The sequence below is a fragment of the Aythya fuligula genome, chromosome Z (genome assembly GCF_009819795.1).
Source record: "Aythya fuligula isolate bAytFul2 chromosome Z, bAytFul2.pri, whole genome shotgun sequence".
In the NCBI taxonomy this organism is placed as follows: domain Eukaryota; kingdom Metazoa; phylum Chordata; class Aves; order Anseriformes; family Anatidae; genus Aythya; species Aythya fuligula.
In genome coordinates, this window is record NC_045593.1 from 16,732,063 (window position 1) to 16,804,151 (window position 72,089).

General features: G+C 38.9%; 1 protein-coding gene across 2 annotated transcripts; it reads right to left on the reverse strand.

Annotated features, from left to right (window-relative positions):
* Window positions 1-25,297: 25,297 nt before the first annotated feature.
* Window positions 25,298-51,743, reverse strand: EMB (embigin). Of its 2 annotated transcripts, none has more exons than XM_032206615.1 (11): window positions 51,544-51,743; window positions 45,853-45,936; window positions 43,625-43,717; window positions 42,166-42,255; window positions 39,341-39,515; window positions 38,027-38,115; window positions 34,571-34,698; window positions 33,340-33,622; window positions 32,555-32,588; window positions 30,627-30,700; window positions 25,298-29,383 (listed from the first exon to the last, which is right to left on the reverse strand). In XM_032206615.1, the coding sequence occupies exons 2-10, from the start codon at window positions 45,878-45,880 to the stop codon at window positions 30,643-30,645; spliced, it is 978 nt and encodes a 325-aa protein (XP_032062506.1). In that variant the 5' UTR covers window positions 45,881-45,936; window positions 51,544-51,743; the 3' UTR covers window positions 25,298-29,383; window positions 30,627-30,642. The 2 variants fall into 2 exon arrangements, with proteins under 2 accessions (XP_032062506.1, XP_032062505.1); XM_032206614.1 differs by lacking the exon at window positions 51,544-51,743 and adding an exon at window positions 50,832-50,955.
* Window positions 51,744-72,089: the final 20,346 nt, after the last annotated feature.

The following is a 72,089-nucleotide window of genomic DNA, read 5'->3' on the forward strand; positions in this document are numbered from 1 at the left end:
GACACTCAGACAGACAAATAACCAGAGAAAATACCAAATGTATAGCTTTGTGCTCTAAAACCTTTTTCGCTCTGAGAAAGATGTAAATTGGACCAAAGATCCTCACAGATCAAAGGAGAAAAGAAGCAAAAGGACAAAGATTAGGTAGCACTTCCCCAGGACATGCTGCCAAGGTTTCATTGCTAAAGGTCTGTCTGATTCAGATGTAGTATCCTGATGCATTTTTCTTGAACTGTAATTTGTTCACTTCTTACAGATCCTGCATAAGCTTTTAGCACCTACTGCATCAAGAAGTTTGAAAATTCGACTTCATAGGGTACTTGGTGCCCCTAATTTTGATACTGGAAAAGACAATAAATAATTGTTTTGTGTTTGCTGCTTTCATGCCATTCGTAATTCAGGTCTCACATACAGGTCTCCAGCAGATCCCTCTAACAGTCACTTCTGGGTTGAAGAACCCTGGTGTAAGTGCTTTATTTTGCTGTTAGAAAGCCAGGAATGGACATAACAGGAACAACTAGATCTAAGACTCTCCGGCCTGCAGTAAGTTGGAAGTTTGTGAAATCAACAGGGAAAGATTATACATTTTCTTTTCCAGTGTACAGGCTAGGGAACATTAAATCAAGTTATTGTGGGCAAGCTGAGAACAAACCAAAGCTTTGGTGACTTTTTGCATAATGTTCATTTAAACTAGGGAAATTTACTGCCACAAGCTGCTGTGCATACTGAAAGTTAGAGTTAGTTCAAAAAGCTTGTGAACAAGGGAGAAATCTTTTGCAAGCTCTTAATGCAGAGATACAGCACTTGGTCAGTAAGCACCAGACCTGCATGTTTTTTAAAGTAATGACAGTATTTGGAAAAATGCTCACTCTGTTCTGATTAGTTCTATAAGCATACATTATGGACAGCTACCAGAGCATGGATAATACATTAGATGGACCTCTGATATATGCAGCCATTTTCACCAGCACTATCATGATTTTAGTTTGGCAGACTCTTTGTTTCTTCTGGTTTTATTTTCTGTAAGCTTTTGCCAAAACCAGGAAAACATGAAAACTCAGATTAGCATCATAGTCCTTGATCAGGTACATCTAGGACAAAGACTTCCTTCTAAGGACTGAGCATAATAGTTTTGGTCAATTGATTTGTAAAGGCATACTTGTCTAGCTTATGTAGAAGCTGGCAGCACAGTTAATTTGAGGTCTTTTAGCTGAAAAATCCCTTTAGCAATATGTGCTCCTCTCTCTGCCAGGTCATTTGCCTGTGAAGCACGGAAGCTGACAGTAATATCTTTGAAATGAAACTGCCCTTTGGAATTACTGCAGCAAACATTGTTCTTTCTTATAATGAAAATCTTCCCCACTAGAAAGTTTCATCTGGCAAATACTGACTACGGTTTGTGATTTTTTTTCTTCCAAGATTTTAAATTTAATAGGATTATTAACTTATTTGTAAGTCGAGCAAGAACTAAAACATGTACAAATCCAAATACAGATGCTTATTTCTGGATATACAGAAGAATCCCTTTTCTTTCCACACACATAGTGTATTATTTCTTAGAATTTCCTGGATAGTATGTGTATGAGTCATTTTTCATCTTTGTACATTATTTTTTTCCTAAAGTTCAATTTCAGCTGTGTTGCTAAGATGTAAAATGACATTCATAAAATATTATAAAGCCATTAAGGGTATTTTCACATACATGTATGCCTTCTTAAACTGCTATTTGCATGTTGGTTCCTCTAATACAGATATTAAATATAACTCAGGAGGCTAACAAGGTTAACTATTCTCTCATTGTCTGTTTTAAATTAGACATCTGATCCTGTATCTAACCATGTATCTAACCATGGCATGCTAAGTGTAGTTGTCCAGGCTGGAAAGGAAATAATGTTACTCTCCAAACAGACTCATTCAGTCCAATGTTTGGATGCCTAAAACAAATCAAAACACAATTTTTTAAAAATAAGGGTGCATTTTAAAACTTTATTATATAATTATACTACTAAAATCTTTTGTGTACCTTTTCTGACAATTTATTCTAAAACAGTTTAAAGGACTTCAATTCGCACATGCCTCTCAAGTTCATCTGACAGAGATTACTGCACTGAGAATCTGTTGTTTAAAAAGTCAAGGACACAGATGTTAGTTTCGTTTTCATTCTCTCAATCTCACTCATTAAAAGAGGAAGTGGTGAATGACTATCAGGACTGAAAACTGATTAACAGTGCAGCTGACTGAACTTCTAGCTACCTATTTTCAAAAGGGGTGCTTACCCCAACATGGGCTGTTCTCCTGCTATTTGTCAACTCTCTGACTCCATAGGGAAGAGATCCCCAAACCTTTTTGATCATGTATTCCATCAGCAAAAAATACTTCAGAAAACCTACCCAATATAATTTGTTGCTGTTTCTACATGCATATTACTGTACTAATATACTATGTACATTATAAAACCTGCACAAAATTAAGAGTTAAAAAAGGATAAGTTAAAGAGGAAGTAAAAACTATATTTTATTTTAAAATTTTATGTATTTGTCTTACAAACTGTGGTGCTCTGTGAGCCCAGACTTTTAGACTCTCTTCTCATTTTCTTATTTACAAACTGGCTCTGGGTTAACTTTTCTCAGACCAAATCTATTTCCAAAGTAACGGCACCCCGTGTTACAATATTGTGGGCTTAGTCCTTAGAGCTTCACAGAAGCATGTACTGCAAATATTCAGGCACTCCAAAAATTGATATTCACATCAAGAATGAGACAGTATATCTTTATGTTTGTAGCTCCCTAAGAAGCAAAGCTGTGTATTACTGATGAAGTTTAAAAGCTTTTTTTTTTTTCTTTGTCTGCATCTTCCTACACAGAGAAGCAGACAGAAATCCTCTTCTCTCTCTATTTTGTCAAGTCTTCTGTTTAGCCACAGTGGTCAGGGACAGAGACACCACAGGTTAATGAGCTGGATCAGGCTTCTCCAGAGCTGCTTAATTTGCACTTGCATCATGTCTCAAATACACAATGGTATTTCTAGGTGTCACTGATTCTGGTGGATGTGTTACAAGTGTCAGTGGCTTGAGCCTACCTGGAAGCTTAGACCTACAGAAGAGCTTAGTATCTGCAGCACTGAGTGTTATGATGCTGGCACTGATGTTCTTCAGCAGAACTGGAGCTCCTGGAAAAACACAATGGCTTCCTGTACAGTTCTGGAAAGGAATTGCATGCTTCAATAAAATTATACTGAAAAATCATTGTACTAAGTAAAGAAACTGTGCCCTGTAGGGTATACTAAAGCTTTCTGCGAGGAAATAGTGAAGACAGTGGTACTTGGAAAATTGCTGATGTTTTCAAAATGCAAAACTGAGGGAATGATAGTGAGATGAACTCTTACATTCATGTAAACTAATATAATTTGTTGGATTCAGGAAGAAGGAAATTAGGATAGGCTTTGGAAAATGACATTTTCTGCAAACTAATTCTTCTTCCTGACCTGGAAGAAGACAAATAAATTCTTACTGCCCTATATACATTAAAATGATATAAATTTTCTATGTAAACAAAATTCCAGTTTTGACAGACTGGAAAAGATGATAGCAAAATGGAAATACACATATCATAAAAACAGACAGACATTTTGATTTGTAATATTAGAAAGTTTCATTCTGAACTTTTTTTTTTTTTTTTTTATGAGGTTACTACTTCTCAGCTGATCTTGCTTCTTCAGTTCTGCAGTCAAATAATAATGTCATTTTCCTGATATTTCAGCTCCCAACCTCAGTTTGTCCTTTCCAAATTCATTTCTGTTTGGATTGAGAGAGCTATCAATCATGCAGCTTAATCAAAGTATGCTATTCTTTGTAGCTGTCAGTGCTATCCAAAGTAAGTTTCATGTATATTAATATTGTAATTTTATTTAAGCTTTTGAGCAAATAATGAGATACCTTGTGGGACACTGAGGAGGGAATAGAAGTCATCAAGACTAATAAGTGAGAGAAATGTATATTACAGAACAATGCTAAAGTCTTTTAATCATTGTCCAATTTGTCCAATTTCTGGTTCCACATGAAGCCTATGAGTAATTTCAGCTTCTCTTCCATAAATTACAATCAATTACATGTTTCCCACTTTAATTGCTGATGCATCATACCATCATATAAAATATTAGTTACCATTCCCTACATATTAGGCTGGGGAGTCCCTCACAAACATCCAGGTGTAAGATTCAAGTCATTTTTGAAAAGGCAGCTCTGGGGAGGTAGAGAAGTTTTTCCAGAACTGCTGGTAAATTGGAGAAGACAGTAGAAATAAGAGTGATTTCATTGTTTAAGTCAGCAGAGAGAGGTGGCTTGCAGGCTGCACGCTAATGCCTATGCTGCCTTCAGGTCTGTCAACTAAAATTAATGACTTGCTGCAAACTAGAATGGACTGTTTTCTGTGAGCTGCTGGGGAAAAAAATAAAAATAAAAAAAATTAGCAAGGTCACATTCCATGAGAACTGTGTTCTCATTAACCTCAACCCAGCCTACTAATCAGTAAAAAATAAAATTCTAGTGTAGGTATGACAAAAAGGCAGTACTATCTGATTATATTTGGGATACCAACAAGAGTTAAGGAAGCTTGTTCTATAAAAAACACATTTAGCTAGATAAGATCTAGGAGGAGCAAAACCATATTTACTGAAATTAAAAGAAGCAAATATGAATATATTCCATACCTGAGAATGAAATATGGTCCTATGATATTCCCACTAACATTATGAATTTCTTTTATAAAGCACAGACTCTGTAGGCATTTTAATTGCCTTTCTTAATTTTCCACATTGATAAATATTAATCATGAAGATGTGTTTTCTTTATGTTAAAGAAGGGCCACAATGGTTTTGTTTCATATTGTTTAAACTCCTTAGGAGATTTCATAATTGAAAAAAAAAAAAAAAAAAAAAGAGGGGGGAGGAAGAAGGGGAGGAAGCTGAGACTTTGGATTCTTTGCCAAAAAATAGTGTATTTTGATTTATAGCCAGGATACTCTGCCCAAACCAAGTCAAAAGCTATGTGCAAAACCACACCACATTGTATCTTCATTTTTTCTTTCATAAACTTAAACTTGATGTTGTATTTCTTCAGACAGGAAAATATTTTTTTTTTCTCTTGAGTGAGTGCTAAGAAAACCCATGAAGCTAACTTAAAACAACAGAAGAAAAACCACAGTACATTTTAGAACTGAAGATAAGGCAGCCTACAGAAAAACATGAATAAAGTTTAAGATCATCAAAATTTATTTCAAATACCACATCTTAAATAATACAGGAGAAAATTTAATGATTTTGCATGATATAAATTGATATAATGATGACTAGTTGTCAGCAAACTATGCCATTATGCCAGGCACTGTGCACACAGTAACTCAGTCCACACCCCAATAAGCTCACAGCCTGCAGTGAAGCAGCCAGCCTCCAGCAGCTCTTTGGAGCTACTAGCCATCCTTGAAAGGAATAACTTTCTAAGAGGTTCTCAGGAGTATGTGTCTTTCTTATTTTACAGTCTCCCTGTGTGCTGTGGATTGGATGTTAGGAAAAGGCTCTTCACTGAGAGAGGGTGGTCGGGCACAGAAACATGCTTTCTGGGACAGTGGTCACAGCATCAAGCTGCTGGAGTTCAAGAAGAATTTGGACAGCTTTCAGATACATGGTCTGATTTTGGGGTGGTTCTGTGAGGGGTCAGGAGTTGTACTTAATGATCTGCAGTTGGAGCACAGAAACCCTACGCGATGCTGCAGGCTGGGTGAGGAGTGGCAGGAAAGCTGACTGGCAGAAAGTGACCTGGGGGTATTGGTTGATAGCTGGCTGAATATGAGCCAGCAGTGTTCTCAGGTGGCCAAGAAGGCCAACAGCATCCTGGCTTGGATCAGAAACAGTGTGGCCAGAAGCTCTAGTGAAGTGATTTTCCCCTGTACTTGGCTCTGGTGAGGCTGCACCTCTGTTCAGTTTTGGGCCCCTCAGCACAAGAAAAACATCGAGGCCCTGAAATGTGTCCAGAGAAGGGCGACGAAGCTGGTGAGGGGTCTGGAGAACAAGTCTTATAGGGAGCAGCTGAGGGAGCTGGAGTTTAAAGCCTAGGGAAAAGGAGGCTCGGAGGAGACCTTATGGCACTGTATAGTTACCCTAGAGGAGGCTTTACTGAGGTAGGAATCAGGCTCTTCTCACAAGCACCAAGTGATAAAATAAAGAGAAATGACCTCAAGTTGTGCCAGGGAAGGTTTAGGTTGGATATTTGGAGGAATTTCTTTACTGAGAGATTTTTGTGGCATTGGAGCAGGCTGCCCAGGAAAGTGGTTGAATCACAAACCCTAGAAGTTTTCAAGAAGTATGTAGGTGTAGAACTTAGTAGCATGGTGTAATGGTGGACTTTAGTATTAGGTTATAGACTGGGCTAGATGATCTTAGAGGTCTTTTCCAACCTGCTTGATTCTACAGTTCTATGATCCTTGTAGGTCCCTTCCAACGCAGAATATTCTGTTCTGAGTCAAAATTAATTTTGATTATGCTAATATTTATCATATTTGAGATATTGTACCTTTAGAAACAGATAACCTAAACTAAGTTTGAGGAATCACATAATTCTCTGGAAGAATAATAATAATCTTATATTTCTTTTGCCACATGGTAAAGGCAATGCTGTTCTCCTTTTTCACATCTTGAATTTTTTCTATGAAGCATTACTGAAGACATTTAAGATCTCTCTCTCATTTTTTCTTTATGAGCTAGCAAGTTTGTCTTTTTTCTTGTCACCTGGGAAAAGAAAAAACATACTCAATGAACTTTGCTGTTGTTCCTAATTTGGAAAATAGCTGTGGGAACAAGTGGAGCCTTGCTAGGAAAAGAGGAATCTACACCTGTTATGACTGATACAAGTTGATGATTCAAGCCTTGCATCTTTGGCCTTCCTTGTTTAAAAGAGCCACTGAAGAGTTAGTCCAGGTTCATCCCAGAGCTAATTTCTTGATCATCTTACTATGATGCCTGACTTGAAAAGTTGTTCAGCTCAGGCTGTTGTGTATACACAAGGCTACTTTAGATTTTAAATCTTTATTTTAAATCTCAGCTGTCACTGGAAACATCTCTCTCTGTCTCTGCATGAAGTGCAGGGTGAGCAAGATAAATAGACGTCTTAGCTAGGAGGCTGACTTAAGCATGCAGCATTAGGAGAGGTAATTCCTGGACTGGGAATACACTCCTACTACTAAACTTTAACATACTGCATCTCAGTGACATTGCATTCTTCAGTCACACACTTCCCTGTCATCTGTTATCTGTCAAAAGCCATAGTATCTCCTATAGTTTACAACAGCAACAAAACCCAGAAACTTAAGTGATTAGTGCTTAAGTAACTTAATTGTTTGTTTGGAAAGGAGTCCTATCTATTGTGGTGTGTGTGAAGTCTCTGATGTATGTATTATCAGTCTCTGAATGCTTGCAAAAAACACATTGAATACCTAAAAAAAAGGTATAGTAATTTAGGGGTATTATATAATTCTCGTATCACAAAATGGTGACAACCCTTACAAGTATCAGAAATTAAAATGATGGACTCCTTATAAACGGTCTTCTTATATTGGCAGGCATGACTAGGGAGTAGATCAGTGGTGATCCACACCTGGGGAGAAACAGCAAGGATTTCCAAAGAACTACCTGTTGCTGAAAGACAAGAAAAGGAATACCTAAGAAATGAAGAAAACAAATGAACTTGTCTCTCTGGGATTTTGGTGAGTGTCTACCAGCATTTAAAGCATGGTGTGGTCTCCAACACTCACTCAAAAAACTCACAGAGAAACAGCTCTGTGCTCTGATGAAATTCATTGTATTGCCTTTCGTGCTGTAGGCAATCCTGTCCAGTGACAGGATGCCAGAAGTGATGTGTTTATTTCTAATGTTTCGCATCATTTTACGTATTAATGTCATGTCAGTTTTACTAGTCGGAGGCATGACTGTGCACCACATGCAGGTACCTGCAGTCCGTGTGTTTAGGGGTAATCCCGGCATGGGGTCTCAGTAATGACAGCTACTGGGTTAAGCAGAACAAAATCAGCTCGTCCTTAACACAAAATGCTGAAAAAGGCAGGAAGAAAGTGACATCTTCTGGCCAGAGAACAGATTTGCACAGCCCGCAGACACCAGCTCGCGTGTTTTAGGGAGAGCAAGGGAGTCGTCATCGTCTTTACCGAAATCTCCATTTGCTTTTAAAAATAAATGTTAGTGGTGATACCTAATTGTTGTCCACTGATATCATTGAACCTTGTAATCTGGGCAATCTTAGTAGTCTACTACTAGTATTTGGTCACTGATGTTTTTGAATTGGGTTGCACTAGATAGATGAACTCTAAATAAGTGAAAAAACACTTTTTTTCAACTATTTTTGGTTTTAAAACTTTTAATGAATATTCATTACTTAAGGGAATAGAAAGAATAATACATCTGTAGTGATATATGGTAATGGCATCTTCATTATCTTGTCCTAATGCTATATGGCATGCAAATAAGTGTTCGTCCTAATGCAGAGACTAAATTTATGCAAAGGAGAGTTTCATATATTATAACACAGATGGTAAATTCCAACACCCAATTTCTTTCAGTGTCTGAAAACTGATGGACAGCTTAGGTTGCTGAGTGGCTGAAATGCTCCAGGATAATTTAGTTCAGAAAACTTTTATATTATTCTTTCTGCATACTGAATTTACTAGAAGTCTTTTGAAAGTCACCATAAAATTTCCATGATTTAAATGTTACCTGTCAGTATAGACATTGATGAATAGAATTGGTGGTGAGAGCTGAGGAAATCATACAAGAGGGTTTTGTTTGTTTGTTTGTTTCTGTTGGTTGTCTCAGCTGATGTGCCAATTTAAGATCATCTGAGACTTTATCAAGATGTGTAAACATTCTCCTAAAAGTTGCCTGGGGCTTAGTAACTTGGGGAAATCAATGACTTTCTATGGTGTACTTGAACTTAAGCTGTGACACTAGAAATGGAAAAAATTAAATAGACTAACAAGTCTCTTTTTCAATAGATGGTTGGGGATGTCTGTGATAGGGGCAAGAAAAAAACATCCTTCCCCTACTCCTCCTCCCCACTCCTTTCCCTTGAAAATAGATAAATAGATAGATAGATAGATAGATAGATAGATAGATAGATAGATAGATAAATACATAAGTGTTTTGGTAACGAAATACCAGACCTTGATCATGCTTCTAGTTAGGTACATCGGTGCTTTGCCATTGCCCTTAATTTCACCAAGATAACTATATACCTTTCTCCTTGTGGATCTTCAATTATTCACCAACCCTTTGTATGGAAATTACACTTCCACATACAGCTTTTTTTTTTCTCTGTTTTGTTCTCAAATTATACGTTAATACTTTTTTCCAAAAATCTTTTCTGCTTTATCCTTCTCAGCAACAATCTCTATCTACTGTTTTTCAGGAAAATTAGTGCACCATGTCTTGTGTTAGGCTGCATTTCAGTCTTTGGACTGTGTTTCTGTGATTCCTTCCATCCAGTGATGATGAACATCTATAAGTCTTTATAATCCTGTGTGCAATTTCATCATCTTTTTAATCACCATTACCAACATTAGAGTAACAAAAAGTATTTTGACTCCAGTTATCATGTCTTGATGAATGGGTTGTAGAATTTCCTTCCTCATCATTTTTCATTAAAATGTCCAACAGTTTAAACAATTTTCTGAAAAACATCAAGTGTCATATCATGTTTCCTGGCTGGTTTCACTCTGTCAAAGCAATTTATCAGCTGGCTCATTTGGTCCCTGAAGTTTGGGAGCAAACATTTTGCCATGTGCACTTCTGTCACATTCTGCATTGTGCTAAGTGGATTTCCTTTTGGAGGCTGGGAGTCACATCTGTCTCAGAAAGAATAACAAGGGTCAGGCAGGAGAAAAGAAAGATTTGTGTCTCTTTAAAAGTGACTTTTTGTGCCTTTTTGCCTATTGCAGAAATTATTCTTCAATTTATCCAGAACAATAACAATATATTTCTTCTGTGGAAACAAATTTAATCATAGGGTATATTGGCCAGTGAAATCATTGGAATAACAAATCAAATCAAGATACCTTATGTACTTATTTCTACGTACTTAATTCCTTATGCCTTAAAGGGTGGGGGTAGGAGGTCGGGGTTGTATTCATCATATTTCTTAAATATGTGTTATCATTACTTATATCTCTGAGGTTTTGGTTGTGTTTTTGTTGTTGCTTCTTTTTTCTTTTCTTTTCTTTTCTTTTCTTTTCTTTTCTTTTCTTTTCTTTTCTTTTCTTTTCTTTTCTTTTCTTTTCTTTTCTTTTCTTTTCTTTTCTTTTCTTTTCTTTTCTTTTCCTTTCTTTTCTTTTCCTTTCTTCTCTTCTCTTCTCTTCTCCTCTTCTCTTCTCTTCTCTTCTCTTCTCTTCTCTTCTCTTCTCTTCTCTTCTCTTCTCTTCTCTTCTCTTCTCTTCTCTTCTCTTCTCTTCTCTTCTCTTCTCTTCTCTTCTCTTCTCTTCTCTTCTCTTCTCTTCTCTTCTCTTCTCTTCTCTTCTCTTCTCTTCTCTTCTCTTCTCTTCTCTTCTCTTCTCTTTTCCATTGCCCTGGGACTGGCTGGGCATCAGTCACTGGTGGTGAGCAACTACATTTTGTATTACTTGCTTTGTGTATTCTTTTTGTGGTGGTGGTTGTTTTTTCATTCTTTTCTTTCCTCTATTTTTCTTACCTTTTTGCTGTTGTTGGTGTTTGGTGGTTGCTTTTGTTTGTTTCTTTCTTTTTTAAATGTCCTTATCTCTGCCCATGAGTTCTGGTACTTCTCAATTCTCTCCCCCATCCCACTAGGAAGGGGAGTGGGCTAATGACTGTGGTGTTTAGCTGCCTGCTAATAACAGCCATAACAGAAGTGTAACCCTTGGGGGCATATTCCCCTAACACAGCATTTCTAGAAATAAATTTGAAGAAAAGATACTTAGTACTATTTTAACTATTTATTTTGAAATATTTAGTGTACTCCTTATCTTCATATAAAAATGCTAAAAACAGTAAAGTGAATTACAGCTGAGGAGTTGTAGTTGCATTAATAAAACACTGGCTTGATAAAGTGTATAAATGATTGCTAGATGGTGGTGGTGGTTTCACCCTGATGAACAGCTAAACTCCACCACATCACTTTGCTTTCTGACCTGCCCACGATCCCTTGAAGGATTCCTGAGCAGTTGGGTTTCCCCATTCAAGCCCATTGCATAATTAATGCTACACACTGACTCCATATAGCATCAGTTGCATGCTGTGTAGAGAGGATTCTCCCTTTGAATGTCCGATGTAACATGGGTAGTCATGGTGCCAGGAAGAGCTGTGCTTCTGTACCAACAACTTCTGAAGAGTCTTAACCCCCCTCATATGCTGTTACTATCTCCTTTTCAGTTGGAGTGTAGTGGGCTTCTGATCCTTGATACCCCTGACTCCAAAACCCAGAGGTTGACTTTGAGTTTCTCCTGGGGTTTTCTGCCAGAGGCTCCAGGTGAGGCCATGCTCCCCAGCTGCAGTGAGTGTAAAGGCTATTTTTCAAAGCTGGTCCAGTACAGACAGGACCCAGGGCTACCTCATGAGTTATTTCTTTTTTGTTTTGTCTGAAAGCCTGTTGTTGCTCAGGGCCCCACTCAAAATAGTTTCTCTTTTGAGTCACTTGATATAGAGGACTCACAAGCTGACAATAGCCTGGCACATGCATTCTCCAGAGCCCTAAGAAAGCTTGTGTTTCTTTCCTGTTAGTTGATGGAGACAGAGTTGTTGTCTTATTGATCATATCCATGGGGATGTGGCAATCTTTCTTGCCATTTTACTCCCAAGAACTGAATCTCTTGTGCAGGTTCTTTAACCTTACTCTGTTTAACAACAAAATCAGCTTTCTGAAGAATTTGGATTATTATCTTCCCTCTCTCAACTACTTCTGTTGTGTCACCCCACACAATGATTCCATCAATGTACTGCAGGTGTTCAGGAGCTTCCTCCTGTTCCAGAGCAGACCAGATCAGTCCATGGCAAATGGTAGGGCTGTGTTTCCACTCCTGGGGCAGCTGATTCCAGGTGTACTGGATGCCCCTCCAAGTAAAAGCAAACTGTGGCCTGCACTCTGCTGCTAGAGGGATGGAGAAACATGCATTAGTGATATCAGCTGTGTCACACCACTTGGCTGCACTTGATTCTATTTTATATTGAAGTTCTAGCATGTCTGGCACAGAGGTGGTGTGGCTTCATTCAGGCCACGATAGTCCAATGTTAGTCTCCACTCTCTGTTAGATTTTTGTACTGGCCATACGGGACTGCTAGGGGGTGAGTGAATCTTGCTGATCACTTCCTGGCTCTCCAGTTGATGAATTAGTTTAAGGATGGGAATCAGGGAGACACGGTCGGTGTGATACTGCCACCAGCGCACCACTGTGGTAGCAATCAGCACCTGTGGTTTTTCAGCCCTCAGCAACCCCATAACAGAAGGGTCTTCCAAGAGACTGGGCAAGGTGGACAGTTGCGTATTCTCCATACTTAAGGCAGCTATAACAAAAGACCACTAATAAATTGTCTTTGGGGTCCTTAAGTACCTGCTCTTGAGGTAGTCTATGCCAAAGATGCATGGAGCCTCTGGGCCAGTCACAGTGTGGTGGTTTTGACACTCACTCCCAGTTAGGCTTACTTCGTCCTCCAATAGAGCTATTTATTGGGATCCCTCTGCCACTTCAGAAATATAGATGGGTTCTGTCCTTTTTGAGGTTGATGGCATTAGGGTACAATGTGCACCAGAGTCCATTAAAGCCTTATATGTTTGTTGGTCTGATGTGCCAGGACATCAGATCCAAACAGCCCAGTAAATCCAGTTATCCCTTTCCTCTGCTTGGCCAGAGGCAAGGCCCTTCTAGTCCTGGCTGGAGTATCCATCACTTAATTCTAAGCACAATGTGAAGCAGAGGTCCTTTCATTAGGGTCAGGAGTAACATCAGCCCTTCTACTCCTTTTGGAGGACTCCCAACATAAACTGGAGCTGTAATTTTTCTAGGGCAACCCCTCTTGACTATTTTTCCTTTCAGTTCATGTACCTGAGCTTCTAGAGTTGAGGAAGGTTCACCATTGTGTGGAATAATTACTGGAGGTGACTTACTAAGACTAAAGGTATGTCCACATCTTAAGAGAAGGTTCAGCACTGAGGAAAATTCCAGGGTGAGATGTGGCAGATATGTCAGGAATCTGTTCCACGATAGTCCTCTTGGCAACATAACATGCAGCCTTAGATAGTGGCACCACCACAGGAGCTTGGTGTGCTGACTGAGAGAAATACCATGGAGGGTAGAGTGACATGGAAACAATGTGGCCAGGTTCCATGATATCACCACAGGGATGGGGAATTTGGTGGTACTATGGAACTGATAGACTGCATGGACAACCCTGAGCCAAACCGATAAAATGCATAGCCAGACCTTAGCCAGCAGTTTTCTGTTTTTGTCAAAATCTTGTCCTCTGGGTGAACTTTGCTCATTATAATCTCATTATAATGACAAAACACACCTCCATCCTGAAGGCTACCTGCCTCCAAAGTACAACCACCCTTTGCATGCCCTCTGATTTTCTCTAAGCCTGTATCTTTAAAGCTGAAGTAAGAAAATCCTGTACCTATAATAACAATGGTTTGTATGTGTAGAGTCATTTAAGCTCCATCTGAAAGTAAGAACGTTGTGTAAAAATAGCTCAAGAGAGGAAGAAAGTTAGGAAAGATAGCACAGACAAGCCAGGAGGACATCACTGACTTCTGAGATGAGTCAATGGGCTCAAACTCTTTTCTCTCTCTTGCCCTCCCCTCTCCCTTCCCCCCCCCTCCCCCCCCCATACAGATACCTATTGGGTGAGATATGGGCCCTTGGTGATACTGAGAGCTTCCCCAGGAAACCTAACATTCTTTATGGAGTTGTTTCCTAAGTTAACTTATTTGCAGTTGGCCATATTAGTCATATTTTTGTTATTTGCACATGCTTTGTAGAGAGTGTGTTTCTCACTAGCAATCCAAAAGAACCTGTACTCCTGTTGCTTCAATAAACTGCACCAGTTAGTAATCTACTAGGCTGAATAAGAATCATAAGATTTGTGCATCCGTGATCATGGTAGTTCAATATATTGAATGTCAATGGACATACAGTGCTGAATTGGGCATTGCTCAGAATCTAAGCCAGTCACCCCTGGCCCCTCTGATATCTAAGGACAAGCTGGAATTCAAGGGAGTTTAGCTCCTGCCAAACTTCTTTACCCTTTAATGAAGCACATCCCGCCTCCTCATGTCCTCCCTGTGGTCACACACGTAAAGATAATTTTTCCCTCAAGCAGGAAAGCAGTGACACATAGTAGCTGAGATACTGGGCTATGTGCTTGAGAAGGAAGATACATGTTCTTCAAGGTGCTGGAGTTGTTGGGACAGTTACTCCACAGCCAAAATTCAGGCCCATAAGGAAAGGGAGATTTTACAAATTTTATGAAATTTATGAATTTTCTTCATATTGCCAGAGCTAGCCAACCAATAAATCCACTGTTGGTTTCTCTCCATCACTCCAGTTCATTGCTGCCAGTGCACTGGAGTACAATGATTCACTCTGTACAAACTTCTTCCAAATGGACTGCTTGCACCAGATATCATTTGGCTTTTTGGGTGCCTGGTCATTGTCCAGATCACTATTAGCTGTCTCCAGCATGGCTAATTCCCTCAGGTCCTGAAGACTTCTCTCCATGGTGGTCGACTCGCCTGGGTGATATACAACGTGGTCCTTGAAGGGATATCCTTCCTTCATGCTTGACAGGAGTCACCTCCAGAGGCTTGTGCCTCTTTCCCAACTGCTCTGTCAACAGCCCTTTCCCAGGAGAGGGATCCCAGCTGTCTGGCTACCAGCCTCAGTATCCCAGTATTAGGGCAGCTAGGTGAGAAAGTGCTCACCTAGGTGAGATCTGAAATCTTTTCATATATCTCACAGCTCACTCAGGGATAGGGATTGGGTGTTTTCTGGCTTTTTTATGATTTCTGTCCTGCTGTTCTTGTGATGGTCCTGCCCTGCAGCAGCCTGCCCCTTCCACATCTCCCTCATGGAACCTCTTAAGAGGAGCTTCTTCCCTTACAACACAAGCTATTTGACTATAGTCACCACTGACTGTTGGCCCCCTGGGTTAGCCACAGGGTGTGTTACCAGTTTCAGAGACCTCCTCCTCCCCTTGAGGGTGCTGGATAGAGTTAATTATCATTTGCTAGGAGCAGGCCAGGCCCCAGCAGAGTGCAGCAAGCTGGGCATTGCCAGGGTCAGGGCATGCGTCTTTCAAACATTTTGCCAGCTTTTTAGGATTCTGCACTTGTTCAGGGGTGAAGCTCAAAACCATCAGAGGAGACAACCATGACAGGTACCTGTCCATATCCTCCCACACACCTTGCCACCCACCACCACACGGTCTCAAAGCAGTTTCCTGGGTGGTATTCTTAACTAATTGTTCAACTTTAGGAAAAAACAGAAACACAGTTTGCAGATCTGGCAACAGGAGTACCCAAGGATGTTCAAAATATGTAAAAGCTGTTGTAATTAACCCATAGGGAACGGGGAAGGAGGTACTATTCCTTACATCCTCCACCTATTGACTCCCAGAGGAGAAAAAGGAGTGTGTAACTGTTAATATTATACAAGAAAAGGTTCCTGAAATACAGACAGGATAGCAAGGTAGAGCCTGAATACCAGATTACACTCGAGGCCAATGCTTTAGAGCACAGTGAACTGCAAAACAAACAAACAGAACAAACAAACAAGCCACAGCCTTTAACAAGCTCTCAGACCTGATATATAGCATAAGGGCGAACATGGCACAGATCAAATGAAATGGGATCACACAGAAAAATATTGAGAGCAAACCAGCCACAACATGGCCAGCAACTATTAAATAAATATGGTAACTGTAAGTTCTCTCTAAAGCACTTTGGTGATATCTATTGTTATCTCAACCCTTCAAGCCCCACGCTGGGAACCAAAAAGGATTGTGGTGGTTTCATCCAGCTGGGCAGCTGCACTCCACTATCCTGCTCTCTCACTCCGCCTCCTCAAAGGGAGACAGGGAAGAAAGCATGACAGGGAAGAAAAAAGTTTCACAGGATGAGATAAGGATAATTTAACCAAATGGAAAAGATAGAGAAAAACAAGTAAAGGACATGTGGAAGCAAAGAGAGACAAAACAGTTATTCTCAGCTTCTTATCAGCAAGTGATGTTCAGCCACACCTTGGGAAGAAGGGCCTCAGTGTCAGTGGTTTTGGGAAGCACAGATGTTTTCTTAATGAGAAACACACAACCCCCTCCTACCCCTCCCTTCTCCCTCCCAATTCCCAGCTTTATTTGCTTTTTTCTACAGCTTTCATTGCTGAGTGTGCCATTTCACACTATGGAATATCCCTTGGTTGGTTTAGGTAGCTGCCCTGGTGATGTCCCCTCCCCACCTCTTGCCCACCCCCAGCCTGCTGGTTCTGGGGGGTTTGGAGGCAGTCTTGGTGCTGTGCCAGCACCACTCAGCGATAGACACAACACCAGTGTGATACCATTGCTGTTCTAGCTCTAGGTGCAGAGCACAGCACTGTGTGGGAAGCTGCAGGGAAAGTTAACTCCATCCCAGCCAGACACAATATAATGTCAATTTTCATAGGGGAAGATTAAAATTGGGAACACTGTGCCTTAATTTCTTTTGTTCTTATGAATCTGTTTAGTCATATGTGGTGACATCACCTTGAAAAAACAGGTCAGTAGTATGCAGCTGAAGTATAATCATTGTAGTATTAACCCATAAGAATAACAGAACAACAAAAATCGGCATGTTTCTGCTCGAAGTCCTTAAAAGATACCAGGAAATGGTTTGAGAACATGGTTGGCAAACAGGGATATGCTTCAGGGATGCCCACCACAGCTTGAACCATCTTTGGATTAAGCTTGTTGTGAGACAAAGGCTCTAATCCGTGTTTGATAGACTTTTCTTCTGTGAATTTACATAATTACTTTTCAAGCTTGTCTACACTTTGACATTGACAATATGCTGCAGCAGTTAGTTCTCAGTTTAATGACATCTTCTGGGAAAACTACAACCTAACAATATGTATACAAGCTAGCTGTTTTTCTCTTATCAACTTCTGTTACCTACTGCTTAAACTTGTTTACAGTTTTATTCTTCTACAATTCTGAAAATTGATTTTCACATTTAGAGTTTTGTATTACTGGCAAACTTTCTCATCTCACCAAGAACCCTTCTTGCTTTCTTTTACTGCTAAAGTCTACAATAGATCTATTGGTCTATATATTGGTCTATAATAGATCTATTGTTTTTTTCCCTAGTCTTTTCAGGATTTTTGGTGTGCTTTTGGAAGTGCAAATTCACCAATTATTTTTTTCCGCATGCTTACTGATTCCTTCAAATAACTCCTACAAGTTTGTGTAGTGATACTACTCCCTCTGCTGGCTCTTCCTCACTGTATTGTTTGTCTCTGTTGATTTTATTTTTGCTCTGCTGATGTATTGACCAATTTACACATCTGTCACCTAAAAGATTTCTTTCCAGATGCTTTCCAAACTGTAATTAATTAAGAACAGGGTACACTCTGTTCTGGAGGATAGATTTTCCCACATCTTCTTCTTATACTTCTGTAAGAGACAGATGTGCTGCCCTGATATCTTTCCTGGCTATTTGTTCTGACATTCCTGAGCTTGTCTGGGATCAGGAGGGAGTATACTTTGCACACTTTTTGGGGGGATAGGTCACTAGGAGGACAAAAGCAAAGGCACACTTTACAGTTTTCATAGACAGTATCTGTGATCTTGCAAAAGAAAACATAAAATCTCTGGATTCAAAGAAAAGGTCATGTGATCCACTATTAGTATTTTTTTTTTCTCCTGTCACTCAACATATATGAGAAAGATTACATATATATTACATATATTACAAATAGCATCTTAGAAAATAAATTAGGAAGGGCAAAGTGAGTTTTTCCTAATGTTCTAACTGTTGCTGTATGTAGGGTGTGGCATAAAAATTATTAGCCTTATTGATTAAGTTTGATGTCAATTTCATCACCTAGTAAACAAAGTCATATGTCTTCCACAGTACAATTTTGCAGAGATAATTGCTGTACAGTAGCTAGTAGGAAACTGTTCCTTCTCTTTTCCTCTTCACTTTAAAGCCAGGATTATCCCCCTTCTCCCTCTATTTTCTGGCAACTTTTCCTTGGTATGCAGGCTTTCCTTTGTATGCAGTAAGATATAGTGCCTGCAGATAACTTTACATAACACCTATACTGTGGAGGAATCATTAAGTGAAGTAGGTCATGTGAATGTTGAGCAACTAGGAGGTCGCGAGCTAACAAAGTATCGAACGCAGCTCATATGAGTCTGAGAAAGTACGTAAAATCTGGGAGGTTTCAGGGAGGTTTCAGGGAGGTTTCAGGTACAAGGACATGATATTTGTTGGTGGTCTGGGAAAGTACTAACTGTGTTATTTCGGTTGATGGGAGTGAGAAACTAGCTGATAAAATAGAGAAATGTACTAACCAATCATGAGCTTAGCTTTTGCAATATGTATGAGCTAATTATATTGAATTAGATAAAAGACGACTGAGCTATCCAATAAACTGAAGTTCACTGATCACTCATATTGAGCGTCTGTGTCTTCCTTCCGTCGACAACAAATGTCCTCGCAACAAATGGCGCCCGAACAGGGACAAATCTGAATGGGAACAGGGACCTTCTGAACAGGAACAGGAACTTCGCTGGAGTTGAACCTGCGAGCCACGGTTGGATGGAATACAAGGACCGGTCCTGCAACGCAGCTCAGGAGGTGAAAAGGATTACAAATTGCTGAATCCCCGCACCCGAGGCCTGAAAGGTGAATGGAAAAGAAACCTGGAATACCCACACCCGCACCCGCAGCTCGGGAAAGGAGTCCTCGCACCCGGGATGAGCCTATAGAGGGTCCCGCCGGAAAGCGTCGCCGAGGTCTTTGCAAAGGCTGCAACGGTACCGACGTATATAAAGGTATGGAGAGACAAGCGGCGTATGATTTGCTCAAATGCTTTTTAGAAAAGCGGAGCACGCAGCTTATAGACTGCAAAAAGAATTTACCAGGATTATTAGCATATGGGGTAGCTAAGGGTTGTTTTATCAATCCTGATACAGTTTTTGAACAAACAGAGTGGCGTAAATTTGGGGACAAATTGTTTGATGAAAATAAGGCTGCTAAAAAATTATTGAAACCTTGGAGAGCAGTCACTAACGCCTTAGTTATACATCAGGCTGAGCAGAGAGTTGCTGCTGCCGCTACAGAGCGACTGGGATTGCCAGGAAGTGCTGGAGCTGGGGATTGCCCACTGCCGCCTTCAGTGAGAACGGTAACGCTGCCTCAGGGGGCTACGGGGCAATGGGAGCCTCCCCCCCCTCAGTCACCGCCACGAGCAGCGCTGCACTCGGAGTTCCGTGGAATCGAACGGCAGCCGACCCTCACCGTGTGGCGAGTCGGCACAGAGCAGAGGGACGGACATCAGGACCCTGCAGCCTGTCTGACGTAACCATGGAAGCAGCGGCAGCTGTGCTGCTTCTCTCTGGCATTCTTTTTATAAGAGGTTTACCTTGCAATGCAAAAGGGATACTAACTGGAGTGTTAATAATTGTATGTGTTATTCTTAAATGTCCAGGTATTTTGTGTTGAAAGTATTTGTGTAAGGGTAAAGTTTTAAAACAAAGTGTTGCAAGTCACTTCAGGAGGAACACAATGAGAGGCAATACTTGTTTGTTTGCTTATCATTCTAAATTATATTCTTGTGGTATGATTGAGGTTGTGGTATGATTGAGAGTGAGATGTGCAAGAGGCCTCTGAGTGTACAATTGTGTTCTGGGTGTACAAGTGTGCTCTGAGTGTGCAAGTGTGCTCTGGGTGTGCAAGTGTGGTCTGCGGGTGTGAGTGTGCTGTGTACTGTGTTAGTGAGAGCCCATTTATTGCCATAGTACAGGCTGAAATCATAGGAAATTAGTACTGGTCAAGCAAAATCATGTTTCACAAGTATGGGGTCATTGTGTGAAGTAGCCACTAGGAGAAACTTAAGGGAACGTACTGTTTAAAACTTTTTGATCAAAAATGTTATAGAGATTTTGAAATGGTGCTGGAAACAGGTACCCAGTGGATCACTGCAAAGTGGACTGAAGCAGCTTTAGAATCTGCACACGCCAAAGACGACCAGGAAGAGGTTCCTGATAATTATTCTGACAATGACGTGGGTTGTGACACCTCGACAACTGTCAAGAACAGCCTTCGATCACCATCAAGTGATTAGGTTTAAGTGTGTTACTATTAAGTTGTGTTACTTACTATTAATTGTGTTACCATTAAGTGCTTACAGTAATTGTAGTGTTATTAGGGTTAAGTTGTATAGTTGTGTTATGTTATGTATCCTTTCAGAACATGCTTGTTTGGGGTCCCAATAGGGGATCCAAAGGAACTGAGTGAAATGTTAGCACCATATTCTGCCAGTATTACTCTACTCAGTAGATCCCTTTCTGCAAACGTCTCGGATGGAGTAGTTGCTGCCCTGCAAGCTCTTAATAACTCACTGCCATGGGACCCTCAAGAACTGGATCTCCTGGGGTCTGTGGTAGCAGGGAATAGCAGTAGTAACTGGACACAAACATGCTTTGTACTCAATGAAGGGAAACAAAATAAAACGCACTGGACCAACATAACATCGAGGACCCTTGGATTTGAGGCCAATGGACATTACTGTGGATGGAACAACACCGGTAACATTAGTGTACCATTTGGGGCGTATGGAATGGGTGACACCAATTCGATCTGGTTTCAAAGTCAGGCCAAAGCTTTGCCACCTGGCATGTTTTTAATCTGTGGGGACCGTGCATGGCAAGGAATACCAGCTAGTGCTTTTGGGGGTCCGTGTTACCTAGGACGACTCACACTTTTCGCTCCAGATTTGCACTCGTGGCAGAACTCGACAGGGAGCAGAAGAATTAAACGAGAATTAAAAACTTTGGGTTCTGACTGTAATGATGGTGTAGAATTGTGGGGTCCAGCAGAAAGATTCTTTGCTTCTTTGGTACCTGGTGTGGGAACTGCACATGCTTTGACTAACATTAATAAGCTTGCTTGTTGGGCTGTAAAACAATCAAATGTAACAACACAAGTTCTTTCTGAAATGTCGCAAGATATGGAGAGCATAAGACATGCTGTATTACAAAATAGGGCCGCTATTGATTTCTTGTTATTAGCTCAAGGACATGGGTGTGAAGATGTAGAAGGAATGTGTTGCTTTAATCTCTCTGATCATGGGCAATCAATTCACAATCAATTGAAATGGTTAAGGGATCATACACAAAAAATTACGATACAGAATAATTGGTTTGATGATTGGCTTAAATCTGTCTTTGGAAATGTAGGGGGATGGGTTTTTTACTTAATCAAAGAGGGACTTCGCCTTTTGCTTATAATTGTATTGATTATAATTGCTGCACGCATAGTCTTTAGCTGCTTATCTAGGAAACTAGAACAACTCACAGAGAAGGTGTTTGTAGCCCAAAATAAAAACGGGGGAATTGTGGAGGAATGGTTAAGTGAAGTAGGTCATGTGAATGTTGAGCAACTAGGAGGTCGCGAGCTAACAAAGTATCGAACGCAGCTCATATGAGTCTGAGAAAGTACGTAAAATCTGGGAGGTTTCAGGGAGGTTTCAGGGAGGTTTCAGGTACAAGGACATGATATTTGTTGGTGGTCTGGGAAAGTACTAACTGTGTTATTTCGGTTGATGGGAGTGAGAAACTAGCTGATAAAATAGAGAAATGTACTAACCAATCATGAGCTTAGCTTTTGCAATATGTATGAGCTAATTATATTGAATTAGATAAAAGACGACTGAGCTATCCAATAAACTGAAGTTCACTGATCACTCATATTGAGCGTCTGTGTCTTCCTTCCGTCGACAACAAATGTCCTCGCAACACTATACTCTTGTTAAATGAATAATGGCGATGTCATTGACCTTTTATTAGGTTTGATGTACCCCATTATCAACATAAGCTGAAACAGCAGCTAGTGCCATTCTTTCTACAATGTGGGTTAGCAGAATGTTTTCTGTTCCTTCTCTGTGCACACTTTGCTACCTACCATCAACATGAGAAAACAGCCAAGCAACATGAAACTCCAAAGATGTGGAAGTCTGAAGTAAGTTATAGGAAGTGACTAAGAATATTCATTAACTCACAGATCCACACTGTTAACAACTGTGGCTTAGTAGAAGTGAAAATACCTGAATAATTTTTAACCATAGTATCTTGTTTCCTCATGATGGCATTTGAGGTTGCTGCAGATACTTGTAGTTCCCTCTGCCTAGCCTGACATACATGTAAGAAACACCAGTTGGGAAGCTAGTTCCCCAGATTTAACCAATCTGACAGAAATATTTTTATTTAATTGTCCAACAACACACTGCCAAATTGCATCAGATATCCTAAAGAATATATGCACATATTTGGATGGAAAGAGGCCAGCAAAAACATTTACATACACTGTACTTTTCTAATTATTGTATATATCTCTTGTTTATATTTTATTTTGTTTGTTTTTCAAAACATTTTCCCGATTCTTTATCTCCTTTTTATTTTTATTTATTTACTTATTTATTCATTTCTGTGCCATAAATGTTTATGGTCACAGACATTATTATGGGCACTTGCTGAGTGGAAGAACCACACCCCGAGCCTAGAATGATTCTAGCAATTCCTGATTGTGCAACAGTAAAACTACAGAGATTATGCTACAGTTGTTAAAAATATGGAAAGGCTACTGCTATTGTATTTGCACAGATGAGATGATTTATTTCCGAATCCACTGGACAACGGTTGAGCTGTCAAATTTTATATGGTATCATTTTATGTATGTTCTTTTAGAACTTAGAAGACACTATGACCATCAACAGCAAAGGATATAAATACTGCTAATAAATATAAATATAAATATAAATATAAATATAAATATAAATATAAATATAAATATAAATATAAATATAAATATAAATATAAATACTCTCTTCTGAAAGAATTCCAATTTTTGCCTCCCCATGCTATTCCTGTATCTCCTTTTTACTTGCTGCATTTTAAATTTATATTGCAGATTTTTCAAAAAGCAATAGAAAAGCAATGCAATAGAAATGCAATAGAAAGGTAATGCAAGCATATGGCTTAACTCTTTTATTCTATGACATTGTTTTCTCAGATGTCCTGATTATCTTTACTGCACAACCTGTATCTGCTCAGGATGTGACTTTATTGGTAGCAGTTAGCCGTTATTTCTACCACTGAGAATTCCTTGCTCCGAAGTACTAGTCTAGGCAAAAATACCAAGTACAAAAGCTAAAGGAGTACTCCACCCTCTTCCAAAAGTCTGCCTGCCTATCTTGGTCTCCTGTGCTAGGGAGATACAGCTATTTAGATAGCTGAAAAACAACTGACAAAAAGCACACTTGCTGCTGTGCAGTTTATTTTAATTATTTTATCTCAGCTGAACTCTGCAGGCAAATAGGGCCATCAGCAAGGTCAAGATGTGTTACTTACCCCTGGGGAGACAAAGCATTAATATGTACTAAGATGTCATGTTACACTGGCATATTACATGACGTAATCACAGCAGAAAGTAACATAATGAACTATTACTGGCTAGATAGCTGCAGCCAGAGAGTGGTGGTGAATGGCTCTGTCCAGGTGTAGTCTGGTGACAAGTGGTGTCCCTCAGGGGTCTGTCCTAGGACCATTGCTGTTTATATCTTTTATCAATGACATAAACAGTGGGATCGGGTGCACCCTCATCAACTTCACAGATGACACCAAGCCGAGTGGTGCAGTTAATACGATAGAAGAGATGTCATCCAAAGGGACCTGACAGGCTTGAGAAATTTGAGAAGCAGGCCCACATGAACCTAATGAGGTTCAACAACATGTCCAAGTGCAAGGTGCAGTACCTGAGTCAGGCAATCCCAGACATAAGCACAGACTGGAAAAAGAACCCACTGAGAGCAGCCCTGCAGTGAAAGACTTGAGGGTTCTGATGGACAAAAAACTCGACACGAGCCAGCAGTGTGTGCCTGCAGTCCAACTGCGTCCTGGGCTGCACCAACAGAGGGGTGGGCAGCAGGTGGAGGGAGGGGATTGTGCCCCTCTGCTCTGCCCTTGTGAGGCCCCACCTGGAGTGCTGCATCCTGGGCTGGGGCCCCCAGCAAAAGACAGGTGTGGGACTGTTACAGCAGGTCCAGGGGAGGGACATGAAGATGATCAGAAGGATGGAGCACCTGTCCTACGAGGACCTTTTTGGTCTCATTGAGGGGAGACCTCTCTGAAACCTTTCAATACTTAAAGGGGGCTTATAAAAAAGATGGAGAGCAACTTTTTACATGGGCAGATTTGACAAGGGGGAGCAGTTTAAAAGAAGGGAGATTTTGATTAGATGTTAGAAGGAATCTTCACTATGAGGGTGGTGAGGCACTGGAAGAGGTTGTCTGGAGAAGCTGTGGATGCCCCATCCCTGGGGATGTTCAAGACCAGTTTGGATGTGGCACTGGGCAACTTAATGCTGTGGGTGGCATCCCTGCCCATGGCAGTGAGATTGGAACTATGTGATCTTTAAGGTCTCTTCCTACCCAAGCAATTCTGTGATGATACGGAAGATCCTTAGATCTCTTAAAATAGAGAGCAGAATTTAATATATATTTCAATTTCCAAGCCCATTGCTGAGATTTGTCTTCTTAGAATAAATAAAACCACTTAAATGTGTTTTCATATCCTGTGCTTTATAAAAAATAAAAATAAATAACAGTATCTCAGATGCTGAGACTCACCCTGCATAATTAGACTCCACTTCAGCTGTTTACATTATCCTGGAACAATACCAATTTTTTCCCCCATTGACACAGGAAATAGAATAGGTTCTGATCAACTTACATGTCTCACTAAGGAAGGATTAATTGCAGTATGTGCATTTAGAAAGGAATTACCTGGACAACACCTTCCTTTGACAATTTCTACCTAGAAGGTTATACATCTGAGTAAAGGCAGTATGGTGGTCAAGCAGATAAACAGGTCAGAAGAGCTGTGGGTGTTCCATGTTAAAGGTTATTCATACAGACAAAGAAATAAAATGAGTTCGATTTCACTCTTCCAAGGCAACATACAAATTCAGACTTCACTTTATAGATTCTTTGTTAAGTTTATTGAAATTATTTCTAAAGTACAATATTGCTGTTTCATACTACTTATAACTATTCTCCTTATTGCATATATATTAAACATATAGGAGAAGGTATTTCATTTTCTGTATATATCTTACTGCTCAAGCAAAACAATAAAACAGTCAAGTGAGCACAAAGTATAAAATCAGAGAGTAAAATACGGCAAGCATAATAAAAGCAGTAGGCTCAGTAGTCTTTTAATAGAAAAATAGGTTTTGCTGTCAAATTTCCTCTCAAGCTCTTAACAAACATTGCAAAAGAGAAAAAAAATGAACTTAACTATGGTAAACACATTATTTCCTTCAAGGCACTGTTGAAGAACTCATACTGTCAACTTGAAAATAATTCAGCAAGTCAGCTGATGGAAATACTACCCTACTAATGAAAAATAATACAATCTTTATTTTCTTAAATGGAAGGTTGATTCAAGAACAAAACAGACAATATCTTTAAGAAAAAAAAAAGTCATTTTGGCTAAGATGGAACAAACATTAGAAGTTTGAAGTCTTACAAAATTCAACAACAAAAACAAGCCCAGTCAGTTATCCATAAATTTAGACAATTCGAAGACCACTTTGGTATAAAGTTGTAAGCCTTGGAACTTTGATTATCTTATTTCATATGTAGTTCAATGCATTTTATGCGTGCATGTCCTGGCAGAGAAAATAGGACTGCAAAACTACTCGAGACGTGAAGTTTTCAAGAATCAACTTTATTTCTTTTAGAATTAGAAAGTTTATTTTTAGTTAAATTTTAGTTGCTCAGTCAACAGCGTTGAAAGCTTTAAGTACATAAGGCAGAATATAAACCTTGTTTTCTTTGGCTAAAAAAGAATTACAGGTGCACACATGCAGATTTTGGTATCAACATTAGTAATGATGTCTTTTTTCCTCTCTTTCTCAGAATTGTACATCAACAGACCTACAGCTAATAGCTTAATTATCCCGGCCCACTATTAAGTAATTCCTAGGTTTCGGTCCTTGGGAAGTATTCATATGGTTTTATACATGTTCACAATCTGGTAAATTTGTCCAATATTTGTACAACTTAACTAGGAATCTGGTCTTGCAGCTGCTCTGAATGTACAGGAAGTAGAGGGATTTTCAGTGAATAGGTCAAAGCATTAGGAAACATGGCCCTTTAGCATTCTTTTGAAGACTTTAGTGAAATTATTTTCCTCCACAAAATGCTTAATTTTTTTTGTTGGTATGGAGAACAGTAATATATCACTTCTTGCCAAATAAACAAGGATTTGATCCAGGCAGACAAGGTTTACCAGACAAATGCAATGGTTTGAATCAGCCTACCAGTTTAACTTCGTTGTTAGAGATGACTGTTTGCTTACTAGAATTAATACTGTGGATCCTTACAGTTCGATTTAACTGCTGTGTTTGAAGGAAATAACCTAGGAATTGTTTTGTGCCTCTGATCTTTTGGCTTGAACAAGATGAAGGGAGTCTTTGCCTAGAATTACCTATTTTTTTTAGTAATGGCCTGTTTTGTTTTGTTAAATGCTATGTTTGCATAATAAAACAGATACGAACAACAACTGCAGTAGAAACATTTTGAATATATACAACATGTGTTAACTATTTCTCATGAGGTATGTATTTATAGATCCTTAGAGATAATTTCATGGTATCTAAACTAAAAAAGTTGGTTTTGCCTGTAGAGTTATACCAGTTTCTTATGCCAATTATTTAATACCTATTTTTTATTATTTCCATCAGTAAGGGAATAGACCTAGAAGGTCTGAACCAAGGCAGACATGAAGAATAAGCCTACTTGCCAACCCAAAAAATATCAAGTCCCTTGGAGACAAAGCAAGCAGAACATGCTGGCGGCAGGTAAAGATCAAGCTACGATTTCAGCAGCCAGTTTGATTCTAATACAGTGCTGATAGGAGGAACACATCATAGATCTAAGGTACAGTTTAGGTTCTCTGGTTCCTGCCTTCTGTCTGTGCAGCCCTTGTTCACTAAGACAAAACACTATTCATGTAACATGCCTATGGGTGGCCAAGACCTCATACCACAATTTTAAGATCATGTAGAAATGCTAACTGAATGCAGGAATAAGTTGTTCCAGTTTCTGATGAGAAGTCCCCTGTCCCCTCCTCACCTTATAGTATGCTTTTTTGGACTGTACCTAGCCTCATTTTAGTTACAAAGAATTCTGCTTTATTCAGAATCCAATTCATAGACCTATAAGTAAGCTTACTTTTTTTTTTTTTTACTACCGCATTTCCTACAAAAATCCATATTCTATAACAAATGACAAACTTAAAATTATGTTTCAAACTATCAATATACAGAAGTAGTTATTTTTAACCTGAAAACATTTACTTGCTACAGCAAAAAAACCTGTTATATCAATAAGAAATTCATATAAAAACCTGTAAATGCATTGTCTTTTATAGTGCATAGAAACTCCAAGGCAAAATATAATAAACATTGTATCTTATCAAGGGAAATCTTTATCAGTATTCAGCCCTTACAGGCATTCATTTCATGTTTATATACTTCCCATTGTTTTTTATTCAAGCTCTAACCTTTGATTGTTTATTGCTACTTTTTCACATTTATGTAGCAGCTTTAAGTACAGATCAGACTAGATTCTGCTCATTTCTAATAAAACAGCCAATGCTAGCCTTTACCTTTTTCTGTCTTCAAAAAGAAATGGCCACTTGAGGCAATAAAATTTATGTATTTTCTTTTCACTTGACTAGGGAGTTTGCAAATGCTGCCTGTTTTTTTCCTTACATTTTTGTTGGGAGAAGAAATGCTTTTGGAGAGTCCACTTTCTCCTGTCCACAAAAGAAAAGATTTTCTATTTTTTCTTTTGGATTAGCAAAAAAAAGGCTAGTAATGCAATCAACTGTTTTTCTATTAGTTGCCTGTTCTTCCATTAGTTGCACATTTTCAATTGCCAAATATATACTGCAATTAATTGGTGTATTTATTATGGCAGCTAACTCTTCTACAACAATAGCATAATTTAAGCAGTGCCACAATTCTGTGTGTGAACAGAACTAGTAGTACTCATGCTGCTTTATTGTATTACCCTAGAGTTTTTCGTTGTTCAACACCTGTTCATCACCTGTTCTCTGATAGGAGTTTGTCAAGCAACACCATAAGCAGAAGCAAGTAGAAATAAGAATTGCACAGTATATGTTAAGAACTGCATAGGTGAAATTCTTAAAATTTCTATGTTCTGTATAAAGTATAGTCAGAACTGGTTCTGCATATTTCATACATCCTGTGGTCTACATTTGTAGAAGTGTAGGGAATTATTTCAATTATATTTTGATATGATACCCCATTGCTTCTTCCATCTATTCTGAAATAGTGCCAAAACACCTAATTGGCACAGTATTCAAGTGCCTAGCCTATATGGAAATAGTTTGGCACCACAGCCATATGGCAGGACATCTTAAAAGAAATTCTTAAGTACTCAAAACATACCTATATTTCCTTCTGATTTAAATAAAGCTAAGCAAAAGTTATAATGAAGACATTTTCCGTTCACTGCATGTTGCAGAACTGCTGATGTTTCATTTAAAGTCACGATAAAGATTTCCCTTTGACCATTTCTTTGGTAAAAGTGGCTGTATGTCACATTTGCTTTATATGCTAGTAAAAGGCATTTTCTTTGGTGGAAATACATTTTTGATCTTGCAAGTCCAGCTTTCTAACAAGCCTTCAATATCCACTTTTTGATAATATTACCTGTTCATTCAGTAAAAGCAAGCATAGTTCTAATTTATGACAAAATTAAACAGATCAGTCACAAAACAGTAAGAAATCTGACCACATACAAACTGCCTTTTAGTAAATGACAAATATCAATGTTACAGACACCAGAAGTCTATATGCAGTATATTAGAACTCATTTTAAGTATAAAATGAGCTATTTCACAGCTATTTTAAAAGCATCATATTTCTCACAAGTGTAGAAGAGTCTATGTAGAAGCATGGTTGATGTTTAAAATGCATAGCTGCATATATCTTCTGTAGCTTTGTGATGATTTCCGCTTCTGTAGGCTTAATCTCCTGAATTAAAGAATAAACACATTATGACATCAATTCTCTTATTTTGCTGTGTAATATTTTTCTATGTTTGTTTGAAAGTAAGCTGCATTCCAGTTTATATTTAATAAAGTATTTGAGTTCAGTTCATGAGGTGCTAGGTAAATAATGAAACCCAATTTGGAGACGTGAATCCTTACTGATTCAGTGAGAGTCATATGTCACGACTATGGAAATGGGTGCTTAACCCAAATGGGTTAAGTCCATGGGAGCCTAAGTCACAGCAATCAACAAGCACAATAACATGCAAGAGACAACATACTCTTGGAAAGCATTTGTTCTTGTTTGTTTTCTGATTTGTTATTCTCTTTATATGAGCTTTACCTCACGCTATTCTCATTTTGGTCTTTAGAACAATGGACATGGAAATGTTCTTCCCTGAGGTAGGTGACTTCTGAGAAGGAAGAAGGCAGTCCAAGTAGTGACACAAATGCAAAGTCTATCATCTCATGATGAGAGCTTTGAGAGATCAGGGTGCCTGATGTAGAGGGAATGATAAAGGGGAAGCAGCTAGAGTGTGTAGGTTTGGTCCTCAGCTGACAGATCTTCTGAGAAGCATTTCCAGATGGCCTAAGCAGGAGCTTGTCATTAAACTACAGAGGAAAGAATCTAGGAAGTTCATTATATAGCTTCCACAGAGATACAAATCCTCTGGTTTCTTCTACCACTAGTTCCTTCAGTCACCATCTATCAAGCTCTGTCTTTCCTAAACTCCTATAATCCCTTGTTTCAGATCTCTGGTACTGCCACATTCCCCACTTTGAGTTCTGCCCTTGCTATTGCATCCTTCCTCTCTTAATCCCACTTAACATCTAAAATTCCAGCTTGAAAGATTCATCAATAATGCTTCTGCATCTCAGCACCTACTCTGAAATTCACAGAAACGTTTCATGATCAGGAAGCAAACAATTAAGGAAGTTAATCAGGGTCCTAATTTAAGGCCTGCATGGGTGAATGGAACTACTACTCCACAATGAAAGCATTCAGCTACAAAGTTTTGGACTCACTATCTCGCTGATGTAAAACAATTAATGACTACATATTGTTTCATCTACATGGGAACTGTTACTATGTTGTCCCCACATTTAAATAAATAAACATTACAAACATTTGGGATGGCACAGTGGATTTCTTCATTATCCTTGTATTAGGGTACACCAAGAAAAAAAAAATAAACTTTGGTCTATGGATTTTGTCTTTTACTTACATTTCAAGGAACCAGATTAAACTTTTCTGTGTCTAGTGCTACTGTTTTCCACACCGTTGCTTTCTTCTGATTTACTGTAAAAAAGAGGATAAATTTCAAATCTCAACTTCAAAATGCAGGATCAGCATAGTCATCCCAAGATTCAGACTGCATCTGAGATATATTTGGTTTATAAGAAAAAATAAGATTATACAAAACTGAAACACAATAAGTAGAGCCTTTGAGCCAAATAGTGACGGTTTGAGTCAATCACTTTCAAAAACAACCCACCATGTGACAGCGATAGTCTTCCCAGAAGTAACTGCTATGCTATCATTTCATTCAGTTCTTTTGAATTTGTATATAAAGTAAATGACCACATAAATAACAGAAACAATATACAGGATAACATTGTCAGTACAACTGACTATATTACATTGGTCACAATCAAGACTTATGCTAGACTTGAATTAAGTTCCCTTGCTGAAAAAAAAATCTTTCTGAATCACTATCCTCCTATCTAATACATTGCTGGATGTGACATTTCAATTATGATCTCATCAACCAAGTTTAGCTACATATTAGTCATCATTGACGTAACAGACAAGAAGTGCTCCTTTGGAGCCATTCTCTGTGGTACACAAATTTATCTTCTAAGCAGCCAGTAGTTGAAATAATATTCAATTATTAGAATGAGACAACTAGTACATAGGATAATAGATTTTCCTTACATGTGGTTATCTAATGAGATAGAGCTGTGAATTAAAGATCAAGGAGCTGATCAAAACTATGGCATCACAAAACATCCCGCATTTCACCTAACATGAAAACTTACTACTTTAGTGCACTATATTGTGTTATAGTCCTATTGTAATACAGTTTCAGCACATTTATAAGAAGCATGGCTGAGCAACAAAGGCAATTATTCAATTTTCAGCCCAAGACATATCCCCAAACATTCAGCAGTATAATAGCACACTATATTCCCAAGACAAATCCCCACTTCATAGTATAATGGAATTACAGCTTTAAAGCTGTTTGGATAAGGGGAAAAGCACTAAAATGTATTTTCAGCTAGCACTGAAAAAAGAATGGGACAGTGAAAACAGTGCACAGAAACAAAGAAGGTCACTGCAGCAAGAAATTCAAAAAGGGAAAGGCACTATTCAGAGGAACAGGAACAGCAGATCCACAATATAGGGGCAAAGTCCTTGAGGGAAAAGAAAATGGGAGCCAACTGCAACACATCTAAAGAGAAAAAGGAACTGCTGGGCATCTTGGAAGAGAAAAGGAAAATTAATAGGACAAACAAAGTGTTTGGGCTTCAATGGACAGGGGAAGGGAGAGAAGTAAAATTTAGGTCAACTACCCTTTAAAAACACATCATCCTAAGGTACAGTGAACCACCAACACTCTAACAGAACAGTGGCAGAAGTGCCTGCAGCTGCTCCCTTGACTCCAGCAAGGCAGTGGATCCAGTGCCCACGGAGCCCAAGCTCTCTGCACAGTGAAGGGTCGCTCCTGAAGATGGAGTTAACAAGACAGCTGACAACACCAGCTCCCAGCACCCAGCCACTACAGCCTTACAGGGTACCTAGGACAATCAGGGCTTTGACTGCATGCAATTTAGAGAAACACGTTAACAAGGACAAAACAGAAATATGTCAGAAAAAAATTCAAAGCTCTTCTGAAAAGTTTCCACTTGAATGTGTTTTTCCTTTTAGAATGAGTTTAGAATGAGGAGATAGTTTCCTAACAAAAGAAAATTGAAAATATCTTCCAAACACCAAAATTAAGTGCCAGGTAGAAAACAGCATTCTGCAATCTGGAGTTATGAAGTCTTAAGAAAGAGAATGAACTGTACTTTAGCATTCATTAATCTTTGCCAATTGGAATAACAACTAGTATGAAAGAAGTATTGAAATATAAAATATAAATTCTTTACTTACAGTTGCTCAGTTTGGTCAAATTCTTTTTCAATTTCTGCATAACAGGAAAAGGTAAAACAGAATTATATAAGGTCTTACTTGACTGTAAACACTAAAAAGAGTTATCCTATTGTTAATTATATCATTAATTCTATGCACAAGCAAAACCAATTTTTTTTTTTTTTTAAGTTTCTAATTGTTCCTCTACCTAGTGGAAATACTTGCAAATCTGTCAATAAACTTACTTTGATCAAATTCTATTAATGTGATTTTATATATAGTATATAACATGATATGCATTAATGTATATACATATAGATATACAGATAAAATACATGCATACCTATGCATGCAATACCCACATATGTAATACATATATATAATTTATATCATCTTGCACATCTAGTTTGGCTCCTCTACGTGCCTTTGGTTCAGCAACAAGGATCACTGAATTTTGTTTAGATGTTTACTTTTTACCTACTACTTGCAGTTGCTTCCATTCCCAGACATTCTCCAAACAGGTATAACAAAACAAATTAATTTAGAAGCAAGGGGAAAAAATATTAAGGACTGTATCAAATCACTTATGAGGAGCTATTTCATATTGAAAGAAATCCATACTTGAATTCAAGATTCATGGAAAAGATTAAAAATTCTGAAGTACATTTTCCTAAAACACTATATTATTTTATCAGGAAGTGTACGGACTAAGTCACACAGAACTTGTATGTGAAGCAGTGTAAGTCATATCCAGCCTTCGGCTGTAATGCCAATGGAAAACTAGGAAAGACTTAAAAAAAGCCTACCTGCACATTTCTCTCTCCTTTTCGAATATATCTCAAAAAGGAAAATAACAGCTACTAATACAACAACTTCAGCCACTATTGCTAGAAAGGGCTTGAGTGGCACCATGAGTGACAGAACTTTAAGCTTCATTTTTCCTTTGCTTTTTCCTAGTTCAAAAGCAGCTTCGCACCAGTATACACCATCATCTTTACTGGTGAGCTTCAGTATCTTCAGTTGGGTTACGTTGGGAAACACTTTATCTATTACATACTTGTCCAACAGCAAAGAGTCATTAATGGCAATCTGAAAATAGAAAATTAGAAGTCATATTAATACAATGAGAAAGTGTTTAATCAAATTACTTGTAACAGTTCTAGTATAGAAAGTAGTATAGAGAGAGATGTAAAATTAATTAAGAATATGTGGCATTTATAAGTAGCCCACCTTAAATGGATTTAGAATAATTTATCTTAGCTGGGCACCATTCGTTCCCTTCATATTTAGTGAACAAAAATATGTACTGTTAGGGAGCAAGTTACTTGACTTGCTTTAGTCAATTAATTTAAGATCACATTAGCTCCTCAGGCTAATGGGGAACCTGAATGCTGGGAAACTGCTGATCTAGGCTCTTAAGGTAGGAGCTGAAGTGAAAAGATTATTTCAGCTCCTTCAGAATCAAGTTGCACAACAGTATCCACCATAGGATGACTACCTTCAGGTCCATTTTTAAAAAAGGTCTTATTGGCTAGGAAATGGGAACATGCTTGTAAAGACAAGCAGAAAAAGAATGGAGACATTCCTGTTCTGTCAAGTTTCCAAAAGCATTACTTGTCTAAAGAAATCATCCTGCTATGGTAAGGTTCTTTGGTGTCAAACAGTAAGATTTGATAAATGTAACCATCATTAATATATTTTTTATTATTATTTATTTTTAAAAAGGTATCACGAGACTCACCTAGTTTGATTTACTACTTTACTCCAGACTGTAGGAGTATAGCAGAGACTTTTCGTACAGTATTTATTTTCCAAGCCAAAACACAAACACTACATCTCTGTAATAATGAGTACTTCTAAATATTGCATAAATGCCTTTTTTGTTTTTAACCCCCCCCCCCAGCAGAGATTTACATTACCTTTCATGGAAATGCAGTCTATAGTGCCTGAAGTGATTATACTTTTGAGAGTGTCTTTGCTCTCTTTTTTTTTTTTTTTTGCCTTTTTTTTTTTTTGGCTGACACATGGGAATCTTACCTGTTCGCTTCCATTGGTCATATACCAGGTCCAAGAAATGGGAGTAGAATTGAGACTTTTACAAACCAGCACAGCTATATCTCCTTCGTAAGTGATTACAGGTTTGTCTTTTACGTCAATTTTCGGTACTAAGAATAGGTAGAAAAAAGTTCATAAAGTGAGGACTATAGGTTTATACTACAAAAAGACAAAATATATTTAGATACATATTCATAGTAGTCTATTTGTTTTATTTCCCTTTGAATGACTAACAGGTAATTATACCACTTACCACATGACTAATGAAAAGTCATTTCAGGCTGATGTTCCAAATGCAGAATTTCTACAGAGGACTACAGAAATACTGTTCTGAGTTTATATATAATCATTAAAGTTGCCAACTTGTATTGGTGATTTCTACCCTTGTCCATTTCCTCTTACCTCCCTGACAGCTGTGAGCTAGGTTTCATTTTTAGTACATTAGAAAGTTACAGAAGCTTTTCTGCAATTTCACTCAATTTAGAAACTGCCACACTTCTACTCCAGCTGTAATGCTACCAAGTAATAGCATCAAGCAAGATCTGCATGCAGATCTTTTTGTGTATGACTGAAAGGATCTTTATAGATTAAGGGAGTTTTATAGTTGTAAATATTTTCTTAGCTAAAGTAAAAACAATTTTGGGGTATATGCCAGTAAAAAGGACTTTTTGTCCAACCTTGCTAAGCAAGGAACCTGGCCACAAGAAACAAGACGTCAGGTTCCAACTTTGGAGCTATTTGTCCTAACTTTTATAACTGCATATACTCTGCAGCCTTCCAAGAGCAGAAGCCCATAAATGACTTTTGAATATGTTGAGGCATTGCACGGAGATAGAGCTGAGCATATGTGAGATATCACAACAGACTACATATTTCCCCTTCCCCCTCCTTTCCCTCATTTGTTTGATGTTTACCAGCATGTTTTGCCTTTTATTTTATTTTCATTTGTTAAGTTTCATTGCTCTCTAAGTACAGATCTGGTACATCTTTTAAATGCTATTGGTCACACAAGAAAAAACATGCCAAGAATTTACCTTTAGCAGTTATGACAGAATGATTTGGCATACTTAAAAGAGTAGTGTCAGAGTATCTTCACCTCTGTCATTAAAAGATAGAACTTCACTAATAACTACTACCACCTCCTCTGCAATTTACACATGGTGCAAAAAAATCAAGTTGGAAAAAAAGCAGAAAACATGTCAAAGCAAATACAAAAATCCTTGTAGCCAGCCCAGTGAATTTCCATAGTAGTCAAAAAGATTTTGGCCATGCTGATCAGTCTCAAAGCACAATTGTAGACCTAAGCAGCAACACGTGACCACCTCAGATATGATTACGGACATTAATGTCCATCATGCATTCTGGGATCTGGCTCTCCAACAGAGCAGTTTATTTTGCAGGCAGGGATTGTATTCTTTGTCCTCCCAGATTTTTTCTATTCAAATCACCCAGAATGGAGACAAAACACTGCTGCTACAAAAAAAAACAAAAAACAAACAAACAAACAAAAAAAAAAAAAAAAAAACGAAAAAAAAAACAGGTATTTATATCAGTTTTCCACACTGTTTTAAAGAACAGTTTTGTTTCACAGCACACGTACCTGGACAGTTGCTGAAGCAAGCAAAATCCATGAACAAATGGCAAGTATAAATTACTGAAGACTACAGTTTGCTAACGTAGCCATTAATATAGCCTTTGTTAATATAGCCATTATTACAACACTTTGTACTAGTTTAATACTAGTTTAAAACACCCATAAAAAGTCACCATGTTTAATAATCTGAACTTCCTATAAAGCTTCTCAAAACATTACACTCTCCTGCAGACCTGCAGAAGAATTTAACTCCTCTCAAAGCCTTCAGGGTTATTCCAAGCCAGGAGAGGAGTGGTGACAGAAGAAGCAACACATCCAACAGTGCCTAGCAGCCAACTGGAAAAGCTATTGGCATTAGTCACAGCTGTAATGACTTTAGCCATTTTGTCTAGACCAACGCATTACTCATCTCTTACTGCTTGAGAATTATTATCACTGCGTTATTGACTAAAAGATTCAAGGATTTCTTTCCTGTTTCCTGCACTCTTGCATTAATCATGTGACATGTTGTGCCAGTATTCAGCTACTGTGAGGCAATTCTCCCACCTTCTTATAATAAATCAACCAGTCCTATGCACTGTGTTCTGGAAAAGATTACTTCCTGTTGATGTATTTTTGCCCTTACTGAAATTGTTATTTTACATTTCCAAAAGAATAAGGCTTCCCTTACCTTTTTTAATCTATACAAACTTTGGTAGCCATTCAACTAAATCTTACCCACATATCGGTAAGAAAAGTATACAATCCCTTTCAGAAAAGAAGAGGTTCAAATAAACTACAACTTTGCCTTTCCACAGAATAGCAAGGTAGTCTTCCCTGGTTGAATGCTTGAAAGTAGATAACATCACTATGCAAAACTTTAATGTTCATGAGAGTTTCCTAAAGTCATATGACCAGATACCATACTGAACAAAGCCAGCTTACAGCACGGAGTATTACACAGCCTTGCCAGTTAGATCAGTTGAAGTTACAGTAGTTATTTAAGAGTCAAGAGTTTTTAGGAGGCCATTTTCAGTCAGAATCTCTCCTAGTACACAGAGTCTCAGGAGCTTTCATAAATCAAATGATTGCCATGCTCACTGCAAACTCTGGATGGTGTGTAGACTGAATGGAAGTAAATTCCATCTGAGATGTATGTCCTCAGTATCTTGTATTTGTTTCATTTCCATGTTTTCTCAGTCAACTGGATTTTACCTACAACTATCAAGGGTGAAATTATTGGAGAAAGAAGGTCTAAGTGTTCAGCTCGTCACTCATGCTGTCCAATGAAGCACACTTACTGTTTATAATATGGGTTGTTCTTACACAAATATATAAATGAAAGACAAACTGAAGCATTAATTTGGTGTTACAGAAATACAACTGAATGTGTTAAAAAAAAAACTACCCCCATTCTGCTAATCACTGCTGCTCATGTAACACTAAATCAAAGGCCAAGTTTTCAAGTCATCAGCTCTGCTGTCTGAAGAACTAATATGAGATACCATCCAGAGAGCCTTTTCCACTCTAACCAACCTGCACCAAAAGTAATGAATAGGTACTCCCTCTGGAGGGATTGGGAAGGTAGGGAAAAAATAAGTTACTTTTCTATGGGGAGAGAAAAAAAATAATATCAGCTTACGTACTTTTGTTTGTTATCAGGTTTTATTAAAAAGGCTTTTAGTTTCTGCTGCAAAACTTTAGCTTTCTTTCAGTTCTATAGAAATTGTGTTTGGTAGTCATACTCACTTAGCTTGATCATAATTAGTGACTACTCATCAAATTAAATTGCAATTTCCATATTACCAGGAACCATTAATACCAGATTTCAATTGTCAGTTGAAGCAAAATATAACATAACTTGCCTTGTAAATGAAATACCACGCTGAATTCTTTTTCACCTTTTACGGTACAATTGTAACTTCCCAGCTTACTGTTATCCGAGATTGTCAATCTTAAAAAAAAAAAAAAAGTTTTACCATGTTGGTTTGTTGTTTTTTTTTTTTTTTGTCCTAGAGCTGTAAGTTACTGCTGATTAACATTATGAAGAAACCAGCAAAGTTTAGTAGTGGAACAGAGAACAGACACTGGTAAAACAGTAAGACTCAGGTTCAGTGCAATGTAAACCAACACAACATTTTTAAGAAATTAGAAAGCATATACGGAACATACACACCATTCTTACCCTTGTTATTCACAGGCATTCACACAGGACCAAATGTCTTTAAGTAGTATAATCCACAACTTACTGAGTTAGATGTGGCTTCATGAGAAATTTATAGCATATGCTATAAATATAATGCTATATGAAATAATTTAAATGGTTTGATCTTTTTAAAGCCCATCCATCAATGGATTAGTTTAGGTCCAACACAGAACAGCTTAAGAGCTGTCACCTAATAGTTTGACAGCAGGGAAGATGCTGGACTATATTGATTTTACAGAAATTTTTTGTGTTTGTGTATATGGAGTAGTAGAACAGTGATAGAACATTCTCATCACATTTTCCATTACAGAAATTTTATATGGACATTACTGATGTTAAGTTAATTTCTTTAGGCTTTGTTTTCTTGGAACTACCTGGTAAAAGTTAACCCATTTATTATTTGACTTAAAAAGAAAGTAAATTGTATCAATTGAATAACAATTTTTACATTATTTCTCAAGTTTATGCAGAGCTGTAAAACAGTTCTGAAAACCTTTAAACCAAGCCAAATAATCTCTCCTGTAAATCTTATTCCTTCTTCTCTTTCTTCTGATGGTTATGAAGTAAAAAATCAGTCACTGATGCCATTCAAACTTCTGCAAAACAACACTGATGAGAGAATGGTAGATAACGGTAGTAGGAAAAGAAATTGAGACCTATTAGCAATCTCAGACTGCAATTACTACTTCGCTTACTGAACAGAATTACCAGGCCTCAAAGAACCACTACCCTTATCCTATACTCTTATCTTGAAGAAACATTATTTATCCAGCACTGAAAGAAGAAACAGGAGATCTTCCTCCAGGCTTGATGTAACTGCAACCTTCTTTCCTCTTCTCAGCTTCAGTATGCTGTTATGAGCACCTATTAATCATTGCATTCAGTTCTTTTTTAATACACACAGGCATATACACATCCCTAAACGAATGATGTAACAATTCCTTAAAGTCAAACTGCAAAGAATGCTACTTACTGGATGCTCCAGCTATTTTCCGTTTTATTGATGTGTCCAATTGTTTCATTTCCCTTCTTCCAAGTCACTTGAATCACTTTCAGAGAGGAATATTTACCATCCAGTTTGCATGTGAGCTCAATTCTCACTGCACGGTCCAAAGTGATATTTTTTACCACAGCAGGACCAGAATCATCTAACAGAGGTTGAAAAGAAGATATTTTTCATATAAATACTAATTTCTTTGTTCTAAGGAAAGAAGAGATTCAAAGATAGTGCTCACCATTACACGGGATTATAGTATTCATTGTTACACTTTCCAGTGTGAACAAATTACAATACAAATCAGCTTTTGACAGCAGTTTTTCTTTTAAACGTAACTGAGTTATTATACATACCCATTACAAAAACAACATAGTGACTCAATTATACAGGTAGACATCCTAGAAGGCTCAAATATAGATTCATATTCATATCACTGAGAGAAAGACAGATCTATGATTTGATTTATTTTTGTTTTGGGTTAAATTATGAAATACTTTGTTCTCACAGGAGGTGGGATAGGAATTGGGGTAACAGTGTCTGCACAGTATAAACCTCCGTTTTGACTTGTATCTGACATTAAAAAAAAAAAGTTAACAACGTTGTAATGAATACATGCTTAGAGGATTAAAAGTGTATTGCTATATACGTATAGTTCGTCACAGAATCATAGAATACCTTGAGTTGGAAGGGACCCACAAGAATCACTGAGTCCCAATCCTGGTTCCACACAAAACCACCCAAAAACCAAACCAAGTGCCTGAGAGCATTGTCCAAATGCATCCTGAATTCTGGCAGGCTCAGTGCCATGACCACTGCCCTGGGCAGCCTGTCCCAGTGCCCGACCACCCTCTGGGTGCAGACCCTTTCCCTAACCCCAAGCCTGACCCTCCCCTGTCCCAGCTCCATGCTGTTCCCTCGGGTCCTGTTGCTGTCCCCAGAGAGCAGAGCTCAGCGCCTGCCCCTCCGCTCCCCTCGTGAGGGAGCTGCAGGCCGCCATGAGGCCTCCCCTCAGCCTGCTCTGCTCGGGGCTGAGCAAACCAAGGGACTCAGCTGCTCCTCTTATCTCTTCACCTCTAGACCCTTCACCACCTTTGCAGCCCTCCTTTGGGCACTCTAACAGTTTTATGTCCTCCTTATACTGTGGAGCACAAAGCTGCATACAGTACTGAAGGTGAGGCCACACCAGTGCAGAGCAGAGAAGGGCAATCACTTCCCTTGACAGGTTATATTAACGTTATATTAGTAATGTTATATTAGTAATATCAAAAGGAGCTTGTCATTATTTATATGCATCTATGTATCAGCCAGTTGCAAATTTTTTCAGTGCTGTAAAATTATGGATATTGTCCTGCTGCCAGTGAAGTTGTTAAAATCCACAACCTTGTTATTGCTGGATCTGGCCTTTAATACTATAGCTGCTCAGCTTGAAACCAAACCATTTTCAAACGTATTTATGGCTGACTCCTATTAATGAGCCACTGGAATTATATATGTCAATTTGAAAACCCTGCAATGTAGGGAAAAAAGTAACTGGTTTTTGGCTTTTAACCAGATCCATGAGCCTGAAGTATGCATAAACAGAAAGTAGGTTTCAACAGCAAAGTTATCTTCTCCAATCCATATAAAGAAACAGCCTTTTATGAAAGAAAAAAATCACCTCTGACTTTGTACTCTTCAACACTGGCATTTTATTTCATAGCTTTTCTTTCATGCCTTCTAGACACAACTGAGGTTAGCCTACCTAATACTCTGTGAAAATTCATTCTGGACCTCATCTCAACCGCAGGCCCACCCTGTAGTACTTGACAGTCAAGAAAGTGTACTTGGATTTCACACCTTGAGTCCTTTCTCAGAGAAAAAGTTTTAAAGTACAACTCTGACTTGCTAATGAAAATCATACCTAAAAAGCAGAAAAGTCTGGCTGAAGCAGAACCACCAGATACTCCCAAAGAATATTCAAACTCTTTTGGGTCTGACAGAGATATTTTCAGCTTACAGAACAGCGTACCCAGAACTCCAAGTTCCAGCTGAAAAATTATAGCTCTGTTGAACTCAAGAGGTACAACACATCAATCTTATACAGCAGAGCCATAATCAGTGCAACTCATTTATTAGATCCATTTATTAAACTCAGTAAGTAAGCCAAGCATAACTCACCTTGGCTGTTTATGATCAAAGTAATTTTGCAAACAGAATTAGTTTCACAATAGTAAAGTTTTACAGTCAGGCTAGTCACAGTGGCTAAAAATAGAAGGGGTACCTTTTGAAATTCATTATTCTAAAATTAAATCCACATTTGAAATGAATGGAACATGAAAACCCTATGCTGTTGAAGATTAGCCATTAGGTACGCTGCTATCTAGGGCATCTGTACCAAGAGTACTTGTACCAGAGCAAGGAACAGACACTATCTTATTAGGTACCTAGTTTTATATTAGAAGAAAATCATTCTGTAAGAAAATACAGCATAAATGCTATGTGACTATCCTTAAAATATCATACCAGTATTTTGCACAGGAGTTCTAAATGATCTCTTTCAATTCTAAGTAATTCCCGTTAGATCAGTTTTTCTATTTATAACTATTATCTTTATATTATAACTATTTTTTTGGTTAAAAATAGCTATAATGCAACTAATTCATTCATTTTTCTCTAAATGACCTCATCACTTGCCCATTCACTTGCTGTGAATGGCTTACTTCAGAAAGAAGTTACCATCATTTATCTCCTGAAGCAAACAGAAAATATTGTATGCAATCACTGATATTTGGTGTAACATAACTGGAAGAGAACATACTCACCAGGAAGGACTACTTCATACTTCTCATAAGAGCTATGAGATGTGTTTGACTTGGTGTCCTGCTTGAACTCCTGCGTGGTAAGATCCAGACCTACAAGGTGGTGGGGAAAGTGAAGTGGTATATTATGATGCTATAAAAGGTAGTCATGCAGCAATATGGTATTGCATTTGTTTCTTACAGCAATCTTTCAGGAAGAAAAAAAAAATAAAGCTTTGCCAAAGCTGACTCCTATGGAGATCCTTTCATATAGTTTGTATTAGTAGCCACAATCTTTAAGTATCAGGGTCGTATGGCCATTTTTGTAATAATTATACCATTTTAGAATATGTTTTTTACTTTTTATATAATGCTTTAAATGTAAATTTCAGAATACTCCAAAAAGGCCACTGTTATCTATTTCACAGCCTGATTCAACGAGTCATTTTTATATGCGTCCTTTTCTTAAGGACAGGATGTGGATCCTAGACCTGTACGGTACTACAGCAAAGTTAAACAGGGCTTAGAAAAGTAATAAACATTGGAAAAACAGGAAGAGAATACAGAAGGACGGAACAGTTATTCCTGATACCACTACAATTTAACAGCCACAAAGCTATAGGTAGACCATCTTCTCCAGATACTGCTTCACTGAATCTAGAGGCAAGAATGCTCTGGGTTTCAGTGGTACATGGTCAGAGTTCTACAATACTCCACAAGACTCCTGTTATACTCACGGGGAATTTGCTTCCCCACATAGTATGCATTGACGCACTTTATCATCTGCCTTACTTAGGTGTAGTCCCTTCCTTCTGGGGGCAAAAGTGACATTTAAAAGGGATTAGTTGGCCAGCAATATGCCTTTTCTGTAAGGCTAAGGACAGCATACTGCTAAGAGATTACACTTACAAATCTACAAAACTTGAGACAGTTGTCCGGTAGGCAACTGTGGGATTAAACTTTATGCTTACCACTATACTTCTGCTCTTCACATTTCAAGAACAGAGCAATAAAGTAAATTAACAAAGCTGTAGCTTTAACAGCAGATGCTGACCAGCTAAGGAAACATCACCCTTCCACTTCTACATAAGTAATTGTTTCATTGGTTCTGTAAACAATTCAATTTCATTGGTTCTGTAAACAATGTGAACAATTGGTCCAGTAAACAAGTTCCTAGTAAACTGAAGTACGCGCTCTGGGAAAATGCAGTGGAAAATACACTTAGAGGAAAGGTCAGTTCAATGCAACTACAGCAATCTTCCATTTTTTCAGTTTCTGGATCCTTTCTGTACAGCTTTAAACAGAACTTGTACAGTCTTGATTTCAAACTTTTTATGGAGGAATTACATTATTGGTAATTGCCAAGATAATTACTTGATAAGTTAAAACAAAAATGACAACAACAACAACAAAAAAAAAAAGACATGGCAGAACCTTGGGGTAGCTGAAATTTCTAAAGTATAAGACATCTAACTGTTTTTACCAAGTGTAGATGCATCAGGTCCAACTGTCAAGTGATCTGAAATGCTGCCTCCCCACGTTTGCCGGTTCACAGTTTGTGTAGTTGTCATGGGCTCTGAAAGGTTTAAAAACAAAGCTGTTAGATATTGACTTTATTATCTTTACATTTCAATGACAAAAAAATAAAAATACACATGTTAAATAAAATACACTATGTATTTTAAGCCTTGTGTTTTACATACTTAGAAAGTAGTTCTATTCTCAGTTTTTTATTGTTTACATAAGTTAATATGAATTATCATTTTAGGTTGAATCTGCCTAATCATACAGTATTGTAGGAGGAAATGATCCCAGGTTTTGTAGAAGGAAAGACTTCATTATCTCTCTTGTCTATGGATTGAGAAGGTTCCCAAGTGTTCCCCTTTGGAGTCAGGAAGGTAAGAGAAAACTGGGCTACAGCTTCTCTAAGCACTGGGTGGCAGAGTTGATCACTATGCAGTAGAAAACCCATCTCTGAAAGCCTAAGCATACTCAAGGTATTTCTCCTTTCCTTTCGCTGCATAAAATAATGATTTTAGAGGTACGGTTCTAAAAAACAAATACACACACGCTTCTCAGCTATAGCTGTTGCCAGAATCTGGTTGTGCTGAAGGAAGTCCCTGCTAGTGGTTTGCATCTTGTCTATCTCTGAGCAAGTGTAAGCAGAGGTACCACATGCCTTCAAACTGATTGCCCATTCTGTAAAGCAAGTTTGTTTTGTTTTTTTCACCATGTCAGCGTGTCAATTCACAACCTGAGGAATGTTATGCCACAGGCAATTAGTCTTATGCGCGAGTTGTGCCATCTGTGCTTTCACACGTTCCCTCATGCTTCAGTCAGTTTAAAGAAACAATAAACCTGTATATTAAGGTGGACGATGTGGAAGCACTTAAGGCTAGTTCATTTGGTAGCTGTTGACAGTAGAGTGTTATTGTCAATCCTGACTACTAGTCCAAAATTCGCTTTTTTTTTAAGCAACCAAATTATGAAACTGTCTCCTAGCGCTAGACACTATGTCTTTCTCCGAACAGGAGTGCAAGCAAGCCTCAATCTCTGTCTGAAGTAGAAACAAACAAGTTTAAAAGTTTACGCCTGAGACATGAAGGCTGAAGAAGGTCTGGGAATAATCTGTGTACGTGTGCAAATGCTGTGACAGCACACCAAGGTTGTTCTCGATTATCCAAGTTTATGTGAGCGTACTATATGCATCACCTGGTTCATTTCTGAAATCCTTCAAGGTGATGGATAACAACTACCATACAAACTGGCACTGGTACCTTCTGAATTTATCTCCAAAAAATAGAAAATAAAACAGACAACTTATAGAATGGCTTGCACACTGATAGATTTCTCATACTGTCTTTCTTCCTCAAACTGCCTATCAAATGAACATAGTCAAATAAGGTCACATTATGCAAAATACCTTGTGTACTTTACTTCATGTATAGGTCTGTGTATGCGTGTGCATGCAGAGTTATTAAATCCATTAGATATTGCACTTCAGCTCTCAAACACATTTTGCTAAAAAAGCACTGAAGCTGAACATCAGGGAACTAGCACCATCTTCAAAGATAGAAGAGTGGTTAGAATAACTTATCAGAACTTGCTATGAGTTCACATATAAATACACCTAGCCCATGTTAATCAGCAAGAGCTTTGGTGCACTGCTGAACTCCCGCTGCTCTTCTTTGAGGTAGGAATAAACAATCATCGGTTTCTTCTCCAGTATGAAACACACTACCCCCAATCACAACCACAATTAGGGTCCCCAAATAAAGGGCAGGAACAACATAAGGTTAGGACACATAGATAATTAGATAGATGAAGGTAAAATGATTCTGTGACATTATTGCATATCTCACTAATACAAGAGCGAAGTCTTCACATGAAAAATTGTCAAGTGATAAGTGCTGGAATAGAACCTCCTGCAATGTTTCTGGTTTGGGAATTGTCACTTCTCTGGGGTCATTGTCTGATTTTATGGCAATTTCATGGAACTGTCAGCTTTTTCCACAGTCTATGAGTTGCTTATGATGCTTACATTTTTGAAGTGGCTTAAAAAGGCCTAGATAATGCATTTGCTTCTTTTTCTTCTTAAGAATATTACAAAAGAATTAATTAGTCTGAAAGTGTAAACTCTACACACAGTAAGGTAGGATCATTGGGGAAAAAAGTATAATGACTCTAGGTATAGTGAAATAAAATAATTACCAGGAGATGATTTAAGTCCAGTTGGCATCCGAGTCAAAGAGTTCTCGTGAGTCTGATTGGCATCCTGTGGTGTCACAGCTAGATCTAAAAAGAAAAAGGCTTTAAAGAAGCTTTGTTCTCTCAGAAATGATTAAGAAATACCTAGTTCATGAACAGAATTCAAAGAGAGCCTCCCCACTACCATTGTTTTCTTGACTTCTGAGCATAAACGGACAAAATGCAAAAAACTTACTTTTAATTAGTTGACTTTCGCTTATTTTAGGCAAGAGAGCTTGAAGAGGCTCTATCTTTTACTTGACCTTTCTAATTACCTGATCGAGAGTTTTGTGTTCAGATCTTTTCCTCTAGTCACCCTTTAGTCAGATCACTCTTCTCAGCTATTCTTCAGAAATTTCAGCAGACAAGTAAGCTTTATAACCAGTACTCAAGACCCATCCTGTTTGTAGGCTTAGCTTATGGCAGCAGATAATACTGATATTAATTGATTATTTTTAAACAGATTGGCAGATTCAGCAATACAATAACAAATCCATTACAACCTTGCATACATCTACCTTTTGACAGAGTGAACCACTACATTACCTTCAACTATCACTTGGATGAGCAAAAGAAAAGCTATCTGTGTCACCCCGTACACTGACTTCACTAAATAATGCTAATCACTATTTCAAATTTCCCCAACACCGGCACAAGTCTGATTTGACTCTTACAATACATTTTTTGTAAGACTCAGGCAACACTCCAGAGTTTTGCTTTACATTCCTGACTGGAGAAAGGACAGCAGGGGAAGAGGGAAATTTTTTAAGATTAGTTTTAGTATGCTGCTGTGTCACTACTCAGTTGTGAATTCAAGATCCCTGGAAAATTTACATAGACAGAGATGCTTTCAGCTTACTTTCTGCTCTCACATTTGGATGACAGAACTAGTTAGATTAAAATAAAGATGATCTTCACATGATTAGTTATTTCAGGACATTGACTTATCAGTAGGATGTGTTCTTCCTTAGAGCAACCTCACATCAGTAGCTTTTAAGTGATTTGGCCAATTGTTACAAAGCTGCATTTGTAGCCAGGGAAAGAAGGGCACATAGGTTGTGTTTTGCAGTTTTAAGTACAGACAGAAGAGGTAATAAACTCTACTAGATATTCAAGACAGCATCAAGCATGGAATGAAAAATGAAGAGCTGCATCAGTTTGAACACATTCAGACTTGTTGAGAGCCATGTGCGTTCAGAGCAGCTGGTAAAGTTTCATACTGCTAGTTTCCTACAAGTGAACAATGCTACTAACACTCCTATGCTGTTTAAGTACTACAGGCACAGACAGACAGGCTTTCTCCATGGCAGCTCCAGTGTACTATCACTAAACTGCATCAGAATCATGCCTGGCTCGCACTATCTGCTCTCTCAATCTGCACATCATACTTCACCCAGTTTGGATCAAGATTATAAGGTAGTTGAAGAGTGTAATTTAAAACAAAGCATTTGTGGTTCTTCACAATTGGCATTTTATTTTTCATAGTTAATTAGTGCACTGGTCCCACAGCCAAAAGTGCCCCTCTGCCATTCTCCCAAAGAAGGTAAGAAATAAAGAAATTTGTTCAGACTTAGTACCTGCTGCCTTATGAACCAGCTGTGAGAAAGACAAGTCTTATTTTCTGCTTGAGAGAAGTGATGAGAGGGAGGGGTATAATGTTCCTGATATTAAGGCTAAGGTTGAAGGTCCATGAATTTTATATCTCTGCAGCATCTTGAGGCATTCTGAGGGAGTCATGGTGCCATGGATCACCTGATTCTGTGTCAGCTTAGTAGACATAGCACCTGCACAGGAATTAGAATACCCCAAGATGATAAATTTAGAAGGCGCCAGTGCCAAGCTCTACAGCACCTCTGTTATCACTCTGCAATGAAGCCAAACATCCTGCAACATGGTTTGCATACTAACAGGATTCTCATCTTGGCTGTCCTCCTTGATTAACATACCAAGTGAAAGCAGTTGAGGAGTGTTATTTCTGATCACCATTGATTCTACATCTGTCCATACATAAAACTACATGGCATGAAGTACCACCGCACCTCATCCTTTCATATGCATCCTGCTGAATAGCATAGGTTATCGAGATGACCCACTGCTGCATGATCAGTGTGATCAAGGCAGGCAGTGATGTAAGCATATCCAATAATAACTTCTCAAACTATTGACTCAGGGCTGGAATGCCTTAGCCTATAATTGATTTGCATTAGCTTTAATCAATAGTGAGGACTGCTGAGTTCTTCTTGCCCTAATCTTTACACAGAAAGGAGCAGATGAATATGAGGACACCAATGTATTTTTCCACCACCCCTGCTGTAGCCAGTATTTGGGAGATAAAGCATGATGTATACCATACTTGTAATCACCAGAGAAATTTCAGGCTTTTTAATTTATTTGCTCACTTTGATTTCTACAAACAGCCTGGCCCACTTAAATGTCTTCACTAAAATGCAGCAGAGAAAAATGGTTAAGTAGGGAAAGAACGAGATACAATTTGGTGTAATTTAGCATCATTAATTTAATGTTTATTATCAATGAATTTAATACCCATTATTTCCTGTGGAAATGCATTCAGCAGTTTCCAAGACTGGCAGCCGGAATCTCCTAGTGCCACTAGAAAGGAAAAAGCTGCAGTCTGAGCTCTCATGAAGCACCGGAGGATCCAAACAAAGGGTTTTCAAATGCCCCTATGAGAAGCCCTGCCTTCAGGGCAAACCAGAAAACAAGAACACGGAAGCAGAGTTTAAGAAAACAGGTGTATCTACCACTCACAGAGCTCCTTGGTATCTTCAGCGGCGGAAGCTAGCACATGAGATGTGGTGGGTTTGCTCTTCCTAAAAGAATCTGGCAGCATGTGCTCCAACTAACCCATGCAACTGAAACAGCATTCAAGTGAAGCAGCAAGCTCTGAAGAACTCTACACCTTGACACAGCAATTAGAGATTACCCTAAACTCAGTACAGAATAAAAGTAATGGTTAAAATATTTCAAAGCAATTATATTTATCAGGACTGGAAGACAAAAATAACAGAATCATAAAAACTCTACTCAAGTTACTTATCGGAAAATAACATCTAGGAGGCCTTTTGGCAACAGCCTGACCAGCTGCAGGGGGATATCTCACCAAACCTGCTGCAACTCAGTCCTTGTGCATGTGGTACTCCCTCCATTCGCTTTTGCTGCAAACATTCATTTTGACTGAAGCCCGCTGAAGCTGCACTTCTCCAGAACATACTGTTTTCTGGACTTCACCAAAAGGCAGTGTTAGAATAGTTCTTCCAAGGTTGCAAGAACTTTACTTTGGAGAACCTGTCCAGAGAGTCTCTATGCTTGAAAGAATAAAGCAGTATTTTCCAGCACTTAAGGCAATATGCAAACCATAGTATGAAGCCTTTCTACTTACTCAAGTTGCTTCTCTTAAATGCTTTCATATTTATAAGAAGTCTGAGAAACAATAACCTCACTTTATACACACAGAGGGTAAAACAGGGTAAAGTCATTGTTTCATTTCTGATGTCTGCTCAAAACCAAACATGGTATCTACTACTTTAGAAAGATGGTAGATTTGCAGAAACTACCTAACAGAGCGTTTTTGTTTTGTTTTTGGCAAAGAGGATCTCATTTCACTGATGGCTTTACATAAGTTTAGAATTTCTTCAGTCACCATTAGGTACAGGCTCTGGTAGTAATAATCATCAAAAATTAAGTGTCATCTGGCCAGGTTGCCAAACCATGACTCACAGGTTCCTACAAATATTATGCCATGTACAGTCACAAAACTTTTTGATCACTGAGATCCTGTTAAAAAGGTATTTTACTTTATGTGTGTACATAAATACACATATTTTACACAAGCTTTGAGAACTACAAGACATTTTCTGTCCTTCAGTGTTTTCTTGTTAAACTACTATAAACTTGAAGATTATCACCATGGAGGAATCTGTATAGCTCTCCTTTCAGTGTTGGAGTGATTAACAGAGGAACCACAAAATGTGTAACTACTTACTCATATACAGCATATGGAAAATGCAGCTGAAGAATTAATAATATTCACGTAACATGCAGAACTGCCAGCCTTGGCAAGATGTGCCCCAACAACTGCATCCTCTATGCAAAATATGCAGAAATCTGGTATTTCCATCCATTACCCTTCTGTGGCACTCTGCCAGACTTTAAAAACAGTGGTCAATAATAGAAATCCACTGATTTTAGAAGTATGCTCTTGTTTCCTTAGAAGGGGCTGGCCTGCTCTTGGACTGCTGAAAAACACCAGAGAAAGCACACATCCCAGAACATTCAGGTCCTTTTTTTATGAATATTTTAAAAGCAGCACTGAAAGCTGCTACATAAGACTCCTCCAAGAGACATTTTTCAGGCCCTTAAAGGCATACTGATGTTTGACTAAACTAGCTTACCTGCTTAAGGCTCAGAGGAACTGGGGGGTTTTCAGGACCTTAATAACGCGCTATTTGTTAAAAATATGGCAACCACCAAGCGCTACGCCTCAACCTCCCTTGCCCTAGCATCGTGAACTAATAAATCCTCCCATCTGCGAGGCAGAAGGCGGGCAGGGCGGAGGATCTGGAGCCACCAGACCATCACCCGTCCCCGGGGGCGACCCCACTTGCCTGCAGGCCCGGGCTCTGTCCCCAAGCCGGTTTCTGAGGGACAGGGCGAGGCAAACCGGGGAGCAGGGGGGCTCGCTTCGACGCCCGGGGGAGGGGGGCGGCTGATGGAAGGACGAGCCTCACCGCCGGGCCGAGAGGCGCCTCCTGGGCACGCCACCGCCTCAGCCCGGCGGCAGCAGGATCCCAGAGGGATGCTCCGGGGGGCCGCGGGACCGGGTGCGAGGAGGCGCTCCCGGACCCCTTCATCCAGCCCACCCCGAGCCCCGCGGCGGCTTCGCAGCGGCGCCGGCCGGCGAGAGGAGGGAGGGGAGCGCTTACCTGCGGGGCTCCCTCCCGGGAGGCTGAAGCAGAGGCAGAGCAGCAGCAGCAGCAGCAGCCGCCCCGGGCAGCTCCCTGAGCAGCGTGCAGGCATGGTGGGCTCCCCGCCGCCGGGATCCTCCGGCCACCCGCCCTCCCTCCCTCCGCGCTCCGCTCGGCGCCGCGCCCCGCCGCAGCCCCGCTGGCCCAGCCCCGCGATACCGCCCTGCTGGGGAAAGCCTGGAGCGGGCCGCAGCGGCTCTGAGGTGGGGTGGGGTGGGAGGGGGGCCGGCTGCCGCAGTGGCGACAGGAGCCTAAATAAAAATTTAAAAAAAAAAAAAAAAAAAAAGGGAGAAGGACGAAAGAAAGAGAGAAAAAAAAAAAAAAAAAAAAAAAAAAGCCCGCAACGCCACAGGCACGGCGAACGTCAGGCGGCGGTTGCACAGGTCGCCGCCGCGCCCCGCGGGCAGGACATGCCACCGGCGGGGCGGCAGCGGCCCCGCTCGGCCTTTATGCGGAGCCGCGAGGGCGGGGGTGGGAGCGGGCGGCAGGCGGAGGGGGCCGCCGGACCACAGCGGCCTCGGCGGCGGCCCGAGGAGCTGCCCCAGCCCTTTCGGGGGCTGGCCGGCTTCGTGGTGTTGGCCGAAAGGGGGCTGCTGCCGCCGGACCACCTCTTGCCTGAACGAAGTCATGGGGCAGCTGGCTCCAGTAAGGTTTCCTGAGAGAAGATTACCTAGGGAAGAGCACGGCCTTTCTCTGCCCTTTGTCTGCTGATCTCCTGGAAAGCCCAGCTTTGAGGGTCAGTGGCTCTAAGGCAGCTGGGTTATACTGTATCAGAGTGCAGGCTTTTCAAGGGTCTTTGCTGAATCTCCTGGCTTGGGCAGCAACACCTGAGAGCACTATTTTGAACAAACATTTTTCAGGACTTGACTGCCTGGAGCCTCTAAAATCAAAATTTAATTGGTCAGGATACCATAATGTATATGTAGTTGTGTGCGCATACAAATAAATGCACTTACAAATAGAAATACACATTGTTGTTACTTGATAAATAATTCAGTTTGGATTTTGCAGTATAAAATCTGGGCAGCTGGCATGCTTTGAAGGGCAGTCTCCCAGATGGGCTACTTGCTTCTTTTTGTCAAAATAAGGCTGCTTCAGCTGATATAGAAGCTGAATTGTGCTTACGGTTTGTGTCAATAATGCAGAAAGGTCCCTGCATTTAAGCTTTTACATCATCTTGGCATCATGACAGATAACAGGCTGGAAGACCTGTAGAAATTTATGCAGAGTGCAAGTAAATCAGATCTTCCACTTGTTGATTTTCCAGCACTGCACACCTTCATAATCCCATCCATGTCCTCCAAGACAAGTACAGCATCCTTCAGATTAAAACTTCCCATCATGAACCCCCCTAAGAAATATAACTAATGGCAGAAAACTGGGAACAGAATTGTTTCCTTAAACCCTTACTGCGTCAGAGGAAGACTTGGTATTCCTGCTGGCTGTTCAGGACCACAAACAGATAGCAGCCGTTTCTGCTGTTGAAAGCATGAAAGTCCTTAATACACTTGGAGCGCAGGAACAGGAGCTTCCATGCTCCATCTCTAATGTTGTTTAGCTCATGTACAAAAAGTAGGGAGTCATATATATATATATATATGTATACAGTCTGTGCACAATGATACCTGCCCTGCTGTAGATCCACTACTTTTGAAACTTGCCTACAACCTACAGTGGAGTTGTGTTTCCCACAATACTAATTAGATTAAGCCCATTGAACTGTGAGCGGGCTACAGCTGCATGTAGCAATGGGATTTGGAGAGGGAATCCAGTTCAGATAAAGCTGTTCAGGAATGGTGGAAGATGTTCAACTTTTAAGGGGAAAACAAAACAAAACAAAACAAACAAACAACAAAAAAAAAAACATCTGGAGCTTGAAAGCTGCTTTGTATGAACCAGTTAGACCTGAAGGGACATACCTCTTTGACAAAGGGGGGGTGGGGAGGGCAGTGGGAGTGAAAAAAGGCTGTGGTGGCTGTCTTACTGTTTAAAGATATGACAGAGCTGGTCCATGGTTCCAAATAGCTCTTCTTCCTGAAATGGGTGGTGGGACAGGCAGGTGTGAAGCATCCTTCCTTGTAAGAAAGATAAGAAAACCTGATGTTCACCTGATTCAGCAGTTAGGTATGCAGCACGTTTTTGTGAGGCAGATTTTATCTACCAAAAAACCTGTGGCTGGATTAGTGCTGGACAAGTCTACATAGAGGTCTGTGGCTAAACTCTGCCTGCACACAGGAATTGGGCTGCTAGGACATTCAGACCTAGGATCTAGCTTTGTCAGGGATTGCCCAATGGAAACATAGAGGTTATTTGTTTTGAGTGACTGTACATTATGTCCTGTTTAGGATGGGCTTCTGCCTTTCTCACCAAGTTATCACAGATAAAGCATCAAAGCAGTCCAAGGGCATGCTGAATATCTGTGAAGGATTCCTTCTCAAGTCTTCCTTGCAGCTTGTTGTTTGGTAATAGTACATCCTACCCTTACCTGATGCTGCAATGGGAAGGAAAAAAAAAAAAAAAAAAAAAAAAAAAAAACAGTTACTAAACGACTCTTGAGTGAGATTTTTTTTTTTTTTTTTTTTTTTTTTTTGACACTTGCAGTATAGCCACAAAGCAACGGAAGAGGGAGAAAGCAAACAGGAAGCTCAATTTAGAGGAACCGTTGAAGTAAAGAATCTAACAGCCTTTTAAGAGTTTCAGTCCTGTACAATTTTTACCAGGACTTCATTATTCCTCAAATACTAATGCTGGATTGTTAGATCACAAAAAGTGTTGGAATAAGAGTTTTCAGAAATGATAAGGTTTGTGATAGCAAATTATGAATAAACTAAATATTGGGGGCATTCAAAAAAAAAAATCAGCTCTCATATTTGCCTGTATTTTGAAACACTGACAAACAAGTAATTAGGAGTTTAAGGAATAGTATCTCTATTTAAACTTTCAATAATAAGACTAATCTGTGCTGTCTATAAATACCCAAGGTATTTTCTTCTTTCTCTAGCTATCTCTTTTCTCTCCTTTCTAGATTGAAATTTTGACTTGCTCACATGGTAATTAGTTGGCAAATATGACAGCTGTATTGGAACAAGGATTTTTACTTTGACCTGTACTCTGGATTACAACTAAACATTTATATTGATAAAACCTCTATTAGAGGGGAAGCTGCTGGTTTGTTCATCTGGAAGTTTTTTGATGAAAGTTTTAATGGCAGAAAGAAAGTAAATGGATCTCTGAAAATTGCTGTGATGCTATTGATTATTGGCTGAAGAAAAATCCAGATGACAATTCATTACACTTCACTTCCTACAGCATCTTTTGTGTAACAACTAACCACATGTTCTCAAAGCGTATTTATTGGTGTTCATTTATTTCTGCTAATATCTAAATCAGCAAAGTAACCAAGAGACATACCTGATCCAGCTGTTTCCTTTGTTGAAGGCATGCTGTGTAAAGTCTGTGTAAAGTATGATGTGAAAAGGTAACTAAGCAAGAGCTGACTCAGTGCCTGACCACCCTCTGGGTGCAGAGCCTTTCCCTAACCCCCAGCCTGACCCTCCCCTGTCCCAGCTCCATGCCGTTCCCTCGGGTCCTGTCGCTGTCCCCAGAGAGCAGAGCTCAGCGCCTGCCCCTCTGCTCCCCTCGTGAGGGAGCTGCAGGCCGCCATGAGGCTTCCCCACAGCTTGCTCTGCTCTGGGATGAACAAACCAAGGGGCGTCAGCCTCTCCTCATACATCTTCCCCTCCAGACTCTTCACCATCTTTGTTGGCCTCGTTTTGACACTTTCTAACAGTTTTATGTCTTTCTTATATGGTGGCATCCAAACACCCACACAGTTCTGGAGGTGAGGCAGCACCAGCATAGAGCAGAGCAGGACAAATCTCTTCCCTCACCTGGCTAGCAGTACTGTACCTGATGCACCCCAGGGTACAGTTGGCCTTTTTGGCTGCCAAGGCATATTGCTGGCTCATGTTCAGCTTGCTGTCAACCAGAACCCCCAGATCCCTTTGCACAGGGCTGCTCTTCAGACTCTTATTCCTTACTCTGTAGGTATATTCAGGTTTGCCCCCTTACAGGTGCAGAATCTGGCACTTGCTGTTGTTAAACTTCACATGGCTGGTGATTGCCCAGCCCTCTGATTTGTCAAGATCTCTCTGCAAGGCCTCTCTTGAACGAGTCAAGAGCTCCTCCCAATTTCCTCCCAATTTAGTGTCATCCACGAACTTCCTTAGTATACTTTCATGTCCTGCATCCAAGTCATTTATGAAAACGTTAAAGGGAACTGGCCATATACCTTAAAACCACTGGTAACATTTGTTTATAAATGCTTTTTTTTTTTTTTTTTTTTTTTTTTTTTTTTATGGAGTAGATATGCACTCTGAAAATAATGTGCTGCTGTAGATGCTATCCTACATCTAGATGGGATGAAGTAAAAATGCTGAATGCATGTTTCTGAAAGCCAAAGCTAGTGCAAGCCATTGAATGCACATACAAGACAACAAAACTCAATTTTATTGTCTTCCCCAAACATTTATCTTTGGCTTGCTCTCTCTGAAGGATTTAACTGAACTGACCTCTTGGCTGGATTTTAAATTACTGGCTGATTATGCAATCTGCATACTCTGCAGTTGCCTACTCTGCAATGTCTGGATACTCCTGAGTGGCTGAGTCCTGTTACCTCCTAGCAGGCAATTTGCAAGATTAAGCATATAACCCCTATTGAGAATTCTGTCATTTATGAAACGCTTGCTAGGATCTGTGCTGTCTTAAAACAAAAATTTGTGTTGTTCTTCAATTTTAGTTTGCTATCACTAGTGATTATAGAGATTGGCAATGCTTATCATACACAATATGACATTTTTTGTTATTGTAAGGGGGTTGATATTGCTCAGGGTTGCACATTAGGTGGTGTGGGTCACCTCAGATGTCTTCATTCAAGTGGCAAAGGTACCTATAATCAGACACTGGCAATTAAAAGTCAGCCAAGTAGATTTTTGACTAGCAGTTCTTTTTGTTCCCCTCCTCCCCAGTAGCCCGAATAAAACACAGCTTAGGCTGAAACCTTTTGTAGAGAAAACTAAAAGCTTTTCTACAATCTGTTAATGTAGAAGTAAAGCTCATTGTGATACCAATGTACGCCACCCGATCTGTTACAGTTTAACACAGAAGGCAGCTAAACGCCACACAGCCACTTGCTCACTCCCCTTTCCCTAGTGGGGAGAGAAATTTGAAAAGAAAAGTGCAAGAACTCGTGGACCGAGATAAGGACAGTCTAATATGAAAGGGAAAAAAAAAAAAAAAAAAAAAAAAAAAAAACAGCAACAAAAAACACAAAGCAAGTGATGCACAATGCAATTACTAACCACCAGAGACTGATGCCCAGCCAGCCCCTCTTGGCCCTCCTGGCCACTTCACCCCTGTTTTATTGTTCAGTATGATGCCACATGGTGTGTGGGCATCCTGGCCAGCCTGGGCCAGCTGTCTTGGTTCTGTCCTCTCCCAGCTCCTGGTGCACTCCCAGCCCCCCCCCCGGCAGGACAGCAGTAGGAGCTGAAACGTCCTTGGCTCTGTGCAAGTGCTGTTCTGCAACTAAAACATCGGTGTGTTATCAGCATTATTCTCATCCTAAATCCAAAGCACACCACCACACCAGCTACTAGCAAGAAAATTATCCCAGCCAAAACCAGGACACTATCACAAGATTTGTTTTGCAGGTTGTTGCTTCAAAATGTGCAGAAAATATTCTAAATGTCTCAAGCAAGACCAGCTTTTGAGGGAAGTAATATATTTCATTACAGTAATGTACCTGGAAAAAGTAAGCCAGCCTTTGATCTGAATACAATTAGGGAAGAGTTATTTTGCATAACTTTAACTATGCTGAAGGCATGCAGCGTCAACTGCTGCTTTAATAACATGAAAAAGATCACCTCTGATAATTCTTTTTCATTAATTCTGCATTTTCCAACCATTTAGACTCTTTAAAAATAGTTTCTCTTTTGTTGCAAAGATAAAAATCACAAGAGGTCCTGTGGACAATGAACTACACAGGAAAGTCTCCTCTGTTGTTCTGCTGTACTTGCTCAGTTATTATTAGTAGTGGTCGGTGGGAGCAGTAAATAGTCTGGTGGAGCTGAGGTCTTGTTTACATCATTGAAATTAGGCTATGTGTGGTTCCTGCTCTGGGGGAAGTAATCTGTGTGCTACAGGAGATAATGCTCTTCTGGCTTTTTCTGTGTTTTTGGTGACCGCTTGTTGACTTTGCCTAATTCAACTGACCTGTTTTATAGCTTTACTGCACTGCATTTTTTTCAAGTAGTCCAGACAAACCTAGCTTCTTTTCTTTTCTTTTCTTTTCTTTTCTTTTCTTTTCTTTTCTTTTCTTTTCTTTTCTTTTCTTTTCTTTTCTTTTCTTTTCTTTTCTTTTCTTTTCTTTTCTTTTCTTTTCTTTTCTTTTCTTTTCTTTTCTTTTCTTTTCTTTTCTTTTCTTTTCTCTTCTCTTCTCTTCTCTTCTTTTCTTTTCTCTTCTTTTCTTTTCTCTTCTTTTCTTTTCTCTTCTTTTCTCTTCTCCTCTCCTCTCCTCTCCTCTCCTCTCCTCTCCTCTCCTCTCCTCTCCTCTCCTCTCCTCTCCTCTCCTCTCCTCTCCTCTCCTCTCCTCTCCTCTCCTCTCCTCTCCTCTCCTCTCCTCTCCTCTCCTCTCCTCTCCTCTCCTCTCCTCTCCTCTCCTCTCCTCTCCTCTCCTCTCCTCTCCTCTCCTCTCCTTTCCTTTCCTTTCCGTTTGCAACACTGAGGATCAGACCTGAAGGACAGCATAAAATAAGTAACAAGCAATGTGGCCTAAGGCTTATTGATTGTATCCATACAATCAATGCAGGGAAGTCATTTAAGCTAAACAGCACACTATAAATTTATTAGTCATCTTCAGTAAACTTTAAAAAATCTACCTCTAATAGCATTCTTTCATTTTCAAGGCTGTTTTCCATTTAATCTCTAAGTGTTATTTTAGAAAGTGAAAAGAGGGCTTCAGCAAAAAAAAATCAGAAAGATATGTAACTAAAACTAAGGTATTTGTAATTTCGAAATCCTGAGTTTCTAAACAGTTCATATTACTTTTTTTTTTTTTTTTGTATGCTTAGTGTATAGTGAAATTACATTTTCAAGCTCTTCTTTATAAGAATGTGGCATAGAAAATTAACTGAAAGTTACATATTTTTTTCTTTAATCATAGAACTGCATAACTGGGTGCTTTGTGGAAGGGAGAAGAAGAAGAAAAGGGTCACCAAACCTGTAATAAGATCTTCATCTCTTTTACTGACTGCAGAGTTGTTATAGCCAAAAATTAAGAACTATGCTGTGATTTAATCACTTCATAACATTACTGAACACAGGTAAAATGCCCCATCCTTATCAGAAGAGAGGCTGAGACTGCAGTCTATATGAATTACAAACAACTAACGGTAGGTACTCTGATTATCAGTGTTCACTCTCCTAAAACTTATGCATCTATATACATGTTGGCAGAATCACTCTGCATCAGACAGTGCAGGTACCCTGGAATCTGCAAACTGTAGGAATTTACTTACATCTCTTGTACCATACACTATTTCTAATAAAGAGAAAAATCAGCTTCTTGGTTTATCACAGTGGTAATTCTCATTGCTTTTAATTCACCCACATGTAACGTGTATGTAATAGGTACAGAACTATTTAAATATTCTCTAAAATGATGTGTACTCAGAATTGAATAGGTTGATACTTTAATAAAATAAAAATAAGCATGTTGATCCAAAGGGAGGTAGTGTCTTTTTTCTTTGTGTGGGAAAGAAAACACCATTCTAAAGCAAAACAATTTGCAAATGTTTCTTGTTCTTCACATGTAGGAGGCCTTCTTTCAAAAATCGATTGTTTTTCAGTCTGCAAATATTTTGCTTGGAGTAGCGGAAACTGCATGTAGCAAACAGAGCTTAGACAAAGGAAGGAAAGCTACCAGAACTCTTACAAGGAACTCATTTGTCTGCAGTAAGGAGGAGGATCAAGAGTCAAGTTTTGCATGTCTAGAATTTGTGCAGTATATATTTGTACATAACCACTTTCCCTTGTTGGCCTTTACAGGCTGACTATGCATCAAATTCCTTCAGTTTCTCTCATGTCTACAGTGTTACACACTTTTTACTCCTGTTCTGGCAATATTTTCATCCAGTGCTGTAAACTGTCCCATGGAAAAGGGTCCAATGGGATCTGTGAGAGAGGAACCACTGGGCTGTTGTACAATCGTCTTACCTATCCATGTCATCCTTTTAATACTTAAATTTTATTTGACACTGGTGAAAATGAAGTTAAAGTGCCTTTTTCAGCTGAGTTTATGTCATACCAGAAAGGATCAAAGATGAACTTCTGAAGGTGACTTTTTAACAGCAGATTTGATCTGGGAAGTGCTTCCACAAAGGATTCATCAGGCTCATACTATAACTTGTGCAATGTTACCAATATTTCCAGGGAAAAATACATATATAAATGAAAGATGCTTCAAACACATTAGTGTGTATGTTGTGAATTTCAAAGAAAAAAAAAAAAAGGATGTTAATAGGTAGATTTTACTTTCATGTCGGATTCTGCAGTTGTTAATACATTCTGAAATGTTTCTGTACTGCTGGGGGAGGATTATGCAGAGATGATTTATCCTAACAGTTTTACTTTATAACAATTAAAAATACTAAAGATTCCTTATAAAGGGAAGAATATATAGGACATAGCAGCAGTGAAAAATCTACAAAGGCAATATGAATTTCTTCAGAGATAGCTGACATAAAGTTATCCTAGCTGAACTGTCAAGTTTCCTTCAGGCTTTGCAAATCCCACAGTTGCCCCAAAAGAGAATCTTTTCATTCTTTATTGTTCCAGTTTCCATTGCTTCAGCTTGTTTCACTTCTATTGGTTATGATTGCCACTGGAACCCATACTATACTGTATTGCAGAATTTCAGTTTACAGTGTAAAACTTTTTCTTTTTTTTTTTTTTTTTTTTGGTAATTATTGCATATTGATTAATTCAGCAGCAAGTTAGTATTGTTAAGAGAGCTTTTTATAAGGAAAAAATCATTTTGTTTTTTAAATAACTCAGAAAAACAGTAAGTAACAAATTACAACTGATATTTGTAAGACTTTAGAAGGCATCTTGCTAGGGGTTACGTAATTGTTTACCGGAAAATAAGGTTTCAGAGAATAACATAAAGCAGTCTGATGTGAGGATGTTGGGTCATTCTGACTGTTCAGATAACATATATTCCTCTGTCTGACTTCTTATATTACTGGAAACAAGTCTGTCAGAGGAAATTGTGTTCTGTGTATATGGACCCCACTCACATGCATGACAACATTTAATTTGTCCTCATGTCAGCCATTTGGGTAGTGTTAACTCCAGAGAGACACTAAGTAGCTCACCTGAGATAACCCGGAATATGCTTGACTGTTCTTTCCTAGCTTCTTCTGCTTTGTGTTAGGTTCTTTTTGATTCCTTGGGATAAAGCTGGGTAAAAAAGGCTATTCAGGTTGTAATGAAAAAGTCAGGGACGTTCCCTGCTGGCCTATTTTATTCCTCCTCTTTTGTTAAGGAGAGAGCAAGCCATGACTATGGTATAGCCGGCTTGTTAGGACTTGGCTAGGGAAGAATTTGATTTGCCCACTCTAACAGATGGGGACAACTGGCACAGGTTGCAAGGTGACCATGTAAGTCTGCAGTAAGTGTGAATGTGATGATTTTCAAGTAAGCAGAAGTTTGAATGCTTTTATACATTGGCATTATGTAGGCAATCAGATTCCATGTATGGCTGACCTGAAAAACTGCTGTTGTGTAACAGGTTTGTTATCCTCTAGGATTTCTGCAAGGAATTTGAATGTTTGTAGATCTCCAGGACTTGACAGTTACAGATATACTGAACGTAGAGCTACCACAGTATATCAACTAGGAAAAGGCTATTTTTGAAGCTGAAGCTTCTAACAGAGATGTCATTTCTGGGTTTTACAGATAGATACTGTCCAGCTTTATTGTAAAAGTGGTATGCTCATTACTACGTTGGACTGTCCTAGGATCTTTAGAAGAAAAATTTCAGTTACACTGTCTTTCTGGTACAGACTTAAACCTTCCTGAATGCTTCATAAAATTAGATAAAGCTTCTCACAAAGCTGCAAACTCAAAGCCTATTAATTCAAAATTACTTCAAAGTTTTTTCTTCTCTTTTCTTTCTGCCTGAAATCTGTGACTAGCATGGTTGGAAAATACATGATCCTCTTTTCATATGCCTTTCTTAGTCACTGTTCTACTCAACCTTTGTAAGGGAAAAACAGACTCTTGTAAGAGTATGGACAAATCCTGCATCATCTACTATATCCCAGTTACTCAGTGCAGCAGCACATCTCATTGTTTCTAGAGCTTCTCTGAAGCACCATTCCTGATCAGTGGAAGAGAAAACAGTTCTAAGGCAGCTCTTATTACAGTAGTGTATTTTCAGCAGTTTTGTGCTACAAAACTTGCTCTGCCCACCAAAACTCCACAAAACTTCCTTCTTAGTAGAAAAATAAACAAAACAAAACAAAACAAAACAAAATGGATTCATGTGCATGTATTACTTTTTTTTAACAGTTTCCCCCTTATGCTACATATTAATTCTTGAAGATGTTTGCACTCTTTACCAGACCTTCATGCTTTGTGATATCTCGGGTAGAAGTACTTATCGGGTAGAAGTACTGCAGGTGTTACTACTGGAGAAACAGAGACACTTGCAAGGAAATTCCATCTGTAGATGGTCTTGGACTATGGAACACAATATGTTCCATATAGCATGTTATTTAATCTCATGAATGAACAGACTGAGTGATGGGCTTTCAATTAGTTAATTTCACTCTTATTTTTTGCAAACTGCAAAAATTAATCTATTTTCAAGTGTTCTTTGGTGTTAAGATGATGTCAGAGTAAAGGAGTCACTGTTACTGTCCACATTTTCTTAAAACATACATTGCATAATGTTTTATAACACATGGCAAAAAAAAAAAAAAAAAAAAAAAAAAAAAAAAAAAAAAGAACACTTTGAGCTTTTCAAAAGAGGAACTTTTCAAAAGAGAACAGGATCTTGTAATGGCAACCTGAAGGCAACTGAAGCCGGATACAACATGGTTTCCAATTCTTTGTCTGTATGCCAAGTATGCAGCTTATCTGATTCACAGTATGACTGTCCACATTTAGTCCTAAACAGGCATCCTCTGTAGTTCAAAAAAAATTAAAGGTCTGGGCTTTCTAAAAGGAAGCAAAATACAAAAGGGACATATCTGACAAAAGGACTGGATTTCTCTGGGAACTGACCAAATATTTCTCCAGAAGATTTCTAATGAGAACAGCACTGCTATCAAGTAGCATTTTTTTTCTCTTATTCAGATAATGCCTTTGTGCAGCATTTGCTACTTTTCTGCTCCTGCAGCAGAAGCTAGAGAATAATGTTTATTGTCTGCATATTTGTTTCTTTCTAGACGTATTTGTCTGCTTTCTAGACGTTATGTACATGTGGTGGCTTTTGCCTTTTTTTTTTTTTTTTTTTTTTTTTGGTGTGTGCATGAGTGTAATTTCAATGCAGAAGTAAAATCCTTAGCTCTATTTATTACTGGAAAAGATGAGATCAAGAAATATGAGCATCATCCCCTTAATGCCAAAACATTCTAAATTTATATAGTATTCTTATCATTATTGCACTTCTTCCTGCATAGATGTAGAGGGAAAATGCTGTGTGTACAATGCTAACAGATCTTGAACTGTAGTAACAAAAAGCAGCTGATAGGAAACTGCATTAGGTTCTTCACAGCGTCTCTGAGGCAGCAGTTAGACTGGCAGTAGGCACAGACCAGAGAACAGAAGGGATCACACTAAACAGTAGCGTGTGATTCACTGTCAAATTAGAAACAGTCAAATCTCGCCCAAAGTCCACATACTTCTGGCACAGATGAACTTGGACTTGAGTGCAGGTTTGGGCCTGTATCTGGAAGACAGTGTAGACATATCCAAAACAAACCATGTTTATATAAAATCCAACTAACTAGGAATATGCAAATCAGGCCTAAAGCAAAACAAGAAAAGTTTATCCAATGCAGAATTACTTTTTTGTATGATAACGACAAGTCATTAGTTTCCTTTCAAAGATAACAGTAGTCTGCCCCGGGGCACAACTCTGCCGGTAAGAAAATCTCCTGTTAATAATTCTGCCTCATTATCCCTAGGCAATGTTACTGCTGATATTAACATACTGACTTGCAGAGAGGTTGGATGGGTGGTAACAGATACTTTATTTTGGGGAAAGAAGGTGTTCTCTGCTCAGCTGGGAACTAAATTGACTTTCATCACAGTGAATCCTCCATTAAACATATTTTTAAATTAGAGTCTCTGCTTTACAACTCAGTACACTCTGTTAAACTAACAAGACGGAAAAGTACAGATATCTGCAACAATTAACTGGTGGGTTAAACTTCTATAATATAAATGGATGATACATGCTAATCAAAAGCCTTCACTTTAATGACAACTGAGAGTAACTTCCATCTGTAATTCATACAGAATCTGTCCTTCTCTGCGAGTATTCACCAATTTTTGTTACAAATATTTATCATCACTCTGACAGAAAATTAGAAAAGAAAAAGTACAGGCGTTGACCTCTTTGCACTTCCTGTGGCACATTATGTAGGGCACCTTAATGCTTTCTGGTTAGAGTAGTGCATGTCTGGACCTGAGTTCTGACTAGCGAGCTGGAGGGATATCCTATTCCTGGCACGCCATCTAGTTTCCTCTGCAATTATGACTAGAAATCCTCTCCGAGTAGAGCCAGCCCTCATCTCCCCCATATTCCATGTAAATTGGGATCTCCTGAATCCCAGCTCTAAGCAACAGAGGCACAGCTTGCAGCAAGCAGCCTGGCTGCCTGACTGCCCTGCGGACTGGCTGTGTTTGGACAAAAACTGTGAGGAGCCCAAGCTCTTATAGCTGGTCCAGGAACTTTATTATTCCATTTTAAAGCCATCTTCATCCAAAAACAGATGAGCAGTTTCTTTTCTTGTAGTTAGGACTTCTCTAAAAATTAATAATCCAGTTGTTTTTAAAAATGCTAAAATTATCTTCATGTAGAGTGGAAGAATGTTCTGGCATTAAAAGCTTAGAAATACAACAAAACTTCATGGTGCATTATATTGAGCACTGAATACTTTTATGACAGTAACAGCATTGCTGAGACTGGCTGTTTTTGCACTGCTGACCTGCAAGATTAAAGGAGAGGTGATAATTCTCTGGAGATACCTAACCTACGGTCTAGTATTTAATGTTAAAAAAATATATATATCATTACTTCTTGATAGAAGATCCTGCATGTTTGGTTGTTTTAGGAGATATTTTTTGTTGTTGTTTTGAGTGTGGAGGGAACAGGAGTGAGGTGAGACTGATTGTGGTAAATAACAGTCATAACATAAATGTTCCTAATAACTGAATTATACTGATAATATGGAGGTTCTGAAGTGTCAATTTTCTCTGTCTTGCATTATATTGTTCTGCAGAGTATTGCATAAAACTGTTGAAGTTGTAATACAGTGTACAAGACATTTTAAAAATGAGTATTTTATTGAACAGGTAGTTTTAAAGGAGGAGTGGAGAGTTTACAGTCAAAGCAGAGGGGAAAGGCTAGAGTAAGAAAGGAGCTGTGTGTGTTTTTATAGGGGTCTTGTACTCCTAGATCTGAATGCAGTTTCAGTATCTTCCACAATGAGCTCTAATAAAGAAACAGAAGTGGCACTTAAGCTTGCAGAGAATTTTATAGGAGGAACAAAAAAATCATGGTTATGAAGAACTAGTACAACCACGAAGAAACAAAATAAACATTGTTAAACAGAGTGTTTTCAACAGAAGGTTGAAAAATTGAAATATTTTCAATTGTCAGCCCTTGCGATTTGCTCAGTCAAGAGACAAGGACATTGTTAGGATTCAGGATTGCATTTTGGAGTGTCTCATTTCTTCTTGATTGAAAGCTGTATTATGAATATTGGTCATATGACTAGATATAAAAGTGTAAATGTTCTAACATGATCTGTGTGATCTTTTTTGCTGTTATTTTCTGATAGTGCTTAAATCACTCAAAGTTTTTCAAGCATTATTTCTCTCTTAAAATAGAAAGTTGGATTATGATTTTGCTGGATCTGTTTTACCCGCTTATAAATCTGCAAGGATACTAAATAGTGAATGCTGGCAAAGAGTGCTTTATGTAGCAATTAATACAAAATGAGGAGATAGCCTTAGAAATGTTTCTTTGGCTTTTCCTCGTGAATATTAAAATGTGTTGTTTCAAACATTTGAATGGTACAGTTAATGCTAGTACATCTACCTAAATGCTACTGATGACATCCCTGTAATCTGGTAATTACCAAAGTAAGACCAAAGTAGTTCTAGTTGGTAATTCCAGAGTTTTACTGATGGTGATAAACAAAAATTTCAGCACAGGGGCTTTGGAGAACTTTTCTTTCTTTTAAGAAAGAAAAATAAAAATGGAAAGGTGTGGGTCAGTTTCTTAAAGGTTGCTTGGCACAGCACCCTAAATGTCTTTAAGTGCTAGGTGCTTCATTTTTCAGAAAGCATCTAATGAAACCAGTGGAAAACCTAGGGAAACCTCTTCTGGGAAACAATGGTTGTTCTGTGCCTTCCTATTCCTTTGCATGCCTATCCTTGCTTGTAAAGTCTGCACTTTTATTTATTTATTTATTTATTCATTTATTTTTATTTTTATTTATTTATTTTTTTACTTGCTGTCTGCCTAAACTTCCCCTTTTCCCTTTATGGTGAGAAAAGTCATGACCTGAGAAAGTAAGATGTGAGTCCATTTTTCCTGTCTTTGCTGGCACTAAATTCTCTCTCTGTTTACAATTCAAATGTGGTTCTAGATTTCATCTCAATGTTTTATTTTCTCAAAGCAGGGAAATTCATGTACTTCTGCACATGAAAATCTGTTCACCTACTTTTATGCTGCATTTAAAGCTGCCTATTCAGTACTACAGTACTCGCTATGTTTTTATGCATGTAGTCTGTCATCAGTTTTATCTTCTCAGGGCTCCCACAGTCTCCCCCTCACCAAGAGCTGTCATTTCTTTTCCCTATCCCCCAGGCTTGTCCTGACATTCTGAAGAGCTTTGTGTTTTTAACAGACTCTCATCTGTCCCAGGTCCAAGAATGAAGACAATGCACTTATTTTGTAGCTATTTGGTGTTCTTTGTGATTTTTTTTTTCATTGTTTTGGTAGCTGTCCTTGTACAGACACTTCAGAATATATTAATTTCCTCAACTAAGTAAGTCTGTCTTTGTCTCTTATACAGCAGTAAAAGTACATGACCAGATACTGCAAGCCTGTTCTCAAGGCAAGAGTTACTGATACCAACATCCCATCTACATTGCCCTTACTGCATCTATAGCTAGAGCAGATACAAGGACCTATCTGTCCCAGGGTCTGACCCTGACCTGAGTTGGCTGATGAAATAAAAATTGTAAAATTACACTCAATATTCACAGAGGGATAAGATTCCCTTGCCAAGAGGGCACTAAGAGGAGACTTGCTCTTTCCTTGGGGAAGCCTCCAGTCCATCCCTTGCTCCCTAACCCTGGCACGCCCCCTACCACTCTGCCACATCTTGTACATTTGTCATGATGTAATTAAAGATTAATTAGGCAGAAGAGATGGACTGAAAGGGAGCAAGAATTGTGGCCGTGTGGTCAGAGCACCTGCTAGGGAGTGATGGGAGATAATTTAAATCCCATGTGCTTTGTTCAGGAACTGTTCTTGAAAAGGGGCATTGGGAATCCAATGTTACATTTAATTTTGCATTCCAAATTTTCACTTCAGAGTGAAAATCTTACCCAGTAAGTATCAAGTCACGTTTGTCCTGCATTGAAAACACTTGTCAGTCCTGTAATCAGAAGCAGAAGTGGCCCCAGCAGATGGGGAAGGTGCCAATCCCCACCCCTGAAGTGTGCATGGCACCCTCTGTAACCCCAGCAGCAGTGAGCACAAATTTGAAAATGCACATTTCTTCAGCGGTGTGAAAGCAGAGGAGCAGCAGAGTATGGAGTGGTAGAGGCAGTGCCCTCCTCTTCCCTTCCCGTGCAAGGCCTGTCATGTCCTGCAGGGCAGAGCCCCTCACAGACTGGCAGGGCTGCCTGGAGGGCCTGGGCTAGAGGGCTGCTGGTGGGCTCTGTGACCATAATCCACTTTTTTGATGTACATCTTCATTTCTTGTTTCGAGTAGGTGGCCAGCCTGGGTGGAGACCATGACTCAGGCAGAGTCCACAAAGACCTGCAGGCTCAGGCTGGGGCGAGACCACCATGGTAGGCAGCTCTGGCCTCTGCACAAGCAGACAATGCTGCCATTTGTGTGTTAGGCCCTGCTCCAGTCATTACACGAGAATTTCATCTAATGACAGTTTAATTAATAACAGGCCTTGGAACAAAGACCAGGAAAAGGGTCTCGTGAACTTAAATCCCTTTTACATTACTGCTGGCCCCTGAAATCCAGTTAACAAACAGGAACCACAGGGCAGCCTCGCTGGCAGGGCTGGCAGGGCATCCCCTGGGCATGGGACGCCTCACAGAGCAGACGTGGCACAGTGGCTTTTCCTGCAGCTCACGACAGTGTCTGACCCACTGATCATTAACTTGGCTCCTGGGACGGACTGACGGTGGGGCTGTTCCCTGTCTGTCCTGCGTGGAGCGAGTGTCATGGGACTGACTCGCCTGAAGAAGGGAGCTGGTTCTTAGCAGCACTAAAAGAAACTCTGAAACACTTGCATGGATTACAATGGAGACTGTCCAGGGTTGCTCAGCACATCAGTCCTGTCAAAACTAATGCATGATGCACAGAAGCAGCCCTTCTGAGGCATACTTTCTAGCAGACCATGGCATTTGGATGTTTCCAAGGTAAGGTGCCAGCTAAACAATGTTAGTAGATAATTTATCTCTAATGCCTACGTGCAGGACCTGTCTCTTCCTTGGATCCATACCAGGTTCATATTAGCTATCATTTGATTATTACTTATCTCCTAAGCATTGTTTTCTCTAAAGGACTCATGTAATAATCAATTCAAAACAATAATCTTTCGTTGCCTTGAGAGAGTCAAACACTTTGTTAATGTCATTGTGAATATCCTCAAAACTATAGTGTTTTTAGTTCAGTTTTTAAATGTCAGGTTTTTTTTTAGTTCAGTTTTTAAATGTCTTTTTTTCTCTCATTCAGGGATGTCTAGATTTGATATCAGTGCAGGATTTTGGTATTTCATTTTATCTAAAGTAAAAATGGCAAAGGAGAAACATGGTAGTTTTTATTCCTTTAATTATGATTTCTTACTTTAAGTACATAAGTGAATTTTTACCCCTGACATGTAACTGTCTGAAGTAAAATAATCCTACCCATAATTTTAATATTTTAGCAATCACTGGAGTAAAAATACACCTGTATGTACAGTTTTGCTCACCCACTACTCTTAAATGCCAGTAGCAACTGCATATGTTGTACATGTCAACATTTTGTTTATATTTTTATGCACACAATTCGTCATCACTTTGTACCTCTTTAGGGCTTGGCAATGATTTCTGCATAGTCTCTTCCAGTTGCAGTGTCCCTTTCAGAAAGCGTTTTTCCTTCCTGAAATTTCTTGGCAAAAGGCATAAGAAGGTGTAAAAGGAGAAGTGTTATTAAGTAAAGCAAAATGGCATTTCACTTTCAGAAAATATAGTGAAACTTTGACACAATGTTAATTGTCCTATAACCCACAGCATTTTTGCATTATGTTGAAAAACAGCCAGACTTTTCCAGAAGGAAGTATTTTCATGTCATTTATGAAGGTATCAGTAAAATAACATTCAAATAAATGGAATCATTCCAGACTGGGAGAACTTGGAGAGGTCAATAATTATCTCATGTCAGGACTTTGGCTGGGTGATGCTTTTGAAGATGTCCAATCCTTTTTATGACCATATTTAGTATTGTCATATAACTCAGAGACCCTTCGTAACTCCAAGTACTGAAACATCAAGATACTGAGAAGAGCTGGACTCAGTCATGTCCCCCTAGCATAGTTTCAAGATGCCTGTTTCACCTGGAAAAAAAAAATATTTGGAGAAGGAATAAAGTATTTGCTACTGTCACAGAGTCAATAACTTTGGTAGGCTAATTGCTTGCCATAAGCAGCTGTATTTTTAGAGATGAACACAATGATATTAGATCTGAGATTCCAATTTCCTGAACAGGCATCAGAGAATATTAATGTAACCACAGAGGCAAAATTAGTATCTTCAAAGTAAAACAATAAACAAGCAAGCTGCCCCTTGTTTGTATGCTTTCTCTTTTCTGAACGGGCTTTTCTCTTGCATTTTTTCACGTTTTTTATTTTGACACATTCATTTTCTATTCATACTATAAGACTATATTGCTAAATTGTATGCAACAGACACTATCAACCTTATATAAAATACAGAAGCAGTTTCCAGTAATAAATCTTGCATGTGCTTCTAAATTGGATGAAGTGTTTGTATCTTTTGTTAGGTCCTCCCTGCAGCATTATTAAGTGGAACAGTTATTACAAGACAGTGCAACACAGTCTGTATATATGGATGGCTGTTTATTAACCTTAAGATGATAGTTTAACAGAAACATCTCCTAGTTGGCTTTGCTTAAACTACAAGTGGTCATGTTTCCTCAGAAACCCAGGAGTGATTTTTTTCTCTTAATGAAAAATTTTGAGAATTTTTTGAGTAATAATCTAATTCAGAAAATCTCCAATATTATAAGAATATAAAGTAGTATTAACTTAGAATGCACATCATGAATTTAATGAATCTTAAACTGTATTTGGAAAAAAAGAGTTATCACAGGTGTTTACTTGCATTGAGATATTTAACCATTTGGGGAAGATAATAAATATTTTACCAGTGAAACACTGTCAAATAAGCTGTAAGGTAAAACTATAACATCAAGGTTAAATTATGGCTACAGCCAAAGAGGGTCAGGATCTATCTTGTCCTACATCTTATACGGGGGTCTATAGGAGACTTTGCTTCTTAACCTCAAAGCACTGACTTTGACTAGCTCAAAAGGGGATTTGTAGCTTCTTTCTGCAACTCCTCCTCCAGTGTATTTTTCACCAGCCTGAAAACAGTGTAATCATATTGTCCATGCTTTTGTTCTACTGCACGTTTCAGCGGTGTGAATTTCATTTTACCCGTCTTCATGCCTTTTGAATAAAAATGTCACTGTGTTTCCCCTCTTCCTGATTTTGGTGGAAATCTTGCACAACGGATTTTAAGTCGTCTCTAAAACTGCTGGCAGAGCTCACAGACTGGAAGATGAGAGGAAGAGGAACAGTAAGGAGTATAAGAAACTGAAGGCAGTGGCAGGGAGAAATGAGCAGGTAGTCAGGGGATGACACCTCCAGCCCACAGCAGAGGAAGCTCTTGTAACCTCAGAACTCTTGCAATTAGTTGGACAGGGGAGATGGGTTTCAGAACATACACAAGCACTTTAGTAGGACAGCCAGCTTGCCTGTGGTTATTGAAGGAAGAGCTGGGGCATGTACAGGAGCCTCATTCACTGTTATTAGCTGTACCCCAGCTCCTTAGACTGCCACAGTAATTTTTGCCATGCTCTCCATGTTCAATGGAGAACTTGTAGCAATGTTAAACCTGTAGCAATGACCAGCACACAAGTGGGGAGACAAAGGCAAAGTGTTTTGGAAGATATGATCTAGAACTCAGATTGTTGTAAAAGCACAATTGCTTAAAACAAACAAACAAACAAAAAACTTCCTTTCTTCCTCTTATTTTATGTTTAATCCTGTCCCCTTCCAAAGATCTCAACCCCACCTTTCTCCCAGAAGACCCCAAACAAAACAAAATTGCACAGATCAACTTGATGAGCAGTGCTAGAGCCCCAGGAGTCTGTATAGGCAATTTTTAGCTTACAGAAATTTTGGATGTATTTGGTTGTCTAACTAAATAGTTCTGGTTATATACAGTTAGAGGGCAGTGGTACACACCTTAAACATCTCCTTTCTCACACAGATGTATATTATTTATTACATCAGAGACAAGAAAAGAACAAGGTGGGATTTAGCAAATACTGTCACTTCAAATTATTTTTATATTCTGTATTACGAAGTTATATAGCATAAATGTACTCCTTTTGTCCCAGTTATTTCTGGATGTACATCAGAAAGTAAATACACAAAATCTTTAAATAAAACTGCAAGAGGCACAAAATATGCTTTGTTATTTGGACTCAGTGGGATTCCAATACACCATTTCTACAAGTACAAAATGTTTCAGGATAACCTGGATAAACTGACAAAAAAAAAAAAAAAAAAAAAAAAAAAAAAAGCTTAATACTGCATCAGACAAAGAATAAATACAAGGATATGAGTCTCTACATTAATTTCTTCCTGAAGAATTAGAAATGCTACATTACTTTCTTAAAAGGTAATATGGCCACAGGATAATAATTTTAAAATGTGAAAGAATTTAATGGGACTTATGCTACTAAAGGAAATGAGTTTCTGAACTTGTGCTCAGATGCTTGCATGGAGAGTAACAATGCCTTTTTTTCTGCAGTGTTTTTTTTTTTCTGAATTATATTCCTCACGAGTGTTGTTTAAAATAATTTATTGGGTGGTGTTCTACTTTTCTATGGGTAGGAGGACAGAAGTGAGAGATGGTCTTAACAAGGCTTGCTTCCATGGATCAGTCAAGGAGCTCCCCACACCCAAAATGCTGGCATCTATTTAGGTAGAAGGGTGACATTTGTTATTACAGACCATGAGAAGGTGGTTGCTTTAGTTGGGGCTCTGTGCTCACAGACTGTTTGCAAAGTGATTTTGAGACTGCCATTTCCCCTGCCATGGAAAATCTTTTTTCCTGATTAGTTTGTGTCCTTACCCACATGGCAATGGCCCACCCTCCAGATCTTAGCTATCCTCATCACCACTAAGGTGAAGAATAGCTCAGGTAATTGCACCACAGTATTTGGCTTTTCAATTTCTAAATCTCTGATTTCTGATGAGTTATTGTGTCCTTCTCACATCACTTTTCATGCAGTAAAGCTCAACTGGCATTTTTTAGGAACCTTAATGTGAAGGGCAATATTCTGTACTCAGTAGAAGGTTTATGTTTTG

What these genes read in the sequence shown, in the direction of transcription:
- EMB (XM_032206614.1), bottom strand. Translation starts at nt 50,925, where the DNA reads ATGCCTGCACGCTGCTCAGGGAGCTGCCCGGGGCGGCTGCTGCTGCTG. An exon ending in ACCTGATGCATCTACACTTG is followed by an intron (nt 42,256 to 43,624) that starts GTAAAAACAGTT and finishes ACCACCTTGTAG; the next exon opens with GTCTGGATCTTACCACGCAG. An exon ending in CGTGGTATTTCATTTACAAG is followed by an intron (nt 34,699 to 38,026) that starts GCAAGTTATGTT and finishes ACCTATTCTTAG; the next exon opens with TACCGAAAATTGACGTAAAA.